The following is a 72089-nucleotide window of genomic DNA, read 5'->3' as shown; positions in this document are numbered from 1 at the left end:
AATAATAAAAATAATGATTAGTATAATATGGATAATCCAAATAATAATATTCTCAATTTTACTTAAACCATATCCATCGTAATCCTTATAATTAGGTCGTTATAATTAATTTGTACTATCGTTAACCACTAGGAAGCTTTGTCGGCGTATCCCGAGGAGCTTGATCGTTTTCTACCCTAACTTTATCTTATCTCGTCACTACCCTAACAAATCGATTTACTATCGTTAACTCGTCGTCTCACCATCATGTTAGCTTAAAACTCGTTACCTCCCTACCATGTTAACTCAAAACTCGTCGTGTCCCCGCCATGTTAGCTTAAACATTAAATTTAATAAATTTTGTTATTTAAAAAATTATATCCAAAAAGAGACATTATGGGAATTTTCCCTTAGATAAATCATCGAAATAAAAATTACGCATACTGCATACATGACGTCCAATTTATAGATATTAGTTTCTCTTTATTTTTTAATCCAAAAGATGAGCTTGTCTAGTTTCTCTTTGTTACGGTGCAATTTGTTTTTTAAGAAGTAAAATGTCTGCAGTGTGTGGACGCATGTGAAGACATCCATAAAAGAAGAGATGGACCAAATGTCTGTATTTTTTAATAAGAAGGCTCTTTGTTTTTTAACTTTTGCAGACTGCTAAAATAAACTAAAACTTAAATAAACCGATTTTGAAAATCCCTAGATTAAAAATCAAATAATAAAAAACTACTAAATTGAAATCAAAATAAAAATCCTGAATTGAAATCAGTATAAAAAAAACTCTGAATTGAAATCAAAATAAAAAAAAAACAAATTGAAATATATAAAAAAAAAACAATTGAAATAAAAAAATAAATAAACAAACCTTAATTGAAATCAAAATAAAAACAAACCCTAATCCTAGGTAACGAACCCAATGAATTAATAATAATAACTAAGTAGCAAACCCGTCGCTTTATGTCAGTGGGCACAAATTCGGTTGGTATCGGTTAGGTTCGCACCGTTACAGACATTAAACCCTAAACACAAATTAATAATCACTGGGAACACTTGTATAGCATATGATACGAAAACAATTAACGTATTTAGAACAATGTACATTCAGTCGGCAACACACTGTTGTAGCGTTGATTCGACGCATGTTAGTATCGGCTACGTTTGTTACGGTTCATAACTAAACCCAAAAATTGTTCCGTCAAGTTAAATCAAGGGTGTACGGTGGCGATTTGACGTTAATATAGTCAATATCAATTAGGTTCATTACACGTACAAGAATCAAACCTAAAAAATAATTCATAAGATTATCATATCTAAAATAAATAAATAAATAATAAACATACTTGAAAAAAGAACTAATAAAATAAAATAAAACATACTTGAAAAAAAATAATAAAAGAACCTAGGACACACTTTGAGAATAAGTGACAAAAAAATATATGTTTTCTTAGAGGCTCAAACTCCGGCAAATCTTAACACGGGAGTCAGGAAGGCTTGCTATAACCATTGAAGCAAGTAAGTAGATAGTTCAGCCGAAATTAATTATATAATGGCCAAAATAATAGCCCTAAAAAGCTCACTGTCGTAACATTTTGGTTTTTTGTATTTGCAACCTTTAACCGACTCGGGTCTGTATTCGGATATTTAATCAACGAATTTTGTATTTATTATAATTATTGCATTTTTTTTATAAGTTGAAATAACTATGAGATATGTGCAATAACATACCCGCTAACTAAATTTACCCACTTTTGCATCCGCCATCAAAGCCTAAGGACTAATATGCAAAAATTACCCAAACCATCTTTTCCTTCCTTCTTCTCCTTCACCACCAGTGACCTCCATCATCTTTACCATAATTCAATCCTTAATTTTCGGCCAAAAATCAAGAAGTTAATGTTACCAAATCATTTTGCCATCCTAAAGCACGCTAGCTAACCGACACTCTAATCGTGGAATATGATTATCAATTGACAGCAAATCGATTTGTTTTTTAAAACCTTAACAAACTGTGGCTAAAATCTACCTATAACACTACCAATACAAGATTATGTTTCAATTGAACGCTACCACACCATCTTCTCAAGATCTCGACACAAAACACTAACTTAATTACAAGCTACAAAGCTATCAAGGTTAATTTTGATAGAAGGCTTGAGAAGTGAGCCCTAAATTGTCGTTCGTCTCCAATTCGTTACCATTGCAGGTAATTAAAACATGTATTTAGTTCGTTTTTCAACGATTAACGTTAATCCTAAATCAATTTTAATCAACAATGATAAATTAATCTGATTTGAAGTCTAGGGTTTATCTTTGATTTGGGGATTCAGTTCTAAAATATGGTTATATAATTTCTAAACCATCACCTTTCACATGATAAAGCACCAGCCACTGATGGCTGGTGTGTGTTGCTTTAAAACACTCTGAACCGCCCTGGCGCGGGTTCGAACCCCCGGACACGATTTTGAGTTTTTATTTTCTTTTTAATCATTTTCTTGATAATATAACATTAAAGGAACATTGCTGTGATAAACCAGGCCCCGGTTTTGTTTGAAAACCTTCTTTTATATAGAAGGCAAATATATATATATGGAGAGGATCAAGAGAAAACTCACCTTTAGAAAGAAAACTAAAAAACTCCTAAAGAATTATAATTAATTAAAAATAAAAAAAAATTTCAAAATTCTGTTTTAGCCATTATTCTTATATTTTCTTATATTTCACTCGAAAAATATAAAAAAATAAAAATAAATAAAAAAACCCGCTGTAATGCACATACGTATTACTGTGCGATACCGTTGTATTACACATGTATATTACTATGTATTTTTGAGTTTAATAGTGTTTTATTATATATATTCAATATTTGTGTATTGTATATGTGTAGTAGTGTTGTATTATATGAAAAAAAAATAATAATAAAATAAAAGTCGATGTGGTGCACATGTGCGTTAATGTTGTATTACACATACGTATTAATGTGTATTCGATGTGTGTATTAGTTTTATAATGTATATATACAATAGTGTGTATCAAATATGTGCAATACAAACACTTTTGCATATATGCAATGCACACTATTACACATGCGCACTATACCGACAAGTTTTTTTTCTTTTTTTTTCTTTTTTTTAAACCAATAACAACATATAAGAATAATGAGAAAAAAAGAAACTTCAAAAAAAAATTTAAAAAAAAGTTAAAAATAGTTTTTTAGAAGTTTTTAGGAGTTTTTAAGTTTTCTCTTTAAGAGGAGTTTTCACTAGAACCCACCCCTATATATATATATATATTATAACTCATGGGCAAATTAAGATACTAATTTTAAGTAATTTACAACATTCAAATCATTATATACACTTAATAAAGCATGTAGCATAGGGGCAAAGTTGTCCGATATAAAATATGTTAAACATAGCTACAATATTGCCCTTTAAACTTTACTAACCTTTTGAAAATTTAAGAAATAGTTACAACATTGACCTTTTAACTGTTAGTCATATATCCTTTTAAGTTTCATTTTTAACCCAACTTCCACCAACGATTTTTAAACATTCAAAATTTATTCATATGTTTATATTTCTTTTTAAATTACGCCATAAAAGCGATCATTTTTTTTTCTCTTTAATTTGAGTATGGTATTGCTATAGTTGTTTTTAGTTAAAAAGAATTAACACTTTATGTATCGGTGTTTGCGACCTGGTTTTGATAGTTTTAAATTAAACCGTGAGCCAAAACATTAGTAGCGGTTTTTTGTCATCGAAAACCATAACCGAACCATTGAAAATTGAAACCGAACCATTACCATCGGTCTGTGTTTCCCGCTGCATCGCACGGGCACCCGTCTAATATATATATATATATATATGGGAGATTTCAATTAAGAACCCTTTGAGTTTTAAGAACTTGAAAGAACTCAGTGTAACGATTTTTTTTTCGAATTTTTTTACACATGCGTAATATATGTAAGTTACATACACGTAAAAAATTACAGATTTTTTACGCACCAAGTCGACTTTTTATACATGCGTAACGGACGTAAAAGTTAGTGTAACCACTTACATATTTATTCTCTCTCCTACTTTGACTTTTTTGCCAGATTTAATCTCAACCACATATTCTAATTCATTTAATTAAATATGTGGCCTAGAATTGAGTTCTTAAGTTCTTAAAACTTAACATGGTTCTCAAAATATCCCTCCCCTATATACATACATACATACATATATATCTTAATAATAAATATGAGACTAACACGGGCGAGGCCGTGATACAATGCCGAACCATGCATCCTTAGCGTGTGTTCGATGAACACGAGCTAATGGGTCCAGCAAAGAAGACGTTTTGAAGCTGTACAAGTATCCTTTGCCTACTCTAAAAGATCATGGAAAGCATAGTACTAACAAAATAGTTGAGGCATTCAACAGGTTTGTTCGAAAACCTGTTGAGGTTCAACTACCAGAAGATGGATGCTTAGAGTACGAGACCGATTGAAGATAAAGACGAAGCATAATACTAAATAGTAGATGGAGATTGTTAGGCCATATTTTGTATATTAAATCTTTTGTATTGTCTTGTTTATTTATGTTTATATGTAATCGTCTTTCATCTTAGCATCCATGTTTGGGCCTAAGGCAATTTGTAAGTAAGCCCATGGGCCCATGGAAATAATATAAAGTGAATGAGACTTGTACTATAAATAGTGCAAGCTTCTCATTCAACTTAACCTTTTGCCATGCTTATACCTTATCTTATCCAACAACTCTTCCATTTTCTCTCTTAACTTCATTTCTCGGCAAATAACCAAACAACAACAAGATCCGATATCTTGGTTACTTAGAGGTGATTTCCGCTAGCCTCTAAGGAGATTGATCCAAGAACTTTGTTGTTTGATCCCGATCATAGGACCTATAGCAAGTTAAAAATTGAAAATGACTCAAAACAAGAAACAATTTTAATATAATATGATCGCAAGTTTGTAAATGGCGAATGCAAAAACGGTGTCAAAACAAAGCAGGGCGCAAAATGAGAAGCTGTCGCAAATGCTTGTGGTTTTTCGATTTAGAACGAAAAGAAACAAAACAAAAAAAATGTATCAATTACTGACGAAAATGATTACAAAATGAAAACGAATTGAATGAGCAAATCAACTAGCCATTGTGACTTAACTTTGCTTATAAGATTGATACTCATTTGCCTTATAACGAGCTGTTCTGAAACTAACATCCAACCTTCCAAGTCATCACCTTCAGCCCCTCTAGTCACACCAGCTGTGCAAACTGAATCACAGCTTCATTCAATCACTTTAGACAAATGCCTATTTTACCCCTGAACCTTATAAACTCTTAAACAAAGCCATTGACCACTGTTGACTCGGTCAATGTCCAACACTTAAAGTGACAATGCTAGCTTGGTTTGTCAGTATCTTTTCCTACCACAAATATCAATTCCGATCACTCGATAAAACGGGTTTTTTTTATCGAGTGTTCGGGTTGTCGGTTCGGGTCTTGATAATTGGTCAAACCCAAAGTCAACTTTCCAAAATATTGAATGTTATGAGATAACTCAATAAAGTTTAATAAGACTTAACCAAGTATGTAGTTCCATTGTTTTAGAACTAACAACGCACGTTAAGAGAGTGTTCGGTTTTGTCGCTCCAAACTTTGTTATGAGATCAAGTTGGATCCAACATTTCCAAGTACTTAAGAAAATATTTAAAAATCAATTTGTAACTATTTTTAAAGAAATATACAAGTCTTGATGGCTAAAAAAAACACACTTGTGTGTCTTAAGCGAGCAAGAATCGGTTTGGTTCGGTTTCCATCTTACAACAAGTTCATAGATGGTTTCCATATGTCCAAACACTAAATAACTTGTATAATAATGTACAAATAAAAAAAATACCAAAAGTTAACAATAAAGTCTTTAAACAAAAGTTCGGTTTTCGGTTCGGATCGTGTTTCGGGTTAAGACCGAGGTAAGATTCTACAAACCCATAACCATAGAATTTGTAAAAATGATTTTAGAAACTTTGATCTAACACTAAGTATGTTTAAACAAACAAAACTAGTAACAAAGTTCGGTTTACGGTTTAGAGCTATTTACGGTTAAACCGAAGCATAGACTCTTAAAAACCCATAACCATGGAACTTGTAAACATGACCAACAAACTAAAATAAGCAAGATTAATATGTATGAACAAGCTATATAGATGTATATATATCAAGGACACGAAGTCCTCCATGAAGCCTTGCCTTTTGGGGTCCAAAACCTTACCGACCGAAATCGGAGAAGTAACTACCAAAGGTAAACAATGGGTGTATATTATATATATGTTGCACAACCATAAACAAGTATTAATAAGGCTACATAAACTAATTAAGATGAAAGACCAAAATCCTTCAAGAACACTTAAGAAGATAACCTTGAATCTTTGATGTTTGAGAGAGTTGTTTTTTTTTGGAGTTGTAGCAAGGGAAATGAAGAGGAAATGTGGTGTATATATAGGGTAATGTTGGTGGTCAAATATGGGTGTGAGACACAAGAGTTTTCATGCAAAATGGATCAAGACAAAAACACAAAACAACAAAAAAATAAATAAATAAATAATAAATAAATAAAAATAAAAATAGGATGTTTTCAAGACCCAACAAGTGTGAAACAATATTGTAACATAAATCCATTATTTTGATTATAACATAAGTTTCGGTTTACAAATCGGGTCGGTTTACATAATAAACAAATACAAAAACGAATACAAACAAGACCCGAAATTGACGAATGTTACAGTATCCCCTACTTTAGGAAATTTCGTCCCGAAATTAAGACGAAGACGATGCTGCGAACAAATGTGGATACTTCTCTTTCATTTTGTCTTCTTGCTCCCAAGTGAATTCCGCGCCGCGCCGTGATTCCTATCGAACTTTGACTAACTGAATACGGCTACGCTTGGTTCTCTTCTCGTTGCGATCCATGATCTCAACGGGTCGTTCAACCAAGACCATCGACTAATCGACATGTACTTCGTCGAGAGGTATATGGAGATTACCCTCGGCTAAGCACTTTTTAAGATTTGAAACATGAAATGTCGGATGAAAACCGGTAAGTTCTTTCGGTAGTTCGAGTCGATAAGCTACTTTTCCAACACGCTCAAGGATTTTAAAAGGACCAACGAAACGAGGAGCTAGTTTACCCTTCTTTCAGAAACGGGCTACCCCCTTCCAAGGAGATACTTTTAGAAGGACAAGATCGCCAACATTAAATTCGATCGGTTTTCACCGTTTTTCGGCGTAACTCTTTTGACGACTTCTAGCGGCTAGGAGGTTCTTACGGATTCGATCAATAACGTCGGTGGCTTCTTGAACCATTTCGGGTCCCGTGATTTGAGCTTCACCGACTTCGTTCCAACTTATCGGAGAACGACATTTACGACCGTAAAGAGCTTCGAAAGGAGCCATCTCAATGCTCGAATTGTAGCTATTGTTATAAGAAAACTCAATGAACGGAATGTGAGAATCCCAATTCCCACCGAAATCAAGAACACATGCTCGTAGCATATCCTCGAGAGTTTGTATTGTACGTTCGGATTGACCGTCCGTTTGAGGATGATAAGCGGTGCTAAGATCGAGACGTGTTCCCAAAACTTCTTGAAGTGAACGCCAAAAATGAGAGGTATAACGAGCATCACGGTCAGAGATAATAGTCAATGGTAAACCGTGTCGGCACACGATTTCTCGAACATATATTTGAGCAAGCTGCTCAACAAAATACTTCTCGCGGATCGGAATGAAATGAGCAGATTTGGTCAAACGATCGATGATCACCCAAATGCTATCGTTGCCCTTTTGGGTGTTGGGTAATTTAGTGATAAAGTCCATAGCAATGTCTTCCCATTTCCAAACGGGAATCGGTGGTTGCTCGAGTAGACCAAAAGGTCTTTGATGTTCGGCTTTAACTTTTGAGCAAGTAAGACATTTAGATACGAATAACGCTACGTCCTTTTTCATACCCGGCCACCAAAAGGTAGCACGAAGATCGAAATACATCTTATCCGCACCGGGATGAACGGAATACCGCGAATTGTGAGCTTCGTCGAGTATACAAGTACGAAGGTCATCGCGATTTGGAACCCACAAACGATTGAGAAAGTACAAAAGACCATCGGGTTTGGTTTCGAGTTGAAGTTCGGCTCCACATGACATTTCGTCATACATGTTACCTTCTTCAACGGAGGTACGTTGAGCTTGGAAGATTCGAATTTGAAGATCGGTTTGAATGACAACGCTTAGAAGCAGAACGGATTTAACATTAACCTTTCGACTTAGGGCGTCGGCGACAACATTCGCTTTCCCGGGATGGTAACGAATTTTGCAATCGTAATCACTAAGTAATTCGGCCCATCGTCGTTGTCTCATATTGAGATCTTTTTGGTCAAAAATGTGTTGAAGGCTTTTATGATAGGTAAAAACCACACATTTCGTACCATAAAGGTAATGTCTCCAGATTTTGAGAGCGAAAACAACGGCACCAAGTTCGAGATCATGAGTCGTGTAGTTCTTCTCGTTGACCTTAAGTTGCCTTGATGCGTAAGCGATGACTTGACCTCGTTGCATGAGGACACAACCAAGACCTTGATGAGAGGCATCGCAAAATATCACGAAATCGTCGTTTCCATCGGGAAGGGTTAAAATGGGAGCATTGCAAAGCATGTCCTTGAGAGTACAAAAGGCTTTTTCTTGCTTCGAACCCCAATCAAATTGTTTTCCTTTATGAGTGAGTGAGGTAAGAGGCAAAGAGATCTTGGAAAAGTTTCGAATGAAACGTCGATAATATCTGGCTAAACCGAGGAAGGATCGAATTTCCGTGGGAGTTGTTGGAGTTTTCCAATCCTTAACGGCCTCAATTTTAGCGGGATCAACATGAATACCTTTGTTGTTTACGATATGTCCCAAAAATTGAACTTGCTCAAGCCAAAATTCACATTTGGAGAACTTGCCATAAAGTCGTTCGTTTCTAAGAAGTTAGAGAATGGAACGCAAATAATGCTCATGTTCGGCTTTGGATTTGGAAAAGATGAGAATGTCATCAATAAAGACAATAACGAATTTATCGAGGAATGGTTTGCAAACGCGGTTCATGAGGTCCATAAACACCGCAGGTGCATTTGTTAACCCGAAGGGCATAACCAAAAATTCGAAATGTCCATATCGAGTACGAAAAGCGGTTTTTGGAATGTCTTCTTCGCGAACACGCAATTGATGATAACCTGATCGAAGATCGATTTTGGAGAAGCAAGTTGCGCCTTGAAGTTGGTCGAATAGGTCGTCGATTCGTGGCAAGGGATAACGATTTTTAATGGTGAGTTTGTTAAGTTCCCTATAATCGATGCACATATGAAACGAACCATCCTTCTTTTTCACGAAGAGAACAGGAGCGCCCCAAGGAGAAGAGCTAGGACGAATGAAACCTTTATTGGAAAGTTTTTCGAGTTGGTTCGATAATTCTTGCATTTCTGACGGGGCTAAACGGTAAGGAGCCTTGGCCACAGGCATCGCGCCGGGCACAAGATTGATTCGAAATTCAATCGGACGAACGGGTGGAAGGCCGGTGACATCGTCGGGAAAGACATCGAGGAAATCACGAACAATAGAAATATCTTGGATTTTCCTTTCCTTTTTGTCTTTTGTCGCCAAGAGAGCCAGGAGCGGAGCATACTTTTGGCGTAAGTATTTTTGCGATTGAGAGCACGACATGAGATTAAGCCTTCTCGAAGTAGCTTTTCCGAAGACCTTAAGGATTTTACCGTTAACAAGCGGAATGCGAATGAATTTATCGAAGCAAAGAACTTCAGCACGGTGCAAAGATAACCAATCCATGCCTACTATGATATCGAAACTTCCCATTTGCATCGGGATGAGATCGATGGAGAATTTATGGTTAGCAAGAACGAGAGTACAATCGCAGACGACGGAATTTATGGTGATGGAGTTCCCATTGACGACTTCAACAGAAAAACGACCAGGAAAGCTTGGTTCGAGACACGGCAATTTTTGACTCAAATTTCAAAGAAATGAAACTTCTATCGGCACCCGTATCAAATAAAATGGAAGCCAAATGTTGGTTCACTAAAAACATACCGTTCACAACATCGTTTTGCCGCTTGAGCTTGATTAACATTCATCATGAAAGCTCGTCCTTGATTGCCTTGGTTGACTTGTGGTGCTTGCGGTGGTGGAGGAGGTGGTGCTTGTATGGCTTGGATGGGTTGGATGAGTGGTGCATTGTGTTGGGAAAGTTGAGGTTGGTAGGTTTGAACTTGGTAAGCTTGAGTTTGGTAGTAAGGTGCGGTCATGGTTTGGTTAGTAAGGATGAGGCGAGGACAATTGTTGAGGAAATGGTTAGGGTCACCGCAATTGTAGCAAGCTCGGGGTTGTTGAGGTTGGTTTGGTGGGTAAGGTGCATATCGGTGTTGAGTATTTTGGGGAAAAGTTCTTGGTTGGTTTGGTTGGTTAGGTTGGGTTCGTTGTGCGGATCGGCATGTGGTGTTGAGATGACCAAGTCGGCTACAAATGGTACAATGGCGACAAGGCATGTTTGGTGGGTGATGGAGTTGGCAAATGTTGCATAGTGGGGCGGTACCGGTATAGGGTTTTCGGGTTTGGGGTGGAATTTGGGTTTGTTGTTGAGGTTGGGGTTGGGTAACGGCATAGTTTCGGTAGTTGGTTTTGGGTTTCTTCTTGTTGTTGTTATTGTTGTGACGGGAAGAGTTGGAGTAGTTAATGGCTTGTGTTGCGGGTTCAACCTTGGCTTGTGGTGCGGGCTCGGGTCTGGCGTTTTCGTTTGGTTTCTTGAGGGTTAGGGTACCCGCTTTCACATGATTCTCCGATAGAGCGCCGGCTAGAGTAATGGCATCCTCAAGATTCACGGGTTTGCTACTCATGACTGAGTCCCGGATTTGCATAGGTAAACCCCCAATGTATTTGTCAAGTTCATGCTCAGCCGGGGTAACCAAATGAGGGACGAGAATGCTCAACTCGTGGAAACGGAGTGAGTAAGCGGCGTTATCACCACTATCTTGCTTGAGGTTCCAAAATTCCTCCTCAAGCTTTTAAGTTCGTGTTTGGGACAAAACTTCTTCTTCATGAGTGCCTTGAGGTCGGACCATGGAAGAGCCATAGCCGCTTCCGACCCTTGGAGATGCATGACACTACCCCACCATGTTAGAGCGGTTTTTCTATACATGCTTGAAGCGAAATTTGTCTTTTTCGCTTATGGGAACTCGCTATATCTAAACACATTCTCCATAGACTCGAACCATTGCAACAAGGTAGTCGCACAGTTCGTACCCCAGAATTCGGTTGGGTTGGCAATAGTAAATTGTTTATATGGGTAGGATACGGGTTTGGGTTCAACATGTGCAACAACGGGTGGAGGAAGTTGGGTAGCTTGGATTTGAGTTACAAGTTCGGGAATCACAGCGGCCATTTGCTTGATGATAAAAACAGCCATACGTCGGTTGGTGCTCTTGCGCGGTCTTAGTGGAGGCATGCTAAAAGATTATAAAGAAATGGAATAAGTTTTAGGTAAAAAAAGAAATGGATATGAGAGTGTATAAAATAAGAATAAGGTGAAGTTAAATTTTCTTTTTGATTGTGAATCCTAGAGTTAGTGAGGAGTAGATGTTAGTGTTAGATAAAATATAAATCTTTGTATATAAACAACAAACTGGAAACAATCGTATATGATTTTGAGATTTTGAGGGGTTAAAGCTTAAAAATTTGAGATTCTGAGGTTTATAGAGTCGGAAAATCGTACATGAACCACCATGATTTGATATTCCAACTCAAAAAAAAAAATTTATAAAACACAACGTTGGAGTCTAAACATGTGCACGAATCACCGCAATTTTTTTCATGTTTTCGACTCAAATAACGATAATAACACCATAAATCGGGATACAACGTCATGTCAAAGCACTAGTCCACGAATCACCGTAGTTCTATTGTTTTGACACCGAAAAATTAGGATGGCGACCGGAACGCTCGCATTCGACTACTTAAAGTATTTACATGTATAACATGGTTTGTGGCCTAGAAAACGAGCACTATAATCCCACCATTCCAGGTAAGTAAATCACCTTCGATTCTTGGAATCTTTTTGTCAAATGGTCGTTTTATAATGTCTCGCTTCCTATGAGGGCTACAAACCCGATATAAATGCAACCTTTAAGGGATTATAAACAACGGGATCCAAGTTAATCTTGTAATCCATAAAACACAATGAAAATCTACTTTTTGCGTTTTAAGGTAAGGATACCTTGGAAATACTATGAAAGTGTGTGTATGTGAACATTTGGGATATTGGTGAATTTTAAACAAGTTTATAAAGAATATGCGATATGAACAATCAAAATAGAGTAAACACGTATGAGCACACGTACAGGACCTTAAGCATAACAATACTAGGTCGTTACGTCTAACCACCTATCCTATTTTCATGGCTCTGATACCAATCTGTCACACCCCGACCAAAGGCGGCGGAACATGCCGAGGTGTAACGATTGTCCATAAGCACATGACACTAATTAAAGTGACAGTATTTAATAAACTCATTTCATTTCACAACATCGAAAATGTCACATAACAATTATTCATAAAATAACCATAAACAAGATATCACAAAATATGGCAAATTGATATTATTCATTTTTACTAATATCCTAAGGTCTTTGATGTCGTTTTCTTCACAATCATAAATCAACCAAGATGCAAACCTGCAACATTTCATAAAATAAAGTTTGTTAACACAAAGGTCGGTGAACAATTCATAAGTTTAATCATATTAGTATATAATAAAGATAGCCACAAAACTTGCATACGAAACGATAAATAAAAGTGGTAATTTGGATAAATAGATATCGCTAAACACATTAGCGACACCTAGCTATAAGGGGATGCCAAATAGTCTAGGATTTTATAGTTATCGTTAATTGCATTACGTTAACGACACCTTGCTATAAGGGGATGCCAAATAGTCTAGGATTTTATAGTTCCACCAACCAAAAGCGATAAACACATAGGCATATAAGCATAGAACACCAAATCGAGCAATTATTTAGGTAAAGTATACAACTACGTTTGGGGTTTAAGATTCAAATATAAAGCATTTTGTTGAATAAGTATGAAATGTCACCCCCAAAATAAAAATGGAAAATGGGGTATGAAGTACTCACCTTCAAGTGGTAAACTTGAAAGATGATAATTTGGAGATTTGTCGGAACGACGAGTTTAACGCACAATGCCTAAAAAGAAAAGAAATCTTGAATTTAGAAAGGTTGTCTTGAAGGTCTTTAAACAAAATAAATGTTGAGAAATGTAAATAATTAAAGTTCAAGGTTTAAAATGTGACTATTTAAGAATTTATAATAATAACCCTTTAAAAATGTAAGTTTGCTCGAAACCGGGGTTAAAGTATCTAACCTTAATATTTACTCAACCTATGTTAAGTAATAAGGTGGGTAAAATGCAAGAATGCAAATCCTTTGGAATAAAGATACTAAAACGGGTTTTTTTTATCGAGTGTTCGGGTTGTCGGTTCGGGTCTTGATAATTGGTCAAACCCAAAGTCAACTTTCCAAAATATTGAATGTTATGAGATAACTCAATAAAATTTAATAAGACTTAACCAAGTATGTAGTTCCATTGTTTTAGAACTAACAACGCACGTTAAGCGAGTGTTCGGTTTTGTCGGTCCAAACTTTGTTATGAGATCAAGTTGGATCCAACATTTCCAAGTACTTAAGAAAATATTTAAAAATTAATTTGTAACTATTTTTAAAGAAATATACAAGTCTTGATGGCTAAAAAAAACACACTTGTGTGTCTTAAGCGAGCAAGAATCGGTTTGGTTCGGTTTCCATCTTACAACAAGTTCATAGATGGTTTCCACATGTCCAAACACTAAATAACTTGTATAATAATGTACAAATAAAAAAAATACCAAAAGTTAACAATAAAGTCTTTAAACAAAAGTTCGGTTTTCGGTTCGGATCGTGTTTCGGGTTAAGACCGAGGTAAGATTCTACAAACCCATAACCATAGAATTTGTAAAAATGATTTTAGAAACTTTGATCTAACACTAAGTATGTTTAAACAAACAAAACTAGTAACAAAGTTCGGTTTACGGTTTAGAGCTATTTACGGTTAAACCGAAGCATAGACTCTTAAAAACCCATAACCATGGAACTTGTAAACATGGCCAACAAACTAAAATAAGCAAGACTAATATGTATGAACAAGCTATATAGATGTATATATATCAAGGACACGAAGTCCTCCATGAAGCCTTGCCTTTTGGGGTCCAAAACCTTACCGACCGAAATCGGAGAAGTAACTACCAAAGGTAAACAAGGGGTGTATATTATATATATGTTGCACAACCATAAACAAGTATTAATAAGGCTACATAAACTAATTAAGATGAAAGACCAAAATCCTTCAAGAACACTTAAGAAGATAACCTTGAATCTTTGATGTTTGAGAGAGTTTTTTTTTTTGAGTTGTAGCAAGGGAAAATGAAGAGGAAAGGTGGTGTATATATAGGGTAATGTTGGTGGTCAAATATGGGTGTGAGACACAAGAGTTTTCATGCAAAATGGATCAAGACAAAAACACAAAACAACAAAAAAATAAATAAATAATAAATAAATAAATAAATAAAAATAAAAATAGGATGTTTTCAAAACCCAACAAGTGTGAAACAATATTGTAACATAAATCCATTATTTTGATTATAACATAAGTTTCGGTTTACAAATCGGGTCGGTTTACATAATAAACAAATACAAAAACGAATACAAACAAGACCCGAAATTGACGAATGTCACAATCCCCACCCGCCACCGGTACCACTGTCTCCACCGTTGTTCATAACCACCACTGTCTCTTTCCATCTTCCGCCATCCGCCGCTGCCACCACCATGACCGCCATTGCAACCACTGCCACCTCCGCCGCTGCTGTTCATCTTCACGGTTTAAGAATCAAAGGAAAATCGTTCACCGAAAAAAAAAGTTCCGGTTCTCAACAACTTTACTCGCCAAGTGATATTCCACATATCACCCGCGGGCCCCAAAGCCGGAAAACCAGCGACCACTGCCCACCGTCTTCATCCCAAAGTTGCAGCAAATCAGAGATAACCAACATTCACGAAATATCGGAGTTTGATTTTTACGTCTCCCATTTCTGGAATCGTTGCCAGAGAAGAACCCGGCTTTCCGAAATTTCGGCCCATGGCGGAACGGTCCATAAAACGCCGGATCTGCAAAGACGAATTTCTGACACGATTATTTCCAACTTTATTTCCAAGATATTCAAACTTTATTTTCTAAACTTCAACGGGTCTTCAAGAAACTAACATTTCGGTTGAGGTAATCGAGGAAATAGAACCCGAGTATCAAGAACAAAACTGAATTAGTTGATTCAAACCTGCTCTGATACCAATTGTAGGTCCTGAAACCGCCAGATCCGACAAACGAACGGATTTATTCTTGATAAACGTTCGAGACGGGTGTGGTAAATCAAACGAACGGACAAATAATAGAAAATATAATAGTGAACGATCTCGTTATCAGTATAAAATGATTAATATATTAAATGAACCGACCTCACTCAAGGTGAGCTTCCCTCGGGTGGGTGATTTACACCATTGAAACACACACTTACATATGATAAATAAAGTCCTATTTATAGCAAAAACACAAATAATCTAGAAGCTTTCTCCTCGTTGAAGATAAACACGGGCACCGAAGCTCTTTCTCGGATCCGGATTGCCTGCCAACTTTTACTAATCGCTTGACCAATATATATAGTCATAGATTTCTCCACTTGAATGGATCTCTTACGTTTGAATGGATCAATACTCATAAATGGGCATCTTGTAGGACCTCATCTCTCCTGTGTGACCAATGACAACTTGAATATTAGTGTCTACAGTTACTTGAATGAGCCATTTCTTCTTTCTTGGTAGGTTTTTGATTTATTTTTGCTTAGGTAATGTAAATCTTGATTCTGGATTTGCAAACGTGTGAGGGTAAATTTTCAATCAAAACTATTAGGCATTGGCCACAGAAATGCATGGGCAATTTGGTCAAAACTGTCATATATCGGTCAAAAATGCAGATCTTGATTCTAGATTTGTAAAAGTCCAGGTAATGGGCTGTTGTATCATGGCAGCTAGAAGTGTATCTGCTTTGTTTTCTTTCATTTTTGTTTTTATAATTCATTGTTCTTAATTATTTTTATTTCTTGCAATTTAAAGTTCGGTATTGTATTCTTTCTTCTTTTACATTATGTATTGTAATTAATTTTGGTGGACATTTAAAGTTTATTGGTTTACTTAATTTTTTTTTTGGAACAATAGTTCCCACCTTTATTATTATTATTATTATTATTATTATTATTATTAGGTAAATTGAAAATAAATAATCTCACATTTTATGTATTAGCCAACCTCAATCACCTTTAAAAATCATTACAAACGGTCCAACCTTTCAGCTATTTTTGTCTCAATGGACCACCGTTAAAAAACACCTAGCGTCATTAAGTTTTTTTTTTCCGAGTTTCAAACCGATGTTTTAGGAATTTTGATCAGAAGAATGATACAAGTCAACTAATGTAAACTTATCTAGAAAATGTGATCCAAATGACGAAACAGTGTTTCAATTCTGTTGTTTGAATTTTCAATTAATAAAAATCAAGCCAGTCATTTGAATCACCATTTTGAGATAAGTTTTATATCAATAGACTCTTATCCTTCTTCCAATCAAGCCCTAAAACATCGGTTTGAAACTCGGAAAAAAATTAACGACGTTAATTGGTTTTTAACGGAGGTCCATTGAGACAAAAATAATTAAAAGGCCAATCCACAAAAGGTTGGATTATTTATTTACATGTTGCCTTATTATTATTATTATTATTATTAAAGCAATCTAATCTACTATTAGAGCATTCCCATCAGCTTTTCCATCTTCATCTCTATAATTATATTAAAAAACACTATATTTTCTCTCTCATATACAATTAAAAAACAATACATCTTTTATCTCCTTCACTTACAACCACTTTTAAATGTATTAAAAATTAAATAGATGATAAATAGTGTTCCTCCAAATTTACTCAAAATTTACCCATTTCTTTAAAATTTTCTATCTCCTTCACTCACAACCAATTACAATCTTCTAAAAAAATTTTAGAGATTTCTCTCACAAAAATTTTAGAGGAGGTGATGTCAATGCTCTTTGTTATGTGTTATTGTTCACCACATGACATGAACCCTTCGACCTCTCATGAAGAGACCGTTTCACAAATCTTGAAACTACTAGGCCAAAGCCCTTTGGTTATATAACATGCATACCACACATAAACCAGTAAGCAACGTTATTGTCGAATCAAATGACAAAGCAGTCATGAACAAGGAACATAGAATGAACTGGCTGCATATTTGCCTCCTCAAAACAACAATGCAATTGTCCCAACAACAGCAACAACAGAAAACAGAATCCCCACCGCAGTTTTAGGTTGCTGACCACTTGGTGAAGCCTGTGGCGGTGCCGCTGTACCATTTCCAGCTGGTGGAGATGGCTTTGCAGGAGGTAAGGGCCCTTGAGCTACGTCAGCATCGTCCAAAACAGGGCTAGGAGCCTCAGTAGGTGACATCAATTGAGGTGTCATGAGCGGCAGTAGTTGACCAGGCATTGTTGGACTCATGTACAATGGTCTCTGATCTTCTGGTAATCGTAGACAACGGTTTCCTAAATCCCACCAAAATGTAATATAAAAAAGTTTGAAATTATGATCAAGAAACCAAAAAATACAACAAATTTTAACCATAAAATTAAATGGAAAAGAAAGTGTTCTAAATTCTAAAAGTTTCAAGAAATCATACTAATTAGCGTGTAAAGTTTTGTTCTATAGGCAATAAGATTGTGTAGCATTTGCAGTGAACTTAAAACCTAATGATTTGACCTAAAAAGTGAGAGGTAACAAGATAAACAAACTTACTTCTGTATCTGGAAGATGTAGCCGGATAAGATGTAATAACACCATTAACACCAGCACCATTAGCATACGTGTTAATTTCAACATACGGGTCCGAAAAGAAGTCCCATGGCTGTGAAACAAACTCATTGTTGTAAAATTGTACATATACAGGGAGCTTGAAAGCGTGAAGCTTTGCAACAACATCAGTTTGATTACCAAGAAAGCCATTATTTCTAGGATACACGGATTCTTTCCCAATAATAACAGAATTGGCAAATTCACTGATATCTAAAATTGTTGAATTGAGCGCATCACGTATATTCTTATCAACTTCATAAACAAGCTCATGCTTGTTGCTTCTTGCCTTGAAAAATTTCAGAACGGCACTATCCGATGACTGAATCAAGATTTTTTTGGTTGTCTGGTTATTTATTCTGGATTCATTCAAAACGTTCATTACAGCATCTGTTACACTCAATCCCTGTTCTGCAGCTAAGAAAGCGGCATTCTGCAAGTTGGAAGAACATAAAGGGTATTGCTTTTGTATCAGTTAATACATGAATGAACTATGTTGACTCACCTTAATGTTGATCAAGACACCAGAGACTGAAGTAGCATTACTAGCAAAGTCCAAAAAGTCGGATAGTCTTGAAAGGTTGCCATCATTAACAGCCCTTGGATTTCTTGGTAACGTGTAGTTTGTATACGGTGTGTAAATTACAGCTAAAATATTAAAAAAACAATAAGAAAATAAGAAAAACCAGTACATTGATGATATAAAACTAGCGAGTATAATACTTACGTTGTAATGTCTTAATCTGGTCCCATGTGAGACTGAATGTAAATATTCCAGCACCAGATTGAAGTTCAGGGATGGTTATAAAATTAGTAAATTCTGACTGGGCGACATTCGTTCTATCAAGGAGGTTAATTGAACCTAAACAAATAGGTATCCCATCGCTTGTTATTTGAATAGGGCAATCAATAATATCTGCACCGTCATTAACAGCTTTTTCATACGCCAAATCAGTACACCCCGGGTAATCACCACTTGCTCCTTCATATGATATGATCAAAGGTTTTGTTTGAGTGTGGTTATTCCCCAAGTCGGATAAACAATCTGTAGAATTACATAGAAATTAGCAACAAGAACAAAGAAACATAATCATGTTGATGACTTACCAAATGCTGCAGATGGGGTTATTGGGTTATCAGAAAGCACACCATCAACAGAAAACACACCATTGTCAACATACTGAAGATACTCTCGTACGGGGTCATAACTGTAATTATACGGGAGTGGAGCATCATTTTGAAAATCAGAAGCAAAAACTTCTAGGCCCGCTTTATGAGCATCTGCTACCAAAGAAGTCGATGACTGCAGATAAAAATCATCCCCAACAGGCCATATATATGATTTAGGAACAATAATTCCTTGGGCAAATGTTGTGATGAATGTCAGGTTCCTCAAAAGAGAAGCATAAGTTTTGTTGGTTGTAGGCTCAATTTTATCGTATCCAATAAACCGAAATACTAATTTGGTTGATTTTGGACTGAATCCTGTCACGATACTTTTTAGAAAGTTCACTTCAGGTGACGAGATATATTTGATTCCAAATTTTCTTGAAGTAGCCAACACATAACTTCTCATGCTCAACTTATGCTGGTTGTAAAACGCGTCATGCTCAATATTCAACCACAATCCTGCCGGTGAATGTGGTAGTAATATTCCCGCGAACTCATCAACAGTAAGAATTTTGTAAGCGTCATCAAAATATGGAACTCTAGAGTAGATCCCTTGTCTTACTGTTACAACAATATTATTTATAAATGACCATACTATTACTAAACATTGACCAACCGTATGAAATTTGAAAAGGTGAACTTACAAAAGACTCTGTCCAGATCAGCAATGGTGAAATCAACAGGAAAGTATCCTGTTACAGATACTCCGTTTACATTATACGTCTTTCCTCCCTTATCAAACGTGGAAGCTATTGTAGAGGAGTTTTCAAGATTCAGATTTGGGAAACATATGCCAATACTATCTTTGGTTAATTGTACATCACACCACAGAATCACATTGGGTACACTAGTACTAAGAGCAAACGAGTATGCATTGTAGCTGGAACCAGGAAAGAGGCCTGAAAACCCACCATTTGCAACCACTAATGGAGGGTATCCTGCAAAAGTAATATAATATTAAACTTTAACCATCTGATCAAGCAAGGACCACAACGCTTATTCGACGGTCATGAATGCTCGAGTTAATCGTTAAAGTTCACATGTTGGTCGAAATTCATAAGGGTAGTTTAGTTGTTACTAAGTTATATCTAGTTATTTAATTTGGGACCTATTTATTTAAGTTTAGTTTATATTGTGGGTCAAGCTGTCAACGGATAAACATACGCTTGTTACGTTTCTCTCTTATTTAAATAATCCTAATTAGCAAGACTTTGAGTTGGTTAAGTTCTAGCTTATATAGTCAATTCAAGTTTGTTTCTTGAGCTCTTAATTTCTGAAAAGTACATTTGTTCCAAAAGGTCAACAAAAACTTTACTTTTCTTCTTTTATTTTTCTTAATAGCAATATTTAGAGCTGTCAATTTTCGATTAAGACGCATTGATATCCATTAATGAACTCACGAACGAACCAGTAACTGTGTTTTTTTCTCATAATTTTCATAAAACTGAATTCATAAAATTTATATTTATTTATAAAGTTGATAAACGGTTTGTAAATTTATAAATATATAACTTATTAAACATGCTACACTTAAACATGATGCTTTATCACAGCATATAGTTTATATGTTAATTTTTTTCAATATATCAAGAACATCGTATTAATAAAAAGACAGAATTACAGATATCGTCCTTTATGTTTGTACTGAATTTCGCTTATTATTCTTTATCTTCAAAATTGATTTGTTTTGCCTTTAGGTTTCTAAATCCAATAGCATTTATCCTTTAGCCCTAACCCCGTTAAATTTCATTTTTAAGTTAGGCCATATGCTTTGCACATGAGGGTAAATTGGTAATTTACCCATCTAATTGAAAACATTATAATAAATAAAAAAAATAAATTTAAAAACTCATCACTCTCTCTTTCTCGACCACCCCCATCACCACCACCACCGTAAAAACAACCACCACAATTACCAGAGTTGAAACAGTTTATTAACCCGTCAGCCAAATAACATGCCTGATATTCTTCTTCCTTGAAACTCTAACTGTAATAACATATACCGATTTGTGATTGCAAGTTAGGGTTTTGAAATCCCCTAACTGATTTTGCTAAAACAAAGCCCTAGTGTGAATATGATATAATCCTATCCTGGTCACCAAATCCCTATCCCAAATCGTTGTTGTTGGGAGCAATTAACCATGAATTACACGGTGCCGAAGACTTTGTGTCGGCGTCGACTAAAGCCCCAAACTTGTTTTAAATTAAACCCCGCTGGCAATCGGTTATGATTTCAATTCCAAATTTGGTGCGGAATCAGTTGAAGGTGTCAAGCTCATTTTAACTAGAAATCGGCACCTGCAACCACCATAAATATCCACCGATGTTGCAACATACATCCGCCTCCTTCTTTGGCTTTGATTTTCCATCGCCTGGTTAAAGCTTCAACGATGGAGACGGTTGTTGTAGTGGCTGCGATAGGGTTTAGATTTGGTGTGGTGTGGTAGTGAATGGCGGTGAAGGTGTAAATGGTTAGGCCTGGTGGTTGTGTTGGTGGTAGCAGGCGGGGGTTGGTTGTGGCTGGAGGTTAGAGGTAGCTACGGCAGGTGTGCTAAGTTGGAGTGAGGTAGAAGAAGAGATACGTGATGGGTGTATATATATTTTATATTAAGTTTTTAAATTTGGTTTTGTTATTTATTTATTTATTTTTTATTAGATAGTTAAAATTACCAATTTATCCTCATGTGTATGGCACATGACCTATGGCTAAAGGACAAGCTTTTTTGAATTTGGAAACGTGAAGAACAAAACAGAACAATTTCGAAGATAAAGGACAATAAAATTGAGTATAAACATAAATTTCATCTTTTAAGTTTACCTTAAATTGTATTTTTTTTAAACTTAACTAATAAGGTTATTTGTTTGAAGATTTGTAAGACATTTGGTCATTTTCACTAATCGTCGTTAACTTTTTCCGTTAATGAGGTGTAAAATTACCTAACAATCACTACAACAAACTAGGCCTATTTCGAAGACAATTATTATCGCTATATCCCCAGTTTGTCGTCGAGATAGCCTGTATTAACGACATGTCGTTGATTTAAATTTCATCGCAACTTCTTTGTTTTGATAGTTGAAAAATGTCATCCGGATAAACCATCCATTGATCCATCACTAGTAGAAAAAAAAAGGCTTTTAATAACATGCGCACTATGGCACGCGGTGATTTATGATGCGCAAATATGCGTGTCATTAAAAAAGGTTATATTTTTCAAAAATTAGAAGAGTTATGACACCTATTTTTGTACATCATAGAACCAATGTCATAAATTAAAAAATAAACCATGTGTGACATATTTGCATGTCATCTTGAAATCAAATAAAAAATAAACACTAGCCCATCCTCCCATGTAGCACCCAACACACTTATCATTCAGTAAGTTTCCTTCACAATTGAACATCGATCTTCACCATCAGTCAATTTCAACCAACGATCTTCACCATCAGTCCCACTACACCACCGTACGCCATCTTGCGTTCAGCCCACAATTTTATTTTTGGCACACGATAGCATCTAGGGTTGCTTATTTGAAGTAAATTTTCATTCAACTGAAGGATTATTTGCAAAAGTTCAACTACTGTGAGGTATGTGCCTTCAATGTTACTTTGTTCTACTGCCAATTTTACCTTCAATTTCATCTAGGGTTTAACGGACTGTTTAATTTCTTTTCTTTTTTCTTTCTTTTTTTTTTTTGAAATTTGTGATGATTATTAAAAGGCATTGGACTTCTTTGACTAGATTATAGTGTAGGTATGACTACTAAAGTGTTATTATGATCTTTTAGGGTTGTTTTTGCGAATTGTCGTGGTAGATAAAAAAAAATTGTCTGGTTATCAATCAATAATGTGTGGTACAATTAGCAATGTGTTTAGTGTGTGTGTATGTGTGTGTGTGTGCCACTGTGTATAGAATATATGCTTAATAATGAGGAGTATTAGGGTTTGAGCGTGTAAAATTTACAGGTTCTGATAGTTAAGGTGGGATACTTGGATATTGGTGTTGCATACTTGCTACATGATTATCCTAAAATGAAGGTTACAGAAAAATATGATTTGTTTCTGATTTGCTACATGGTGTTGTATTGTCTATAAATTTTAATAATTTAGGTATAAAGTTTGATTTTGTTTGCTGTCATTGTGTTAAAGTAGAAACAAATGGTTGTTGATAAATCATGAATTTCGTCTAATAGATTATCTAATGCATACGAGGAAGCTGTGGAGGCCTTTTTAGAGTTTGTGCAAAGTAATAATCCAAAATCAAATGTTATGCCATGTCCTTGTGTAAAATGTAACAATTTGTGTCACCACTCTATTGATAATGTCCGTTATCATTTGTTTGCCCACGGTTTCAAAAAAATTATAAGGTTTCGTCTTTTAGTGGAGAAAAACTTCCTGATAAATCTAGGCCTCCTGACTTTATTTATAATTATACAAGTGATTATAATTATACAAAGGAAATGCTAAATGATGCCTTCGCATATGCTGAGAAATACCCTGATTCATTGAAATCACTTCTTGAAGAATGTGATAAGCCAAGTATAATGGACTTAGTGGATTATTGAATTTCCAACATTTGAAAGGTCAACAAGGTTGGTCTGATGCTAGTTTTGATTGTTTGGTACCTTAAAAGATGTGTTTCCATTAGATAATACAACTCCTAGCTCAATATATGAGGCCAATAAGTTGCTAGAAGGACTAGGTCTAGAATATGAAAAGATTCATGCATGTGAAAATGATTGTGTTCTATTATTGAAAGAACATAAGGATTCTTCTCATTGTCTAGCTTGTGGCGCATCCCATTGGAGGAAAGGTACAAAAATGTTCCTTCAAAAGTTTATGGTATTTCCACACATCCTAAGATTTAGAAGAATGTTTTCATCACCAGAAATTGCCCATGACCTAACTTAGTATGGACGAGGATGGGTCAATAATGGTAAGCTAACTCATCTTCGTGATTCCCCTTCTTGGAAGCTTGTTGACAACACGTGGAAAGAATTTGAAAAACAAGATAGGAATATTAGATTAGCCTTGTCTGTTGATGGTATTAATCCTCACAAGTCATTAAGTTCCAAACATAACTATTGGCCCGTTATCCTAATAACGCATAATCTATCCTCTTATTTGTGTACGTCAAGAAAATTCATGATGTTGACTCTATTAATATCAGCGACCAACCAGCTTAGTAACAATATTAATTTCTACTTTGCACCATTGATAGAAGATCTAAAGCTCTTATGGGAAACATGCGTTAAGACATTTGATGCTTATAAGAAAGAGTATTTCAATCTAAGTGCGGTATTACTTTGGACTATAAACGCATATGGTAATATTTCGGGGTGTGTTACCAAAGCTTATCATGCTTGTCCAATATGTTAAGAGAATACTCATTCACAATGGTTGCCAAAGTCCAAAAAAGTATGCTTTCTTGGCCATAAAAGATTTCTCCTACTTGAGCATCCTTTTCGTAAAAGAAAAAAAAAGTCTTGAACAATCAACAAGAGAGTGATATTATAAAAACTCCATTATCAGGTGAAGATGTGTACGACTATTTGCGGGGTTTGAGAACACATGGGGTAAGAAGAAAAAGTCAAAGGAAACGCTAAAGAAGAAAATATCAAAGAAGAAAAAGTCAAAGAAGAAAACTTCGAATGAGAAAAAGTTAAAGAAGGAAAAAGAAAGTATCTATGAGAGAACGCGGGTCATAAATGTGTGTCACAATGTCTGCAATTAATGTGTGTCATTAAACATGACACTCGGGTACATGTCATTTTTTATGTATGATCGGGCTATTAACTATACGTATTTGCGTGCTATCTGTAGCATTTATTGACACGCAATGTGTGTCATTAAAAACATTTTTTCTAGTAGTGCATCCATCCATCCATCCACCATCCATTGATCCATCCATCCAACAATCGATAATAATACAAACATATTGTTTTAATAATACAAACATATTATTAGAAAAACAAAATAATTGGTAAAGCACATGCATATAAAACAAATAGAAAGTGAAAAAAAAAATAGTTTTAATAATTATATATTTTAATTTAATCATTAATAAAAAATAAATAAAGTTATTTTAACATTTAGCAAGGACATTTCGTCGTAATAGAGTGATTTATTTATTATTATTATTATTATTATTATTTATTATTTATTTTTTCTTTTTATTTATTTATCAACCAATAATAAATATATTTAAAAAAAGTTAATTTAAGTTATAGCGAAAACAAGTCGTCGAAACAAGGTGATTTATATATTTTCTATTTTTTTCTTTTTGTTAATTTATCAACCAATAATATAAAAATAAAAAAAAGTTAATTTAAGATATAACGACAAGTCATTGAAAAAGGGTTTCAAGTTGGCGGTCAATTTTGCAAATCCCTCCAAAACTTTGGCCCACCCTGTATCAACGACATGTCGTCGATATAGGGTAGAAAAAAGCAGAAAAGTTTAAACAATCCTACAAAAATCATTGAGAACAGGTTAGTTATAGCAACGACCTTTGTGATCAATATAGCCTTAGTCGCTACATGATTGCGTGTTGTAGTGAACCCCTAGTGAAAAAAGGTAAGTAAATCTACTCTAATTGTTATACCCATTAAATAAAATAATAATTAAAAAAAATAATAAATAAATAAACCTATGTTCCAATTGCATCTCTCACTCATCTCTCTAAAAAAAACGTTCTTTATTTGGTAAAAAAGTTTTCTGTAGGATGTTAATGTAGATTTATTAATCAAGCGCTTAAATGGCATCAACGATGGAGGACTAGCAAAACATTGGTTTTCGGTGTGAAATTGGTTGGAGTAAACTCATATGTAACAATCAATTTTTTTTATATTTTCAATTTTATACACAATGTAATATATGTTATAATAATCACGTAATATAAAAATTAAACAAAAGAAAATTAGTTTACGTACGAGTTATGTCACTGTTACTAATCAAAAAATAGTTTTTTGCTAAGAATAACTACGTTATATAATAAATGTTTCAGATTGTATATCTAAGAATTAAACTATACAAATTAAACAAGAAAATGATACTGAAATTTAAGTATGAATCTGAATGAAAAATAGTTTAAAAATCATGTTTCTTATATATTCATGTATACTAAGAGCACTAACTGTTGTAAAATTGGTTGTAAAAATATTGAGATGTTTTGGACCAACAATTCGACAAACATGATACCAACGATAAAGCTTGACCCTGTATGTTATATGTAAAGTGCAAACAATGAATAACATATCGAAGTAGGTTGTGATATGTACCAGTTAATGTTTTCCATGGAGATTTTGTGTTATCAGATCTCTGAGTTCTGACCAAGGAGACCGAACAGATTAACGGTAACAAGTAGACGAGGTAGCACCTGAGGTTCCACATTCCCGGAAAATGTACACGTTGGCAGAGTGGCAAATACTGAAGTTCTCGTTGACGAGACTTTTTGGAAATGAGTGGTTTTTGTTTTAAAGTCTCGAAACCTATAATGCTTTGTTATATAAGAAAGTGGATGTGACAAATAATGGAATTGATATTTTTATTTGTGGTTTACAAAGATAATGACAAACCAAGCTAGCATTGTCACTTTAAGAATGATTGGAAAAGAAATAGTGTATCCAAGAAAGAAATTTTATCGGGATGTATAACGGGTAGTTTGATTAGGAATATAACACGATTGCACAATTGGTTTTTGGTGATCTCTCTCTCTCCCTCTCTCTCTCTACTTGGTTGTTTTTCGTCGGCTAGACCAGAAGCTTCTCTCTCTCTCTCTCGGCCGTTTCTTCTCTTAGATCAGATGCACCATCTATGGGATTCTAAAGTACTGTTTGGTCGTAAATGCCTTTTGGAGCTTGGCATACGAGTTGACTTCTTTCCAAAACGACTGGGCCGAATTATCGGTTCCAATTCATCAAGCCAACATGAAAGTTATTTGAATGATTCGATATCATTTTATTTTATTGTCTAAAAAGTAATATATATTAGGTTACGTACAATACAACCCATGTAAGTTATTTGAATGATTCGATATCGTTTTATTTTATTGTCTAAAAAGTAATATATATCTGGTTACCTTACAACCCATGAAAGTTATTTGAATGATTCGATATCATGTTATCTTATTGTCTAAAAGTAATATATATTAGCTTACCATACAACCCAATAAGTATTGGAGATACAAATATTCAAATAAAGGAAATGGGAAACGTTTAGTCTAATCCATAAACAAAACTCATAACAAATATTATACATTAAACACAATATAATACTATTTGAGAAATTTGAAATTTGTATCATATAAAGCTAAGAAAATAATTTCCATATGATATATGTTTAACTTAACATTTATAATTCGACGAACTGTAAACTAATTACTTTATCATCATAAACAAAAACACAAATACGAATATAAGATGGACGTTTGTTGTGCTAAATATTTTTCTACAAATAAGGTTCAAAACTTAAAGTGGCCGGTCGCTACGAACATTAGGAACCACGTTCTTGTGGGTCAGCCTTACTTTGAAAGAAGTCGTCGTCTTCCTTAAATGGACACTAATTTTGTACGCCCTTCCCGTGTCATTCCCCTTTCGTTGTGGTGGACAAATTAATCACTACTTTGCAACTATTTTACTGTTAATATTAATAGTATATTACAGTTATGGACCCTGTGGTTTGGATTGTTTAACCCTTTGAATCCAAAATTAAATTTTGACGTATCATGCCATTTGGTGCCTTGCTAACCTCATCCCTTTTGTTCTGTCAAAATCTGATCACATGCCCCCGAAATGAAGGGCATTTAAGTCTTTTTATTCCAAAACCCTAAGAAAAACAAATATATAGTTAATCCAAAATTACTATTACTAATATATATAAATTAGGACTTTGGTGTCGCAAGTGTTACTTGACGACACCGTATTAGTCGGTGACTTTGTTATTTTTTTGGTATATTGGTTTTTATTAATCACAACTATTTTCTTTTGGTCACTACTGGTCCCAACTAATGAATTGGCTATGTCTAGTGTCCTATCTTATAGTCATGGCTCCGATACCAATCTGTAATACCCCGGCTAAAGTGAAAATGCCCGAGTGTGACGTACAGATTGTTAAAAACACATATGACACTATTAAGTGACAATATTATCGTTAATTCATTAATACTTTAAATACGCAGTTTAAACAAGTAATACAAGGAAAATAAATAAAACAAGCAGTGTGTTCATTTGTTTGAATAACCTAAGTCTAGTATCTTCATCGTGTGTCATCTTATACTAACTGTACCTGTAGCATATGTATAAAATAATGCCAATTATATAAATAGTTGATGAGTTCACACAGTTTGATATAATACGTAAAAAAACATACAATTCTATGAAACTTGTGAGATGTATAACTACAGCGCATGCAAGGGTTCTTTACACTCGAATCAATGGTCCTTAGTGTAAAGAACAAATGAAGGTCATATCCATTTGGTAACAACCAACGTACTCGGATATTCAGGTCCCTTTTCCACTTGATACAATTGAACTGAGTGCAAAGGGGGGCGTATGATCATACTTATTGAGGCAACCATTTGAAATCAACACACGTTACAAGTAAGCAAGTAAACACACAAGTCCATGTAGTGAATTGTAGTCTGTAAGCAAAAGCGTAAATATATGAAGTTGGTAGGATACATAAACTACCCCAAAAAATATGAAAACATTTAAAAAAAGGGGTGTAAGAAATTCACCTCGAAATCGAAGATAAACATGCAATTAAAAGCCGAAAGCACGATAACAAAACCAGAGCAACCAAAAGTGCGTAAAATAATCCAAAATGAGTGACTTCTCGAACTATAAGTAAAACAAAAACAAAATCTAACTAACGAGAATGAAAAAGTTGTAAATATTTTGTTAACAGGATTTAAGCATTATTTTAATATATGTTATTCACATATGGCATTTTTATATTTTTAAGTTTTAATGGAGTTTAACGATTTAATATCATTTTAATATTATTACTAACGCTATTATAAGACTTAAAGTGTTTACAAGGCACATATTTTTATCTCGAACAATAATTGTATAAATGGATTAAAGCTAATGAATTATCCATCTAATGTTCTATAAACTATCTTTAACGGATTAAATTATTTTAATACCATTTAATTAATAGTTTATAAGAGAACTTTAATATGTAATGCCCGTAAATTTCGTTAATCGGCTCGATCGTTTATAAATGTTTGTCAAAAAGCCGGGGTTTTATCTTTCTAATTTAGAGCCTTGTAATACGTTTTAAAAGTCCGTTTGTCCATCCTTTTTTCCAAAACATCCCCTCTTACGACTTAAAGTATTATATTAGTTAAACATAGCTACAATATTGCCCTTTAAACTTTACTAACCTTTTGAAAATTTAAGAAATAGTTACAACATTGACCTTTTAACTTTTAGTCATATATCCTTTTAAGTTTCATTTTTAACCCAACTTCCACCAACGATTTTTAAACATTCAAAATTTATTCATATGTTTATATTTCTTTTTAAATTACGCCATAAAAGCGATCATCTTTTTTTCTCTTTAATTTGAGTATGGTATTGCTATAGTTGTTTTTAGTTAAAAAGAATTAACACTTTATGTATCGGTGTTTGCGACCTGGTTTTGATAGTTTTTAAATTAAACCGTGAGCCAAAACATTAGTAGCGGTTTTTTGTCATCGAAAACCATAACCGAACCATTGAAAATTGAAACCGAACCATTACCATCGGTCTGTGTTTCCCGCTGCATCGCACGGGCACCCGTCTATATATATATATATATATATATATATATATATATATATATATATATGGGAGATTTCAATTAAGAACCCTTTGAGTTTTAAGAACTCGAAAGAACTCAGTGTAACGATTTTTTTTTTTTTTGAATTTTTTTTACACATGCGTAATATATGTAAGTTACATACACGTAAAAAAATTACAGAATTTTTTACGCACCAAGTCGACTTTTTACATATGCGTAACGGACGTAAAAGTTAGTGTAACCACTTACATATTTATTCTCTCTCCTACTTTGACTTTTTTGCCAGATTTAATCTCAACCACATATTCTAATTCATTTAATTAAATATGTGGCCTAGAATTGAGTTCTTAAGTTCTTAAAACTTAACATGGTTCTCAAAATATCCCTCCCCTATATACATACATACATACATACATACATATATATCTAAATAATAAATATGAGACTAACACGGGCGAGGCCGTGATACAATGCCGAACCATGCATCCTTAGCGTGTGTTCGATGAACACGAGCTAATGGGTCCAGCAAAGAAGACGTTTTGAAGCTGTACAAGTATCCTTTGCCTACTCTAAAAGATCATGGAAAGCATAGTACTAACAAAATAGTTGAGGCATTCAACAAGTTTGTTCGAAAACCTGTTGAGGTTCAACTACCAGAAGATGGATGCTTAGAGTACGAGACCGATTGAAGATAAAGACGAAGCATAATACTAAATAGTAGAGAGAGATTGTTAGGCCATATTTTGTATATTAAATCTTTTGTATTGTCTTGTTTATTTATGTTTATATATAATCGTCTTTCATCTTAGCATCCATGTTTGGGCCTAAGGCAATTTGTAAGTAAGCCCATGGGCCCATGGAAATAACATAAAGTGAATGAGACTTGTACTATAAATAGTGCAAGCTTCTCATTCAACTTAACCTTTTGCCATGCTTATACCTTATCTTATCCAACAACTCTTCCACTTTCTCTCTTAACTTCATTTCTCGGCAAATAACCAAACAACAACAAGATCCGATATCTTGGTTACTTAGAGGTGATTTCCGCTAGCCTCTAAGGAGATTGATCCAAGAACTTTGTTGTTTGATCCCGATCATAGGACCTATAGCAAGTTAAAAATTGAAAATGACTCAAAACAAGAAATGATTTTAATATAATATGGTCGCAAGTTTGTAAATGGCGAATGCAAAAACGGTGTCAAAACAAAGCAGGGCGCAAAATGAGAAGCTGTCGCAAATGCTTGTGGTTTTTCGATTAAGAACGAAAAGAAACAAAACAAAAAAAATGTAACAATTACTGACGAAAATGATTACAAAATGAAAACGAATTGAATGAGCAAATCAACTAGCCATTGTGACTTAACTTTGCTTATAAGATTGATACTCATTTGCCTTATAACGAGCTGTTTTGAAACTAACATCCAACCTTCCAAGTCATCACCTTCAGCCCCTCTAGTCACACCAGCTGTGCAAACTGAATCACAGCTTCATTCAATCACTTTAGACAAATGCCTATTTTACCCCTGAACCTTATAAACTCTTAAACAAAGCCATTGACCACTGTTGACTCGGTCAATGTCCAACACTTAAAGTGACAATGCTAGCTTGGTTTGTCAGTATCTTTTCCTACCACAAATATCAATTCCGATCATTTGTCACACCCCCTTTTTTAAATGACAATGCATTGTAGGTTCCAAGACTTAAACCAAGACCACCCACTTCCCAAAAGTCTAGTCAACTAGAGCTTTAGCTCTGGGATCTGATAACACAAAATCTCCAAGGAAAACATTAACGGGTATATCACAACATACTTCGATATGTTATTCATCTTTTTTTACTTTACGTATCAGGTTAAGCTATCATCAACAATCGTGTCTTGTTGGTCCAACAGTGGAAGGATTCATGAAGATAGTTTTAGTGAAAACATAATTCAGAGGAATATGGAATTGTTTAACGATCAGTTGATATTTCTTGGGCTCCATCCTACCTGCCCCAGCTATACGAATTGTATGCGCCATGCGACTCGTATAGATGTCAGATCTTGTATAGTGTCACTGACCAGCTTACGTCTTGTATAGGCATTACCAATCGTATGACCTATAAACATTTTACTAAATACTTTTTTAAAATGTTTTTCAAATTTATTCTTCAATCACACTAGACAATCAAGAGAATACAAACAACAATATTTTGATTTTAATCAACGTTAATATTACATACAACCAAATTGTAATAAAAAAAATAATTTTTGAGTAGCTGGTCAATGATCATATATGTTATCTTTGTTGTTGAAAATATGAGATTTGTTATTGAACCATATACGGATTTTAGGGAGATATAAGAATTGTATTACTTTCGACTCATATTGGTTCAGTTGTCTAATTTTATTACAAAAGAAATATAAAAAAAATTATTATAATTTGAGAATCATACTTTTTTATACATAGGATTTTTTAAACATTCGAGTCGCGTATGCTTATATTACTCATATAAGGTTATAATACTCGCGTAGACCTATACTACTCTATTTGTACTGCTCGTATAGGCCTATACAACTCGTTCCATACTATTCATATGAGACTATATATGGTTATACGACTCGTATAAAAGTTACGTCAACCACAATTCTAACAAGTTCATCCGGTGTCTAATACCGAAAAAGTCATCCGAATCCGTACGACTCATATAGTTTCGTCAACCACAATTCTAACAAGTTCATATGGTGTATGGTACCGAAAAAGTCATCCGTATTTGTACGACTCATATAGAGTGTGTTTGGATAGTGGGCTAGGGTGATGGTATGATAGGGTCGGTGAGTTAAGAGCAGAAGAGGAGAAATCTAAACAAAATTGAGCATGAGAAGTTAAACCACCGGGACTGTGGTTGAACATCCAGCATGATGCGTTTTACCGCCAGCATAATTTGAGCATGAGAAGTTACGTGTTGGCTGCTTCAAGAAAATTTGGAATTAAATACATATCATCACCTGAAGTCAATTTTCTAACAAGTATTGTGAAAAGGTTCAGTCCAAAATCAACCAAATTAGTTTTTCGGTTTCTTGGAAAGGATGATATCGAGCCTACAACCAACCAAACATATCGTCATCTTTTGAGGAACCTGACATTTATCACAACATTTGCCCAAGGAATTATTGTTCCTAAATCGTATATATGGCCTGTTGGAAGTGATTTCAAAATGATGCTCCACTCCCGTATAATTACAGTTATGACCCCGTACGAGAGTATCTTCAGTATGTTGACAATGGTGTGTTTTCTGTTGATGGTGTGCTTTCTGATAACCCAATAACCCCATCTGCAGCATTCGGTAAGTCATCAACATGATTATATTTCTTTGTTCTTGTTGCTAATTTCTATGTAATTCTACAGATTGTTTATCCAACTTGGGGAATAACCACACTCAAACAAAACCTTTGATCATATCATATGAAGGAGCAAGTGGTGATTACCCGGGGTGTACTGATTTGGCGTATGAAAAAGCTGTTAATGACGGTGCAGATATTATCGATTGCCCTATTCAAATAACAAGCGATGGGATACCTATTTGTTTAGGTTCAACTAACCTCCTTGATAGAACGAATGTCGCCCAGTCAGAATTTACTAATATTATAACCATCCCTGAACTTCAATCTGGTGCTGGAATATTTACATTCAGTCTCACATGGGACCAGATTAAGACATTACAACATAAGTATTATACTCGCTAGTTTTATATCATCAACGTACTGGTTTTTCTTATTTTCTTATTGTTTTTATAATATTTTAGCTGTAATTTACACACCGTATACAAACTACACGTTACCAAGAAATCCAAGGGCTGTTAATGATGGCAACCTTTCAAGACTATCCGACTTTTTGGACTTTGCTAGTAATGCTACTTCAGTCTCTGGTGTCTTGATCAACATTAAGGTGAGTCACATGATGACCGTCTCGTTATTTCATTTATCTAATAACTCACACGAAAGTGATACCATTTTTGTTCTTATAACTTGCAGAATGCAGCTTACTTATCTGCTAAGCAGGGATTGAGTGTAACAGATGCTGTTATGGACGTTTTGAATAAATCTACAATAAATAAACAAGGAACAAAGAAAATCTTGATTCAGTCATCAGATAGTGCCGTTCTGAAAATTTTCAAGGCAAGAAGCAACAGGCATGAGCTTGTTTATGAAGTTGATGAGAATATACGCGATGTCCTAAATTCAACAATTGCAGATATCAGTGAATTTGCCAATTATGTTATTATTGGGAAAGAATCTGTGTTTCCTAGAAACAGTCGTTTTCTTGGTGATCAAACTGATGTTGTTGCAAAGCTTCACGCTTTTAATCTCCCAGTGGATGTACAATTTTTTAATAACGAGTTTGTTTCACAGCCATGGGACTTCTTTTCAGACCCGTATGTCGAAATTAACTCATACGTAAATGGAGCTGATGTTGATGGTGTCATTACATCTTATCCAGCTACATCTTCCAAATACAGAAGTAAGTTCATTTATATTGTTAACCTAGCTTTTTGAGGTCAAAATCATTAGTTTTATAAGTTAGAATTCACATCGCTATTTAACACAATTTTGAAACTTTTAGAACACTCATGCTTTCAGTCTACTAGTTATATGCTATTTTGACTTTCCAAGCCAAACCACATATATATTTATGGGTTTCTTGATCATAATTTCTTCGTGTTAATTTTGGTGGAATTTAGGAACCGTTGTCTAGGATTACCAGCAGATCAGAGACCATCATACATGAGTCCAGCACTGCCTGGTCAATTATTCTCGTTCATGACACCTCAATATTTCCCACCAGCTGAAGCTCCTAATCCTGTTTTGGAAGATGCTGACGTGGCTCAAGGACCCATACCACCTACAAGACCATCTGCGCCATCTGGAAATAGGACAGCAACATCACCACGGGCTTCACCAAGTGATCAGCCACCTAAAAGTGTGGTGCAGATTCTGTTTTCTGTTGTGGCTGTTGTTGGTACAATTATACTGGTGCTTTGAGGGGACAAATATACAGTCATTTGGTTCTATACTCCGATTCATGTTTAATGAGTCCTGGGCTAATGCAGGACTGCTTGTCTTAAGAATACTGAATCAGTTGATTGATTGTTGTATAAATGTATAATATGTGTAAGTACTGATATATTTTTGGTGTGTAAGCTATATATATATAAGCAAGCCAATGGCTTGTTATTTGTAAAATAGATTATACTTGTATTATACTAATAAACCCTAACAATAAACTAATTATAAATATAATTAAAAAAATTCTTCAAAAGTTTGAGCATAAATGTTATTAATCCCCACTTGTTACATATAAAGTTTGGAAACAACGCTCATGTTACATCTTAACGGAGGAGAGCCCTCAATAGGCCTACAGTCCATATACTAATAAATCCTGAGAGTAAACTAATTATAATTAGCAACTTTTCTAGAGTTTGGAGCATAGATATTATGCATTTGCCTCACTTGTTAATAATAAAATTTGAAACACTCATGTTGCATCTTAAATTGTTGCTGGCATCTAGAATCTGAACAGTTATAACTTAAACTGGAACATGGTGGCGATTTGTTAGAAAACGACCGCAATCTCAAGTTGGAACACAAGTAGAAAACTAGAACACCCATGCTGCATCTTGAATAGTTGCCGGAATCTAGAATCTAAACAGTTTAAGAATATTTGGAATAATAGCTGGGCTCCACAAAATGATAAATTGTTTTACTTGGAGAGCGGCACTAGATAGAATATCTGTAGAAGCACTTCAAAAGAGGGGGGGGGGGTAAACGACAATTCAAGTGTACGTTTAATGTGCGGCAATAAAGTGGCATATCTAGTTTTTTTTCATCAGTAGGGGCTAAATATGGTTAAGGTTAATTAATGATTTCATTAAGAAACTGCCTCTAAATCGGTCGGAGGTAGAATATGTTTGGTTCACTTAAAAGACACATGTTAATGGTTTATATAGCCTTAATATGTTAGTTTTAGAAATATACTAAACCCATTCCCATTGCCTCTTAATGGCTCAACACAAGGATGCCAAACGATCTCTTAGACAGCTTGAGTCATAGTGGGTTGGGTACAAAAAGTATTAGTCACACATAACTTTATGAGTGTCAAAGGATTTAACCTTAATTGACTCATTCAGAAAGTTTCTGAAATTTTCAATCACTGTCACTACTAATAAACAACTTATAGCTACTGAAATAAAACAAATATAATTTGAAGAAATAAAATAAAAATATCGAAATAAACGTCTATCATATAGATGAGGATAACTAGTGACAACTTAGGGCTTCTAAGAGGTTGACACTTCAAGCCGGCCTACCAACTATACTTCATAGATGAGAATAAACTTGAAATCATCAATTCAACAATGAAAGTATATAAATAAATAAAATCATATTCAATTCAATTTGCAAAAAAAATCAAACTGTGATGCTGTATCATGATTCATATAAAGAAAAATGCAATTATAAACAATCTGAAACCTAGACACTATTTTGTTATGGTATATACAAATCATCACCATCACCACCACCACCACTACCATCATCATAAATCTCATTAATAACAAAGCTATGGTAGGGTTTTAGGAGGGCAGGATGTAGATATCCTTACCTCTACCCCGTAAGAACGGAGAGGCTGCTTCCAGTGAGAACCCCGGTCAAGCATTGGACATAAGGCACACAGCACACAACCATCGGCCGATTGGTGCACGTACCATTGTCTTTCGGCTATCAACGTCACCACATGATGTCTGATTAACATTCCGCCACTTTTAACGCTATTTTCACGAAATTAGTAAAATATCGTCAAAATAGTGCAAATTCACACACATATATATACATGGTTATACAAATATATTTAACAAATCAAGAAGACTGATTCCAACTAAAACAACAAAGGAACAATAAAACACCCTACGGAAAACTTAGCAACCTCCAATTTCAACTTAGAATTCCTCACCATTACAAATCTGATTGAAGCTATTTCAACCTATGAATCTGCAGTTAAACAACCCTGATGTAGCGTTGTGATTCTGTGAACCCGTGTTGGTCGAATAAACTGAACCTTGAGAGAGAGATGGGAATTAAATTAACAAAATAGGCTTGAAAATGGGGCTTGGGCTATTAACAATATCAAAAAGGCCCAGTTTTATTTAATCAAAGTTTATGGGAACAATATATTGATGGGCTAAAGTCCGGTAGAGGCCTTCTTACCCTCGCCTCAAGAAAAATACACCCCTGGCGGGGCTGGCGGTATATCAAGTTATCAACTAAGGAGCTCATCACTTGTTATTCTAACCTAATAAAAGTATTAGTTTGGGTTATCCTAGAAATGATTATAAAGATGAGAGTATTCTTCTCTAAAATTATGTGATGAAGATTTGTAAATTATAAGGTATGCTTATGAGTGGTTATAAGTAGATAAGAGAGAAAATGTTATATGTGAAAATTAAATTTAGGGTTTTACTGTTCATACCGTATAATTTTTTAATATATTCTAAAAGTGGTTGTGAGTGGAGGAAAGAGAAAAGATAATGATAAATGTATAAAAAAGATTATTTAATATTTAATTAAACAGCAGAGAGAAAAACAGTTATTTTTATTATAATTATATGATATATATATATATAGATATATGTTAGGGAATGAGTTGGGAATGCTCGATATGGTTGGTTGTAGGGCATCATCCTTTCCAAGAAACCGAAAAACTAATTTGGTTGATTTTGGACTGAACCTTTTCACAATACTTGTTAGAAAATTGACTTCAGGTGATGATATGTATTTAATTCCAAATTTTCTTGAAGCAGCCAACACATAACTTCTCATGCTCAAATTATGCTGGTGGTAAAACGCATCATGCTGGATATTCAACCACAGTCCTGGTGGTTTAATTTCGTCCGCGACATAGTCTAACAGTAAGAATTTTGGAAGTCATGTTCTAGCTTATATAGTCAATTCAAGTTTGTTTCTTGAGCTCTTAATTTCTGAAAAGTACATTTGTTCCAAAAGGTCAACAAAAACTTTACTTTTCTTCTTTTATTTTTCTTAATAGCAATATTTAGAGCTGTCAATTTTCGATTAAGACGCATTGATATCCATTAATGAACTCACGAATGAACCAGTAATTGTGTTTTTTTCTCATAATTTTCATAAAACTGAATTCATAAAATTTATATTTATTTATAAAGTTGATAAACGGTTTGTAAATTTATAAATATATAACTTATTAAACATGCTACACTTAAACATGATGCTTTATCACAGCATATAGTTTATATTTTAATTTTTTTCAATATATCAAGAACATCGTATTAATAAAAAGACAGAATTACAGATATGTTTGTACTGAATTTCGCTTATTATTCTTTATCTTCAAAATTGATTTGTTTTGCCTTTAGGTTTCTAAATCCAATAGCATTTATCCTTTAGCCCTAATCCCGTTAAATTTCATTTTTAAGTTAGGCCATATGCTTTGCACATGAGGGTAAATTGGTAATTTTACCTATCTAATTGAAAACATTATAATAAATAAAAAAAATAAATTTAAAAACTCATCACTCTCTCTTTCTCGACCACCCCCATCACCACCACCACCACCGTAAAAACAACCACCACAATTACCAGAGTTGAAACAGTTTATTAACCCGTCAGCCAAATAACATGCCTGATATTCTTCTTCCTTGAAACCCTAACTGTAATAACATATACCGATTTGTGATTGCAAGTTAGGGTTTTGAAATCCCCTAGTGTGAATATGATATAATCCTATCCTGGCCACCGAATCCCTATCCCAAATTGTTGTTGTTAGGAGAAATTAACCAAGAATTACACGACGCCAAAGACTTTGTGTCGGCGTCGACTAAAGCCCCAAACTTGTTTCAAAACCCCGCTGGCAATCGGTTATGATTTCAATTCCAAATTTGGTGCGGAATCAGTTGAAGGTGTCAAGCTCATTTTAACTAGAAATCGGCACCTGCAACCACCACAAATATCCACCGATGTTGCAACATACATCCGCCTCCTTCTTTGGCTTTGATTTTCCATCGCCTGGTTAAAGCTTCAACGATGGAGACGGTTGTTGTAGTGGCTGCGATAGGGTTAGGTTTGGTGTGGTGTGGTGTGGTGTGGTAGTGAATGGCGGTGAAGGTGTAAATGGTTAGGCCTGGTGGTTGTGTTGGTGGTAGCAGGTGGGGGTTGGTTGTGGCTGGAGGTTAGAGGTAGCTACGGCAGGTGTGCTAAGTTGGAGTGAGGTAGAAGAAGAGATACGTGATGGGTGTATATATATTTTATATTAAGTTTTTAAATTTGTTTTTGTTATTTATTTATTTATTTTTTTATCTTGCAATTTCACAATTTCAAATAGAAAAGCAAATGTTTAGATTACATCGAAACAAAAGGCAAGCAGACAACAAGCTGCGCCGCTACTCCTTTTTGTATTGCAAAACCCAATCTTTTAAAAACTACATTTGCTTATCTTGAAGTCATAACATTACTATGCATGACCCGCTGAACACGGGTAAGTAGCTCCATAGCTTCAGCCGCGAGAAAACCAAAAATGTCAAAAGCAAAAGGAATAAATACATGTTGGTTTTCAAGACACTCCTTCTCATGTTTTGCCACCTTACCTGAAGCAGCTTTTAATGCAACTTGATCAACTACGAAACTACTACTCCTTAAGCCCACCAAAGGGGAAACCCCTGTTAAATCCACACACACGTGTTTTCCTCCTATCCATCCAAACACCAAAATGTCAGCCGATCGAAGAGATAATCTTCCTTCCGATGGGTATGGCACATGACCTATGGCTAAAGGACAAGCGTTATTGGATTTGAAAACGTGAAGGACAAAACAGAACAATTTCTAAGATAAAGTACAATGAGTGAAATTGAGTATAAACATAAATTTCATCATTTAAGTTTACGTTAAATTGTATTTTTTTTAAACTTAACTAATAAGGTTATTTGTTTGAAGATTTGTAAGACATTTGGTCCTTTTCACTAATCGTCGTTAACTTTTTCCGTTAATGAGGTGTAAAATGACCTAACAACCACTACAACAAAATAGGCCTATTTCATAGGCAATTATTGTCTCTATATCCCCAGTTTGTCGTCGAGATAGCCCGTATCGACAACATGTCGTTGATATAAATTTCATCGCAACTTCTTTGTCATGAAAGTTGAAAATTTTCGTCCGGATAAGCCATCCATCGATCCATCACTAGTAGAAAAAAAAAGCTTTTAATGACATACGCACTATGGCATGCGGTGATTTATAACGCGCAAATATGCGTGTCATTAAAAAAGTTATATTTTTCAAAAATTATAAGATTTATGACACTTATTTTTGTACATCATAGAACCAATGTCATAAATTAAAAAACAAAACATGCGTGTCATATTTGCATGTCATCTTGAAATCAAATAAAAAATAAACACCAGCCCATCCTCCCAAGTAGCACCCAACACACTTTATCATTCGGTAACTTTCCCTCACAATTGAACATCGATCTTTTCCATCAGTGAACGATCTTCACCATCTGTCAACTTCAACCAACGATCTTCACCATCAGTCCCACTACACCACCATACGCCATCTTGCGTTCAGCCCACAATTTTGTTTTTGGCACACGATAGCATCTAGGGTTTGCTTATTTGAAGTAAAATTTTCGTTTAACTGAAGGATTATTTGCAAGAGTTCAACTACTGTGAGGTATGTGCCTTCAATGTTACTTTGTTCTACTACTAATTTCACCTTCAATTTCATCTAGGCTTTTAATGGATTGTTAATTTTCTTTTTTAAATATTTGTGACGATTATTAAAAGGTATTGGACTTATTTGACTAGATTATGGAGTAGGTATGACTATTAAAGTGTTATTATGATCTTTTAGGGTTGTTTTTGCGAATTGTTGTGGTAGATAAAAAAAACTTGTCTGGTTATCGATCAATAATGTGTGGTACAATTAGCAATGTGTTTTTGTGTGTGTGTGTGTGTGCGCGCCACTGTGTGTAGAATATATGCTTAATAATGAGGAGTATTAGGGTTTGAGCGTGTAAAATTTACAGGTTCTGATAGTTAAGGTGGGATACTTGGATATTGGTGTTGAATTCTTGCTACATGATTATCCTGAAATGAAGGTTATAAAAAAATATGATTTGTTTCTGAGTACATTCATTAGTAAATGACACATTTTTACAATTACAGCATTAAAATGTTTTTACACCTGCATGCTTATAAATTACCGAAAGGTACTTGTCACTCGACCGTATCTGTAACTATGGTCATATTACTTATTGGCTAAAACTTTTCCAATAAATAATTTGTAATAGGCCATTAGTCAAACCTTGTATACAAAACCCCACAATACTAGTAGTAACCATTCCGTAACTTTATAGAGATTTAATCACTGCAACATAATTAAAACCTTTTAAAAATATTTTGAAAGCATTTGGACTATTTGCCATGAGTTTAATAACTTTTAAAAATCATCATGACAATATTAGAAAACTAATTATCTCACGCAAATGTGAGTTGTACAAAACTCAAATGCCTCACCTTGCAAGTTTATAATTTACAATCCTTCTGCTAATTAAGCACCTAGATTAACCCACTGTAGTGTGTGTGTGTGTGTGTGTATAAACCGAAAATCTTTAACGATAATCACGAGATTGAGAACTTTACACTATAGCTGAGATTTGGATTCGTGTACTAAAGTCTCGATCAATCGGATAAGGTAGTTGAAGGTACACAAGGTATTATACCAACACTTATACCATAACAAAGTGTGAGAGAACAAAAGGAAATGAGCGAAGAATGAAGCTTGGATCACCTCCCATTTATAGCTGAGTTTTAGGTCAATCGCGTATTGCGACGACCTTAACATAAGGTCATCGCATAGCGTGATGGCTTTATAGCCTTGCTGAGTCAGCCCTAGCTATGCCACGTGGCAGGCAACGTGTCATTGCTGCCTAGCCTCCACGTCACGTATAACGATGGGTCAACTGAGAACCCGCCATGTATCGCAATGAACAAAAAAAATTATGGATAATAATAACCCTTCGTGTATCACAACGAGGCCTATCTCCACCCGTTGCGTAGCGTGATGGGAATAAAAATTTGATTTCCACCAAAAATACTAAGGCAGCTCTCAAGCGGCTCGCGGTGATGCGAGAAGTGTACAGTGCACCATCAAAGCGCCACATTGCTCCTATCGCATTTCGCCCGAGCCCGTGTGTTTCGGGTGCTTTGCACCCTCTCTAAGACCACTGAGTATGTCTTTTCATACAAGAATATTATCAATGTGAGCATCTTCCTTATAAAGAGCTTACAAGTTATTCTCTTTAGCAATGTGGGACAAGTTCTATTTTCTTATTTTTACCCATGTGGAATAACTCCACTTTCATCTTTCACCAACGTGGGAGAAACCCACCTTCCTATAACTTCAAAGTGGGATATTCCCATATTCTTATTTCATATTCTCCATCATATAGTTTTAAATTAATTTTGGTCCTTTGTCTTTCCTTAATTGTCAAATTTGGACCGATATTTAAGGATGTTACATCCTCCCCCCTTGGGATGAATCTCTTCCTCAAGATTTGTTTATCTAAAGTGTGGGTATTCTAACTCTTGTTAACTCTAAGGGTATGTTTAGTTGGAGGTAATGGAATGAAGAAGGAATGAAATGTGAGAAGGAATGGAAATGAACAATGGAATGAAATGGATCATTACATTCCTTTGTCTTGTTTGGTTAACCTATAGGAATGAAATGAATTATTATTTTATGTTGTTTGGTATCCAAAAAAATTATAGGAATGAAATAGAAATAATAAAAACACTCCTATCTCAATATATAAATATTTTTACCAAAAAAAAAAAAAACTACATTGGTGACGGTGGTGGTAGCTCCGGTGACAAAAATGGTGGTGGCGATGGCGACGGTGGTGCTGGTGGTGGCGGTCAAGCAGCAGGGGAGATGGTTGTGGTGGTGGTGTGGGGGGGGGGGGTGGCGGTGGTTAAGCAGTGGTAGCATTGGTAGTGATGGAATAGGCTCACGATTCGACTTTGATCGTTATGGACTAGTACCAAGATTGAGCCCTAGACAAGCGGACCTTATTTTAACAGCCGGAACAGTAACAATGAAAATGGCCCCTTCCTTAGTGAGATTGTACGAGCAAATGCCTGAACCAAAATATGTTATTGCTATGGGAGCATGTACAATTACAGGGGGGATGTTCAGTACTGATTTGTATAGTACTGTTCGTGGAGTCGATAAGCTAATTCCTGTAGATGTCTATTTGCCGGGCTATCCACCTAAACCAGAAGCAATTATAGATGCTATAACAAAACTTCGTAAGAAAATATCTCGAGAAATCTATCCAGATAGAATTATGTCTCAGCGAAAGAATCGGTGTTTTACTACCAATCACAAGTTTCAGGTTGGGCATAGTATTCATACTGGAAATTATGATAAAGGATTCTTTTATCAACCGCCATCTACCTCAGAGATTCCTCCTGAAACATTTTTCAAATACAAAAGTTCAGTATCTTCCCACGAATTAGTAAATTAGACAGGATTCCTTTGCACAGAATAAAAGTTGTGGCTCAATCTTCAGAAATTTTATCGGAAATCTGAAATACTTATACCTACAAAAAAATGCGGGAGAGATAAAAAAGATGCAGGGTAATTTGTCTGCTTGGCTAGTTAAGCATGCGCTAATTCATAGATCTTTGGGCTTTGATTACCAAGGAATAGAGACTTTACAAATAAAACCCGGGGATTGGCATTCCATTGCTGTCATTTTATATGTATATGGTTACAATTATCTCCGTTCCCAATGCGCCAATGATGTAGCACCGGGCGGACTATTAGCTAGTGTGTATCATCTTACTAGAATAGAGTATGGCGTGGATCAACCAGAAGAGGTATGCATAAAAGTATTTGCCCCGAGGAGGGATCCTAGAATTCCGTCTGTGATGGTAGGGTGGCGACAACGGTGGTAGCGGTCAGGTGGTGGTGGTCACGCAACGGAAATGGTGGTGGTGGTGATGGCCAAGCAGAGGCGATGACAACGGTTGCGGTGGTTCCTGCAACGATGTTTGCGACAGCGGTGGCGGTAGTAACGCTGGTTGTAAGGTGGTGGTGGTGGCGGCGGCGGCGGTAGCGCTGATGGTAAGGTGGTGGTGGTGGCGACGGTGTTGGTAGTGGCGGTCAGGTGGTGGTGGTGGTGATAGTAGTGGCGCTGGTTATTGTTAAGTGGTGGAGTTGCTGAGAAAGTATGGTGAAGGAGGAATGGAATGAAAAAAAAGAAGGGGGGTGGGAAGGAATGATTTTGATGGAATGGGATTCCATTCCATTGAGTAACCAAACATCACATTTTTCATTCCCACGTAATGAATCATTCCATTCCCCCTATCATTTCTGCATATCAAACGCTACCTAAGTCTATAAATGATGTAATCAGTCAATAGTTTAGAACATCATCAGTAATTGTAAATTGCTAAGCATAGTTATCAGTTGTGTTTAACTATTTACCTTACTTCTGCATTCTTAACATTTATTGATGTTGACTAGATTGTACTTTCGATTCGGTCTATCGAATCTTTTCAACCATTCTTCTTGGTTGGCCTTTCATTATTCATATTTGAGTTACGATATTCTTTGTATGATGGTGGCAACTTTCTTTTATTTACTTCCATTCGTTGCTTACATGAAATACATCATATGTACCAGTCATTTCTTCTGGTAACTTTAGTTGATAGGCAACGCGAGTATTAAATCAGAATAGGAGTACAAAATGGAACAGGTCTAACGTGAATATTAAATTTTAGGTGATAAAGAACAAGTTCTAGCTTTAGATGATAACAATAATAATCAATGAATAATTTGGGAACCAGTACTTCAGCTGGTAGAGTTATAATCATATGTTTTAGCAACAAAAAATGGACAGTAAAGGTGGCCTACAAATATTCTGATTAGAGTGTAGTGACAGATGATGGCGGCAGACAATGGAGGAAGACGACGAAAGGCGATGACAAGTCAAGAGGTTAGTCGAAAGTGTTTTTCAAGAGAGCTGACAAAAAACTGGCGGTCAAAGGTGGCCACAAGTGTTCTCTCGCGCCAGCGCGTGGGAACTGGTGTCAAAGGACAGTGGCAGGTGACGGCGCGTCAGACATTGTTTCACGGCGTTTTCAAAAGACCTCCAAATCGAAAGTCGGTGAATACGACGGTGGTGGTGTCAGATAAAAGGATGAGCTATGATTTTGTGAACAGTAGATGGTTGTGACGAACCGTACTAGGGTGTAACTTGAGCAAGGGCTAGGCATGATGTACCAGGAGCTTTTTAGCTCTAATAACATGTAAACTGATATGCATTAATAATATATGATGCACCAATATATGTGCTCTCCATATATAGAGATGAATAAGGGGCTAGGTGTAAATACTAATTACATAAAGGGGCCTAGACTAGTACTTATTTACAATTTATATTAAGAAACCTAAGCAGGTTCCAACTGTTGTATTGAATCTGGATGCGAACGGGCTCGATTTCATCTTGGTAAATAATTGTTCTCTCTCTCTCACACACACGTGGGAATCATCACATTTATAAGAGAAACTAAATTAACGTATATATTATTGTCTGTAATGACTGCTTATTATGGCTCGTTGCATTCCAACCCGAGGTTGATTGTGTTATTGTGGATTTGTGGCCTTAGAATTACACTTTACAAAACTGATCGTGTTATTGTGGGAGGACGATCCAGTTTTGAACCCGAGGTAGAAAAGGGCGCTATTATGAGGATACTCATGACAAATATGAGTATGAAAGAATTAGATTTTGACATGTATCTTTTAGGAGATTAGTGGCCAAGCTAGGTCGTTCTAATAAAAATTGCTAAATTGGTTTTGGTTTAAACGGGTCAATTTAGAAAAGTGTCAAGTTGGTTCGGATCAAAACGGGCTATGGCCAACTGCAAATTTGATAAAAAAAGTCAATTGTTTCTTACACTTTTTAAATTATATGTTTTCAAATCTGCAACTTAGAGTATTCCCGATCGGTTCTCTATCTCCATCTTTAAAATTTAACTAAAAAACACAATTTCTTTAATTTATACATCATTTTTTGAAAACCTCCCCAACCCATTCTCCATTTCCATCTCTATATACTTTTTTAAGTTTTTTTGTTATTTTTTCCCTTTCTTTCATTTATAATCTTAACTCTAACTATTTTGTCTTATTATCATTTTCAATATAAATTGATTTCTAATATATATTTATAGAAGGGTAGTTGGAAATAGACTATTGTGGCAACACTTTAAATTTAGAGGTTTCCTATACCATTTCACTAAAATTTAGAAATAGAGTTTGGAGATAGAGAATGGGTTGGAGTGGTTATTTAGATTATTTTTCTAAATTTTAGAAATAAAAATAGGTATGAAGAACCCATTAGGAATGTTGTGTAAGATTTTTGCCTTTAATCTAAAATTATTTGATAAAGGTCATTTGCTTTTTAGTCAAATGCAAATTTGACTAAAATTCAGTTGTTTTTGGTCAACAAGTCGAGCCGATCCAGCTAGGTTTGAAAATGAGCCAAGTCTGACCCAATGTAAACTCTACCTCATTAGGCTTGTTTTATAGGCTCATTTTTAAACCTTAATGTTTGACGTCATCTCACCTTTAGCCTCATTCACAAAGACATTGGTATTTGTTAGGGACTGGATGTATCGTATACGATTTTCTGAAAATCTATACTATATAATAAATAAAAGTTACTAAGTGCCACATATCATTACCAAATTGATTCTTATAAAAATTTTCACTCCTCTCTCTCATCTATATCTATTTTATACTCTCTAATAAAAAGCTACAAGTTTTTCCACTTGTCAATCCCACATTAAATCTCACTATTTTTAACAAATTTATAATAGTAGAATAATATTTACCATTCTTAAAATTTATGCTTCACAATTTGTTAATTTAATATTTACTTCCTAATTTTTTTTTCAAATATTTGATATTTATAATAATCTTTTACTTTAAAACTGTTTTAAAGACTATTATTTAACGACTGTGTATTAATAGTGTTTAATAGATTTATTTTTCTTGTTATATTGATTATTTATTAAATCTTGTATTTTCAAGGACTAGACTGTAGTAGACGGGTCTTAAACTAGTATTAAATACATTTGACATTTCTTTTTCTTATTAATACTTTTGTATTTCATTTTTTACTTTTTAATCTTCATTTTCTTTTTTTAATAATTCTTTCCAGATTTAAACAATTTAATACCAACATAAATTTGCTATTTTGTTGTATATAAATCTATTATATTAGTTACTAATATTAGGTTTTTATAATTAACCAATTTTCACGTTGATTTTGAATAATGATTTCAAAAATTAAGGTTTTAAATATATTATATTAATTAAGGTTTTATAAGAAATGATATTATTGGATAAAGAGGCAAGATTAATTTAAAATTAAATTTCAATAAACTTTAACTTATTAAATATATATGATTATTTACTAAATTACAAGTCTTTTTCTTTCAAACCCTGAAAAGACAAATTTACTATTGATGTATTCTAATTGTTTATGTTAACTTAAACGAGCGGGTTTCTTTAACCAGTTAAAATATCAAACATGGTTCAAGTCAAAATAGTTTATGATTAGAATGAGTTTCGGTCCACGGGTTGGTTTAAAAAAGTAGACATTTACAACTTCTTTTTTAATTGACTATTTATTATGTTAAGTTCATCATCTTAAAGATCCACAAAAATATAAACACTAAACTACATGTTTTGGTTTTTCAGGTGGATAAGACAACTTATCTTTAGAATGCAAATGCTAGACATTAGCACACTATTAATCATTTGTTAAAAATATTAACTAGAAAATTGGCCTATGCAATAAAACTAAACTATATGTGAATATACAATATGATAACCGTGCTATAGAAGCCGAAATCATATCCAAAAGTAATATTGGAACTCACACTTTTATTTTTAAAAAAAGCTTATACCTTTAGATAAAATGATTAATTTCAAAGTATGAAATTTTCACTTATTTGTATTCTGCATTGAAGATGAATAAAAGCTAAGGTCAATCGTTATAGATGGTTGGTTTGTTTTTGAGATAATTTATTTTAACTCATGGACAGTTATGTGTTGCATTATCTAGAGTTATAAACAGAAACAATGTAAAACTACTAAGTTTTAATATAGAAACTAAAGTTACAAATAAAACTACAAATATTGCGTACAAATAAATATTTAAAGATTTGTGAATTTTCTAACAACTTTTTGTTTCCATATTGAATAATATGTAAATTATTCTACCATATAATATATATTTATATCTTTTAAACATATTTTTTGTATATTACATTGTGTTATTATTTAAATATTTTTTTTATTCTTACCTATGTGTTACACGGGTAGCTAACCTAGTAAGTACTACAGATCACACGAGTGGCTGTTCAGCTATAAACAAACCTAGAATTTCCTTAACTGAAAAGCAAATTGATAATTTGGTTACAGTTTTAAAATGAACCGAGTGACCAAATAAGAATTCAGTTCGTTTATAACATCTAAAACTAATAACTTTTTTTAATTTGTTTTGCCTTTTCTTTTATAATTTGGTTGGTAGGTTTACATTTTGTTTTACAGGAGACGCAATGTGAAATGTTTAGATGATAGGAGAGTGTCAATGCTGAAGACCCGTATGGCTTTTTTTTTTTACTTGGAAAGTCACTTATGGTGACATTTATCCAATTGCTTTGTTAGTTGTGGGTTTCTTGAATGCTATTGTAGGCTTCGAAACTGGATTCAACAACGAATGAATTTTGTTCTTGATTAGCGTTCGAGATGGGTGCGGTAAATCAAACGATCGAACAAAAATATAAAGATAATAAATATAGTGAACGACTCCGTAATTGGTTAAAAGATTTATAATATTAAGAACGAACCGACCCACCCAAGGTCCCCTTGGGTGGGTGATTTACACCATACAACACACACATAAATAGCAAAAACATAAATATTCTAGAACATCTCCTCTCCGTTGAAGCTAAACGAGTGCAATGAAGCTCTCGTCTTGTATCCAGTTTCGCGCCCACTTTATTTGCTTGACCATATTATATTTAACGGGTATCGTTATATCAATATTATAAATCACAAATATTAGCCTTACAATCACCCCCTTGACTTGTGATATCAACTTGTCAAATAGTGTCTCGCATCTTCACATATCAACCGATAAACTAAAACCTCTTCATTTCAATTCACCCCTCAAGCTATGACCCACCTAATTTAGTCATGAAGAAATTCCCGCTTCTTTATCCATTCTTTCGGATCTTAAGCAATATAGGTTGAGAAGAGCTCGAATACCCACAAATCGATTTTGAATTACCAAATTCAACGGTCAAATGACAAAGCTTATTAATTCATTCGAAGTTCACCTTTCGGATCCAACTTCTCGAACGCCTTAGAAATAACAAGCTTTCAACACGATTAAACAATATGACGAAAACCTAAACAAGTGTGACTTTCTTTAGTTTGGTCAATCTGAACATATAATTATTTATCGGCCCAAAATAAAATTAATCCTAGCTGCCAATAATAAAGTTAAGCCCAAACTAAATTAAACCCAACAGCCCAAAGCATATCTTACTTGCTAGCCATTTATGAATCTGTTATATCAGCCCATACATACACTACCCCAAGTGTCCATAGCAGCCCAAGCCCAGTTCTTTTTATCAATTTAGGGCACAAACAAAAAGGGAAAGAAAACGTTTGTAGCTTTAGATGCCTACAGCCGTCATCAACATTACCGGTGATCGGCGCCGAAAAGCCAATGACTGGTTAACGGCCGCCCGAAAAATAATTCTAGCCTTCACAGCCGACGCTGACGCCGCCGGGTTGAAGCTTTTCTGTGTTGCTTGTTTGACTTGTAGACGGAAAACCGGTAACTAGCAAACTCTCACCAGCAACCATGTCATCATCGTTCACCACCATGAGGAACCACCACCATTACAAACCCTAACACGTCCATTAAAATACTCCTCATCTCCGTCCTCTTTCTCTCACCCTTCTTCTCCATCCCTGTCACACCCCGACCAAAGGCGGCGGAACATGCCGAGGTGTAACGATTGTCCATAAGCACATGATACTAATTAAAGTGACAGTATTTAATAAACTCATTTCATTTCACAACATCGAAAATGTCACATAACAATTATTCATAAAATAACCATAAACAAGATATCACAAAATATGGCAAATTGATATTGTTCATTTTTACTAATATCCTAAGGTCTTTGATGTCGTTTTCTTCACAATCATAAATCAACCAAGATGCAAACCTGCAACATTTCATAAAATAAAGTTTGTCAACACAAAGGTCGGTGAGAAATTCATAAGTTTAATCATATTAGTATATAATAAAGATAGCCACAAAACTTGCATACGAAACGATAAATAAAAGTGGTAATTTGGATAAATAGATATCGCTAAATACATTAGCGACACCTAGCTATAAGGGGATGCCAAATAGTCTAGGATTTTATAGTTATCGTTAATTGCATTACGTTAACGACACCATGCTATAAGGGGATGCCAAATAGTCTAGGATTTTATAGTTCCACCAACCAAAAGAGATAAACACATAGGCATATAAGCATAGAACACCAAATCGATCAATTATTTAGGTAAAGTATACAACTACGTTTGTGGTTTAAGATTCAAATATAAAGCATTTTGTTGAATAAGTATGAAATGTCACCTCCAAAATAAAAGATGGAAAATGGGGTATGAAGTACTCACCTTCAAGTGGTAAACTTGAAAGATGATAATTTGGAGATTTGTCGGAACGACGAGTTTAACGCACAATGCCTAAAAAGAAAAGAAATCTTGAATTTAGAAAGGTTGTCTTGAAGGTCTTTAAACAAAATAAATGTTGAGAAATGTAAATAATTAAAGTTCAAGGTTTAAAATGTGACTATTTAAGAATTTATAATAATAACCCTTTAAAAATGTAAGTTTGCTCGAAACCGGGTTAAAGTATCTAACCTTAATATTTACTCAACCTATGTTAAGTAATAAGGTGGGTAAAATGCAAGAATGCAAATCCCTTTGGAATAAAGATACTAAAACGCGTTTTTTTTATCGAGTGTTCGGGTTGTCGGTTCGGGTCTTGATAATTGGTCAAACCCAAAGTCAACTTTCCAAAATATTGAATGTTATGAGATAACTCAATAAAGTTTAATAAGACTTAACCAAGTATGTAGTTCCATTGTTTTAGAACTAACAACTCACGTTAAGCTTGTGTTCGGTTTTGTCGGTCCAAACTTTGTTATGAGATCAAGTTGGATCCAACATTTCCAAGTACTTAAGAAAATATTTAAAAATCAATTTGTAACTATTTTTAAAGAAATATACAAGTCTTGATGGCTAAAAAAACACACTTGTGTGTCTTACGCGGCAAGAATCGGTTTGGTTCGGTTTCCATCTTACAACAAGTTCATAGATGGTTTCCACATATCCAAACACTAAATAACTTGTATAATAATGTACAAATAAAAAAAATACCAAAAGTTAACAATAAAGTCTTTAAACAAAAGTTCGGTTTTCGGTTCGGATCGTGTTTCGGGTTAAGACCGAAGTAAGATTCTACAAACCCATAACCATAGAATTTGTAAAAATGATTTTAGAAACTTTGATCTAACACTAAGTATGTTTAAACAAACAAAACTAGTAACAAAGTTCGGTTTACGGTTTAGAGCTATTTACGGTTAAACCGAAGCATAGTGTAAGGCCCCGAACCCGGTAGCCCTACTTTAGCGTCGGATTTACTCATAAACACAGTTCTTCAAATCAGAGTTTATTAAAACTTTTCGCGGAATATAAAACATCAATCATTTGTTACAAAACATTAAATCCTTTCTTTGATACCATAACACAAAACTTTATATTTAAAACATCTTTACTTCTTTCTTCAGATGCCAGCCGTTCAATCCATGCCGTGTGTCATCCTCATGCTAACTCTGTAATCAGCTCACCTGCGTGCATACTAAAAGTCAGCTACGCTGAGTGAGTTCTAGTTAATCGAACGCCATACAATACATACACATACAAACATATCGGTAGATACATATCCATACTTCACTAGTTATCCTTCTGTTCTCATACATACATATCTACAATCACTAACCTCAGTCTACCGAGAGTACGTTCATAGCTCACCGTCTATACCTGTACTCAAGGTTGTGAACACGTACAAGGTTCGCAGTCCTTACCTATGTTCACCATTATTGGTACGTACAAGGATCGCGGTCCTTCCCCATACCATAGTACATCCACAACACGTACAAGGTTCACAGTCCTTCCCTATGTTGCAACCTAATTCATAGCACGTACGAGGTTCGCAGTCCTCCCCTATGCTACAAAATCAGCACGTATAAGGTTCACAGTCCTTTCCTATGCTGAAATACATTCACAACACGTACAAGGTTCGCAGTCCTTCCCTATGTTGCAACCTAATTCATAGCACGTACGAGGTTCGCAGTCCTCCCCTATGCTACAAAATCAGCACGTATAAGGTTCACAGTCCTTTCCTATGCTGAAATACATTCACAACACGTACAAGGTTCGCAGTCCTTCCCTATGTTGCAACCTAATTCATAGCACGTACGAGGTTCGCAGTCCTCCCCTATGCTACAAAATCAGCACGTATAAGGTTCACAGTCCTTTCCTATGCTGACGCCTATTTACATTACGTATAAGGTTCGCAGTCCTTATCTACGTTTACATATATCATCTACTTCACGTATAAGGCTCGCAGTCCTTAACTACGCCATTACCAGCCGAGTCTATGTCCGACAGAAGCTAGAGGGATTTGCCATCCTAACTTACTATGTCGAACGTAGAACTCACATGCCATTCGTGTACCTATATACACATACTTACATTATAACATAAGAACACTCTAGGCATTCTTTACCTCATTCATTTAACAACCATACCCCTTGTCGTTACGTGCAATATCCGAAGATCGTTCACGCCCCGACAAGTATTCATTTGAAATATTCATACATCTTCGATATATAATATTCGTACCTTTATTTTTAACCTGACAGTACGCGCAATATCCGAAGATCGTTCGCGTACCGACAAACAATCATTCATATCTATCACACATATCACATATGACATACACTTATCACTTAGGATAAATGTATTAATAACACATCGAGTATGCACACAGCCCCGAAAAACATAACAAGGAATGGGGCTAGAAACTCACCTGAACACGGTTACGTTCACCGTTAATCGTAATCCCTTTCTTCAGCTGTGCACGGCTGACTGTATAACAAGTACACGTATCAAACAATTATCACTACTCATATCATCTTTCCAGTCTTAACTACTACCCACAACGAACGGGGGTCCGGGGGCAGCGCCCCTGACAGCGGGGTCTAGGGGCGGCAGCCCCTAGCAGGGTCCAAGGGGCAGAGCCCCTGGCTGGGGTCGAGCTGACCTGGTCAGCTTGGAAAAATTTTATTTACATTAACTGTCTTAACACATTTTTCATTAGGTTTTTAATTTATTTTCTAATCGAACTTGACTTTAGGCGAAGTTAACCTTAGGCGAACTTAGCTTTAGGCGAAGTTACCAGCTAGGCGAACTTAGCTTTACAGCGAAGTAGCCATCAGGCGAACTTGGCTTCAGGCGAAGTTGTCATCAGGCGAACTTAGCCTCAGGCGAAGTTACCAGTTAGGCGAACTTAACTTTACAGCGAAGTTGCCATCAGGCGAACTTAGCTTGCAGGCGAAGTTCGTCACTTTGAAGGCGAAGTTGCCCAGATGAAGGCGAAGTTGCCCAGATGAAGGCGAAGTTGCCCAGGCAGCCGCTGTTTTAGTTTCTAATCGGCATTTCGAGCGATTTTAACACCCTTGCTATGGTTCAATATCACCCACTGCGCTACCCGACCATTTTTTTTGGTCGTTTATACACTAAAAAGCTTGGATCTTTAAACTTCAAAGATCAAGAATCATACCTTTTTGGGCTTGTTTGGATCTCCTTTAACTTGTTAACGCAACTAGTCGCCCTCTCTCACTCTCGGATCAGTCTGATTCTTCCCTTGGCTCTGCCCGGTTCCGGCGAAGTTAGTGTATGTGTGTGTGGAGTGTGCTTGGATAAAGATAGAATGAAGATATTTTGGGGTGCTAGGGTATTTATATCCCTGAGATCCCATGGACCTAAGTGTAACACCCCGACCAAAGGCGGATTATACATCGGGGCGCCACATATTGTTTCATTACTCGTGACACTATTGGGTGTCAATATTTAATAAATACATTCATTCGCGCACGCGCAAGGTAAACACAAGATAACATAAATCAATATATTATAAGACAAAATATTCGAACAACAAATAACTTGTCTTGATACATTTTAATCTAGGTCCAAAATAAAGAAAACTTCCTACGTGTCCACAAGCTCCAAAAACAGCTACTGCAACCCTGAACATGTGTTAAAATAAACGTCAAACACTTGCGTGTTGGTGAGAAATCAAGTTTAATACAATACATAGATAACAATAAATCTGCGCGCAACACGTGTATGTCTGGTGTTTAACAAGGGTGCAATCAGATTGTGATCAAGCCTAAATAGATCATAGCTCCTAGTTCATAGTTCAATCCGTGCTCCCAATTGAGCACAAAAACGAGAAAACATCTGTGCAAGTGTAAACAAAGAAAACCGTAAACGATAGGTCTCCCGTGTTCATCTAATGGATCCATGAAAACTGCGGAATAGGCCGAACAAAGCGGTTAATGATACACACATACAAATAAACAGCCAAGTAAACGTCCTCAACACATGGGATACTGCGCGACTAAAGCTCATAAACAAGTTTAAGACTCTAAGTTTGTATGAACACATGAACATCCCAAAACATTAAAAGCAAAAAGGGATTAGGTACGAGATTACTCACTTGATAAACGATGCGGTGTAAGATAAAGCAAGAACCAACTTTAAACAAGCACAAGTTAACCTATAATTAAAGATTATTGTTTTAATGATTTGTTTTAAGTCTTGATTATAAGTTAGCATAATTAATGAGTAAATTATTATATATAATATATATATATTACCGGAAAAGCAGGGCAGAACGGGGAGGAAGACGGAGGCAGAGAGGAGGCGGCAGAGAGAGCAAGGAGCAAGAGAACAGGAGAGATTAAGTGTTTGTGTGTGTAGTGTTATGAAAATATTATTATTATTTATAGAGAAACCCTAGGAGACACAATCCCTAGAAAAGGGGAAAAAGATCTCAAAAAGCAAAAGATTCCAAAAGCAAAAGATATCAAAAGATATGGCAGCAGGGAAAAAGAGAAAAAGCTGACAGGTTAACAGTAAAAAGGCATGGGCGGTTCAGAAAAGGTACTGGTCAAGCATGGCAAAAGCAGATCTCAAAAGATTATGTCAGTCACTTTTTCTGTCAACCAAAGGGGTTGGTGCGCATGCTGCGCCGAAAGTAACTTTTCAGACATAAAGCAGATTAGGTCAACAGCACAAAAGATAAGACAACACAAAAGCAACGGCTAGATTAAACAGAAGAAAACTCAAAGGGTTCAGCGCGAGGAGGCTAAGGCGCGAAGGCAGACAGAACCAACCTTAACGCGTCGCGGAAAGAACTTCATTTCTAAGCGCGCCGCGGGAAGAATCACATTTCTTAGCGCGCGATGAACTACGATACTTAGCGCGCTGCGAGAAGAACTACAAATCCTTAGCGCGCTGCGAGAAGAGTTCGTCTCGCGTATCGCTGAAACAGGTGGTCTTCACGCAGGATTCCTTGTAAGGGGTCTGGCGCGTGGAGCTGCGCAGACAACCTTAGGCGGGAAGAACCAAAGGACAAGCAAAGAGTTAGAAGAAAAAGAGGGAAACAAGGCGCAAGGGCGGGACGGCGACAAGAGGGAAAAGAAGGCGGAAAGAGAGGAGAGGGACGGGACGGCGGAAAGAAAGAGAGAGAAAGAGGCGGGGAGGAAAATATATATTATTATTAAAAGTAAAATATAAGTATAAATAAATATCAAATCATAAAAGAAAGAGATCGGGTCAGAGAAACGGGTACCTGGGTCGGGTCAGATGTCACAGTCTCCCCTACTTTAAGAAATTTCGTCCCGAAATTTATCTCGAAGTAGGTGGCGCAGAGAACAGGTGCGGGTACTTGATCTTCATTTGATCTTCCCTTTCCCATGTAAACTCGGCTCCGCGCTTGGACTCCCAGCGAACTTTCACGATAGGGATACGACTGCGCTTGGTTTGCTTTACTTCGCGATCCATAATCTCAACAGGCTTCTCAACGAAATGCATAGTTTCATCAACTTGAACTTCATCAAGTGGAATGTGAAGGTTCTCGTCAGCTAAACACTTCTTGAGATTGGATACATGGAACGTTGGATGCACATTACTGAGCGCGGGCGGCAGGTCAAGTCTGTAGGCAACTTTTCCCACACGCGCGAGAATCTTGAATGGACCAACATAACGAGGAGCAAGCTTACCCTTCTTCCCAAAGCGGACAACACCTTTCCAAGGCGACACTTTGAGGAGAACAAGATCACCAACTTGAAATTCGAGAGGCTTTCGCCTACGATCTGCGTAACTCTTCTGTCGGCTTCTGGCAGTCAGCAGATGATCACGGATCTTGGCGATTTTATCGGTTGTCTCTTGAACAAGTTCGGGTCCTGTGATTTGAGTTTCACCCACTTCGTTCCAACAAATCGGGGAGCGGCATTTACGACCGTAAAGTGCTTCAAATGGGGCCATACCGATACTGGAATGATAGCTGTTGTTATAAGAGAACTCAATCAAAGGCAGGTGTGAATCCCAATTACCTCCAAAATCAAGAACACAAGATCGGAGCATATCCTCAAGAGTCTGAATAGTTCGCTCAGACTGACCGTCAGTCTGAGGATGATATGCCGTACTCATGTCCAAGCGGGTTCCTAGCGCAGATTGGAGAGATTTCCAAAAGCGAGATATAAAACGGCCATCGCGATCGGATATGATGCTCAAAGGAGTACCATGGCGGCAGACAATTTCCTTGACATAAAGCTGCGCGAGTTGCTCAACACGGTAGTTTTCACGAATGGGCAGAAAGTGAGCAGACTTAGTCAAACGATCCACTGTTACCCAAATGCTATCATGTTTGCTTGCTGTCAAAGGTAACTTGGTAATAAAGTCCATCGCTATACTTTCCCATTTCCACGTAGGAATTTCTGGTTGTTCGAGCAAACCAGATGGGCGTTGATGTTCGGCTTTTACTTTAGAACAAGTCAGGCATTTAGCTACGAACACAGCAATATCCTTTTTCATACCGGGCCACCAATAAGTAATGCGCAAATCCTTGTACATCTTATCAGCGCCGGGATGAATAGAATACCGAGATTTATGCGCTTCACTCAGGATATCAGCGCGAAGATTCTCATCAAAGGGAATCCAGATGCGATTAAGATAGCAGAGAATTCCACTCAGATTGGGCACAAAATGCGCTTCCGCGCCACACGCTAACTCGGCGCGAAGGTTACCATTACTGATGGATGCGCGCTGCGCGTCACGAATACGCGATTCAAGGTTGCCTTGAATCGGCGCGAAGTGAAGCTGTGTGCGCGGCAAAATACAGTTGAGCTGGTAGGGTTTTCGGCTGAGCGCATCGGCTGCCACATTAGCCTTACCAGGATGATACCGGATCTCACAATCGTAATCGCTGATGAGTTCGTTCCATCGGCGTTGCCTCATGTTAAGTTCCTTTTGATCAAAGATATGCTGAAGGCTTTTATGGTCAGTGTAAAGGATACACTTAGTACCATAAAGGTAGTGTCTCCAGATCTTCAAGGCAAAAACAACTGCACCAAGTTCGAGATCGTGAGTTGTATAATTCTTCTCGTGAACCTTGAGTTGCCTTGATGCGTAAGCGATAACCTTGCCTCGTTGCATAAGAACACAACCGAGACCTTGGTTGGATGCATCGCAATACACGACAAAATCATCATTACCCTCAGGTAGCGCAAGAACAGGAGCTTCACACAACAAACGCTTGAGCGTCAGAAAGGCTTCTTCTTGCTTCGAGCCCCAAATATACGGTTTACCCTTGTGCGTTAGAGCTGTTAAAGGCAAAGCGATCTTCGAGAAGTTCGAAATGAAGCGCCGGTAATAACCAGCTAAGCCCAGAAAGGAACGGATCTCAGAAGGAGTAGATGGCGTAAACCAGTTCTTGATTGCTTCAATCTTGGATGGGTCGACATGAATACCCATCTTGTTTACAACATGACCGAGAAACTGTACTTCATCAGACCAGAATTCACACTTGGAAAGCTTAGCATAGAGTTGCTCAGCTCTAAGCTTCTGCAACACCAATCGGAGATGTTGCTCATGCTCGGCCTTGGTCTTAGAATACACCAGAACATCATCGATAAACACGATCACGAATTTATCCAAGAAGGGCCTACACACCCGATTCATTAGATCCATGAAAACGGCGGGTGCGTTGGTTAAACCGAAGGACATGACCAAGAATTCAAAGTGGCCATAACGAGTTCGAAAAGCAGTCTTCGGAACATCTTCATCGCGGATACGCAACTGGTGATAGCCAGAGCGGAGATCAATCTTGGATAAACAAGAGGCACCTTGGAGTTGATCGAAGAGGTCGTCAATACGTGGTAAGGGATACCGGTTTTTAATGGTGAGTTTGTTCAACTCGCGGTAATCAATACACATGCGAAACGATCCATCTTTCTTTTTAACGAACAACACCGGAGCACCCCAGGGCGAAGAGCTAGGGCGAATGAATCCTTTAGCTGTCAACTCTTGAAGTTGGCTTGCCAATTCTTGCATCTCAGCGGGTGCAAGACGGTAAGGAGATTTAGCTACGGGGGAAGCACCAGGGACAAGATCAATACGGAACTCGACTTCACGAGCGGGAGGGATACCAGGAAGATCATCAGGAAAAACTTCAGGGAAATCACGCACAACAGGGATATCGCGAAGCTTCTTCTTTCCTGCATCGGGTTTAACCACATGGGCTAAAAATGCAATACACCTTTTCCGCACGAGCCTTCGGGCTTCGGCGCAAGACATAAGTTTAAGACCACTGGAGGGTTTTTCGCCGTAGATGTGAAGATCACCATTTTCTCGAGGTATGCGAATCAACTTCTTGGCGCAAATAACTTCGGCGCGATTCTTCGAAAGCCAGTCCATACCAATAATAACATCAAAGCTTCCAAGAGGCATAGGGATGAGGTCGATCAGAAAATCGTTTTCGTTAAGGTTAAGCGTGCAATTTTTAATCACTGAGTTAATTAAAACAGTTTCACCATTAGCCAATTCAACTGAAAAATCTTCTTTTAAGTTATCGCGCGGTCGCGCAAGCTTCTGCTCGAAGGCGCGAGAGATAAAACTTCGATCGGCGCCAGTATCAAAAAGTATAGAAGCATAAAATCCGTTAAGCAAAAATGTACCATTAACTACGTCATTATTCGCTTGCGCTTGGTGCGCGGTTATGTTAAAAGCTCGTCCGCGTGTCACTTGGTTCGAAATCTGGTTCACCGGATTCGCTTGCGTGATCTGAACTTGTAGCCTTGGGCACGCGTTCCGGAAATGACTGGGATCACCGCAGTTATAGCACGACCTGGGTCGTGGGTTTTGGTAGGTTGGTTGTGGATTCTGCGGGTAGACTGGTGGTGTTGGCGCAATTGGGTTGGCGAGAGGGACTCTACAGTATTCAGCAGAGTGACCAACGCGGCCACATCGGTTACATTGTCGACACGGGGTTTGGGTTGGGTGGTGAAGTCTACAGGTTGGGCAAAAGGGTTGATTTCCTGTGTAAGGTTTCTTAGTTGGCGGGGCAGGGAGTGCTGGATTGGTTAAGGCATAGTTGTGGGCTACAGGAGGGGTTGGGTAGGTTGACAGTGGGTTAGGCGCGTAAACTGGAGGTTGGTATGCGGGTTGCTGGACTATGGGTGGGTTGGTAAGCGCATAGGCCTTGCGCCTGCGCTTGAGGTTGTTACGGTTCGAGGCTTCAGGTTTGGTTTCTGTTGGTTCAGGGGCAGTCTTGGTGAGTTTGGTCTTTTCTGTTCCCCGCAGGAACAGGGTTCCTGCTCTGACATGGTTGTCGCTGAGCACAGCGGCCAACTCGATGGCGTCAGAGAGGGTTACTGGGTTTCTGGCCCATACAGAATCTTGAATTTCCATGGGGAGACCCCCAAGGAATTTCTCTATGGCTCGGCGGGAAGGGGTAACAAGGTGAGGGACAAGCAGGCTTAGTTCATGGAAGCGCGTCGCGTACTCGCGCGCTTCACCACTGTACTGCTTAAGATTCCAAAATTCCTCCTCCAGGCGCTTAACTTCGTTGGGAGGGCAGAATTCTCGCGTCAGAATTTCCTTGAATTCCTCCCAGAGCATGCTGGAAGCAGCTTCTGCGCCACGCGCATGGGCTACTCCATTCCACCATGTAAGCGCTCTAGATTCCAGGACACTGGAAGCATATAGGGTTCGTCTGTCTGAGGGGCATTGGGTGTGGAGGAAAGTGTTTTCTACTTTCTCAAGCCACTGGAGCATCACGGTGGCTCCTTCAAGACCTGTGAATTTTGGAGGGTTACCCGCGTTAAAGGACTTAATGTTGTAACCAGAGGTGTTTGTATTGTTTTGGCTCAAAGCTTGGGCTATTGCGGCGGCCATTTCCTGGGAACGTTGCTGTCTACGCATGCGCGAGGCTTCTCTTCTCTGAAATCGGCGAGATAGCGGAGGCATTCTATAAAAGTTTTAATTTTAGTTAATATCTTGGTTTTAGCGCAAAGTATAACTTTATAAAGCTTGGTTTCGCAGGGTTAGATACTATCAAAAGTTAAAGTAGATTAAATGACTTTAAATGCAGACTTAATAAAGGTAACAAATTCGAATCAAGAATCGACAATTCATGTATCACCATGACTTTCCGAATTCCCAATTTAAAATATACGAGCAAACGAGTATTGGAGATTGACGATTCATGTATCACCATGACTTTTCAATCTTCAATATAAAATATACAAGAAAATGAGTATTGGAGGTTGACAATTCATGTATCACCATGACTTTTCAAGTCTCCAACCTCAGAACATAATCGTAAATGGAAATTGAAAATCAACTATTCATGTATCACCATGACTTTTCGGATTTTCAAATCCAACAAACGAATATGTAAGAAAAATCTATAAAAATCGAAATTCAACAAAAATCGAAATATCGCGGAATAAAACATAAAATCATATACTGCGCAAGCGCGAGCATATTTATAAATAACGAGTAATTTAACAATAAGCGCGCAAACATGAGATTTCTCTCATGCGCGAGAAGGGACTCTTAGGTATTCTAGGCCGTTACGTCTAACCACCTATCCTAAAGTCAACGGGCTCTGATACCAATCTGTAACACCCCGACCAAAGGCGGATTATACATCGGGGCGCCACATATTGTTTCATTACTCGTGACACTATTGGGTGTCAATATTTAATAAATACATTCATTCGCGCACGCGCAAGGTAAACACAAGATAACATAAATCAATATATTATAAGACAAAATATTCGAACAACAAATAACTTGTCTTGATACATTTTAATCTAGGTCCAAAATAAAGAAAACTTCCTACGTGTCCACAAGCTCCAAAAACAGCTACTGCAACCCTGAACATGTGTTAAAATAAACGTCAAACACTTGCGTGTTGGTGAGAAATCAAGTTTAATACAATACATAGATAACAATAAATCTGCGCGCAACACGTGTATGTCTGGTGTTTAACAAGGGTGCAATCAGATTGTGATCAAGCCTAAATAGATCATAGCTCCTAGTTCATAGTTCAATCCGTGCTCCCAATTGAGCACAAAAACGAGAAAACATCTGTGCAAGTGTAAACAAAGAAAACCGTAAACGATAGGTCTCCCGTGTTCATCTAATGGATCCATGAAAACTGCGGAATAGGCCGAACAAAGCGGTTAATGATACACACATACAAATAAACAGCCAAGTAAACGTCCTCAACACATGGGATACTGCGCGACTAAAGCTCATAAACAAGTTTAAGACTCTAAGTTTGTATGAACACATGAACATCCCAAAACATTAAAAGCAAAAAGGGATTAGGTACGAGATTACTCACTTGATAAACGATGCGGTGTAAGATAAAGCAAGAACCAACTTTAAACAAGCACAAGTTAACCTATAATTAAAGATTATTGTTTTAATGATTTGTTTTAAGTCTTGATTATAAGTTAGCATAATTAATGAGTAAATTATTATATATAATATATATATATTACCGGAAAAGCAGGGCAGAACGGGGAGGAAGACGGAGGCAGAGAGGAGGCGGCAGAGAGAGCAAGGAGCAAGAGAACAGGAGAGATTAAGTGTTTGTGTGTGTAGTGTTATGAAAATATTATTATTATTTATAGAGAAACCCTAGGAGACACAATCCCTAGAAAAGGGGAAAAAGATCTCAAAAAGCAAAAGATTCCAAAAGCAAAAGATATCAAAAGATATGGCAGCAGGGAAAAAGAGAAAAAGCTGACAGGTTAACAGTAAAAAGGCATGGGCGGTTCAGAAAAGGTACTGGTCAAGCATGGCAAAAGCAGATCTCAAAAGATTATGTCAGTCACTTTTTCTGTCAACCAAAGGGGTTGGTGCGCATGCTGCGCCGAAAGTAACTTTTCAGACATAAAGCAGATTAGGTCAACAGCACAAAAGATAAGACAACACAAAAGCAACGGCTAGATTAAACAGAAGAAAACTCAAAGGGTTCAGCGCGAGGAGGCTAAGGCGCGAAGGCAGACAGAACCAACCTTAACGCGTCGCGGAAAGAACTTCATTTCTAAGCGCGCCGCGGGAAGAATCACATTTCTTAGCGCGCCGCGGGAGGAACTAAAATTCCTAGCGCGCCGCGGGAAGAACTATAATTCTTCGCGCGTCGAAGGATGAACTACGATACTTAGCGCGCTGCGAGAAGAACTACAAATCCTTAGCGCGCTGCGAGAAGAGTTCGTCTCGCGTATCGCTGAAACAGGTGGTCTTCACGCAGGATTCCTTGTAAGGGGTCTGGCGCGTGGAGCTGCGCAGACAACCTTAGGCGGGAAGAACCAAATGACAAGCAAAGAGTTAGAAGAAAAAGAGGGAAACAAGGCGCAAGGGCGGGACGGCGACAAGAGGGAAAAGAAGGCGGAAAGAGAGGAGAGGGACGGGACGGCGGAAAGAAAGAGAGAGAAAGAGGCGGGGAGGAAAATATATATTATTATTATTAAAAGTAAAATATAAGTATAAATAAATATCAAATCATAAAAGAAAGAGATCGGGTCAGAGAAACGGGTACCTGGGTCGGGTCAGATGTCACACTAAGGCCCATTCTCATTTAACCCATCCTAATTAATCCAATTCCACAACCCACATCCATTACCCAACACTAGCCCGACCCATACCAACTCCTATTCTATTATTTATTTCCTGATAATCCGGGTAAACTTTCTCTCTATTATTAAGTAATATAATTAATATTACTTGGAAATTTCGGGATGTTACACATAGACTCTTAAAAACCCATAACCATGGAACTTGTAAACATGACCAACAAACTAAAATAAGCAAGATTAATATGTATGAACAAGTTATATAGATGTATATATATTAAGGACACGAATTCCTCTATGAAGCCTTGCCTTTTGGGGTCCGAAACCTCACAGACCGAAATCGGAGAAGTAACTACCAAAGGTAAACAAGGGGTGTATATTATATATATGTTGCACAACCATAAACAAGTATTAATAAGGCTACATAAACTAATTAAGATGAAAGACCAAAATCCTTCAAGAACACTTAAGAAGATAACCTTGAATCTTTGATGTTTGAGAGAGTTGTTTTTTTTTTTGGAGTTGTAGCAAGGGAAATGAAGAGGAAAGGTGGTGTATATATAGGGTAATGTTGGTGGTCAAATATGGGTGTGAGACACAAGAGTTTTCATGCAAAATGGATCAAGACAAAAACACAAAACAACAAGAAAATAAATAAATAAATAATAAATAAATAAATAAAAATAAAAATAGGATGTTTTCAAGACCCAACAAGTGTGAAACAATATTGTAACATAAATCCATTATTTTGATTATAACATAAGTTTCGGTTTACAAATCGGGTCGGTTTACATAATAAACAAATACAAAAACGAATACAAACAAGACCCGAAATTGACGAATGTCACAGTATCCCCTACTTTAGGAAATTTCGTCCCGAAATTAAGACGAAGACGATGCTGCGAACAAATGTGGATACTTCTCTTTCATTTTGTCTTCTTGCTCCCAAGTGAATTCCGCACCGCGCCGTGATTCCTATCGAACTTTGACTAACCGAATACGGCTACGCTTGGTTCTCTTCTCGTTGCGATCCATGATCTCAACGGGTCGTTCAACCAAGACCATCGACTCATCGACATGTACTTCGTCGAGAGGTATATGGAGATTACCCTCGGCTAAGCACTTTTTTAGATTTGAAACATGAAATCTCGGATGAACACCGGTAAGTTCTTTCGGTAGTTCGAGTCGATAAGCTACTTTTCCAACACGCTCAAGGATTTTAAAAGGACCAACGAAACGAGGAGCTAGTTTACCCTTCTTTCCGAAACGGGCTACCCCCTTCCAAGGAGATACTTTTAGAAGGACAAGATCGCCAACATTAAATTCGATCGGTTTTCGCCGTTTGTCGGCGTAACTCTTTTGACGACTTCTAGCGGCTAGGAGGTTCTTACGGATTCGATCAATAACGTCGGTGGCTTCTTGAACCATTTCGGGTCCCGTGATTTGAGCTTCACCGACTTCATTCCAACTTATCGGAGAACGACATTTACGACCTTAAAGGGCTTCGGAAGGAGCCATCTCAATGCTCGAATGGTAGCTATTGTTATAAGAAAACTCAATGAACGGAATGTGAGAATCCCAATTCCCACCGAAATCAAGAACACATGCTCGTAGCATATCCTCGAGAGTTTGTATTGTACGTTCGGATTGACCGTCCGTTTGAGGATGATAAGCGGTGCTAAGATCGAGACGTGTTCCCAAAACTTCTTGAAGTGAACGCCAAAAATGAGAGGTATAACGAGCATCACGGTCAGAGATAATAGTCAATGGTAAACCGTGTCGGCACACGATTTCTCGAACATATATTTGAGCAAGCTGCTCGACAAAATACTTCTCGCGGATCGGAATGAAATGAGCAGATTTGGTAAAAACGATCGATGATCAACCAAATGCTATCGTTGCTCTTTTGGGTGTTGGGTAATTTAGTGATAAAGTCCATAGCAATGTCTTCCCATTTCCAAACGGGAATCGGTGGTTGCTCGAGTAGACCAAAAGGTCTTTGATGTTCGGCTTTAACTTTTGAGCAAGTAAGACATTTAGATACGAATAACGCTACGTCCTTTTTCATACCCGGCCACCAAAAGGTAGCACGAAGATCGAAATACATCTTATCCGCACCGGGATGAACGGAATACCGCGAATTGTGAGCTTCGTCGAGTATACAAGTACGAAGGTCATCGCGATTTGGAACCCACAAACGATTGAGAAAGTACAAAAGACCATCGGGTTTGGTTTCGAGTTGAAGTTCGGCTCCACATGACATTTCGTCATACATGTTACCTTCTTCAACGGAGGTACGTTGAGCTTGGAAGATTCGAATTTGAAGATCGGTTTGAATGACAACGCTTAGAAGCAGAACGGATTTAACATTAACCTTTCGACTTAGGGCGTCGGCGACAACATTCGCTTTACCGGGATGGTAACGAATTTTGCAATCGTAATCACTAAGTAATTCGGCCCATCGTCGTTGTCTCATATTGAGATCTTTTTGGTCAAAAATGTGTTGAAGGCTTTTATGATAGGTAAAAACCACACATTTCGTACCATAAAGGTAATGTCTCCAGATTTTGAGAGCGAAAACAACGGCACCAAGTTCGAGATCATGAGTCGTGTAGTTCTTCTCGTTGACCTTAAGTTGCCTTGATGCGTAAGCGATGACTTGACCTCGTTGCATGAGGACACAACCAAGACCTTGATGAGAGGCATCGCAAAATATCACGAAATCGTCGTTTCCATCGGGAAGGGTTAAAATGGGAGCATTGCAAAGCATGTCCTTGAGAGTACAAAAGGCTTTTTCTTGCTTCGAACCCCAATCAAATTGTTTTCCTTTATGAGTGAGTGAGGTAAGAGGCAAAGAGATCTTGGAAAAGTTTCGAATGAAACGTCGATAATATCCGGCTAAACCGAGGAAGGATCGAATTTCAGTGGGAGTTGTTGGAGTTTTCCAATCCTTAACGGCCTCAATTTTAGCGGGATCAACATGAATACCTTTGTTGTTTACGATATGTCCCAAAAATTGAACTTGCTCCAGCCAAAATTCACATTTGGAGAACTTGGCATAAAGTCGTTCGTTTCTAAGAAGTTAGAGAATGGAACGCAAATGATGCTCATGTTCGGCTTTGGATTTGGAAAAGATGAGAATGTCATCAATAAAGACAATAACGAATTTATCGAGGAATGGTTTGCAAACGCGGTTCATGAGGTCCATAAACACCGCAGGTGCATTTGTTAACCCGAAGGGCATAACCAAAAATTCGAAATGTCCATATCGAGTACGGAAAGCGGTTTTTGGAATGTCTTCTTCGCGAACACGCAATTGATGATAACCTGATCGAAGATCGATTTTGGAGAAGCAAGTTGCGCCTTGAAGTTGGTCGAATAGGTCGTCGATTCGTGGCAAGGGATAACGATTTTTAATGGTGAGTTTGTTAAGTTCCCTATAATCGATGCACATACGAAACGAACCATCCTTCTTTTTCACGAAGAGAACAGGAGCGCCCCAAGGAGAAGAGCTAGGACGAATGAAACCTTTATTGGAAAGTTCTTCGAGTTGGTTCGATAATTCTTGCATTTCTGACGGGGCTAAACGGTAAGGAGCCTTGGCCACAGGCATCACGCCGGGCACAAGATCGATTCGAAATTCAATCGGACGAACGGGTGGAAGGCCGGTGACATCGTCGGGAAAGACATCGAGGAAATCACGAACAATAGAAATATCTTGGATTTTCCTTTCCTTTTTGTCTTTTGTCGCTAAGAGAGCCAGGAGCGGAGCATACTTTTGGCGTAAGTATTTTTGCGATTGAGAGCACGACATGAGATTAAGCCTTCTCGAAGTAGTTTTCCGAAGACCTTAAGGATTTTACCGTTAACAAGCGGAATGAGAATGAATTTATCGAAGCAAACAACTTCGGCACGGTGCAAAGATAACCAATCCATGCCTACTATGACATCGAAACTTCCCATTTGCATCGGGATGAGATCGATGGAGAATTTATGGTTAGCAAGAACGAGAGTACAAATGCAGACGACGGAATTTATGGTGATGGAGTTCCCATTGGCGACTTCAACAGAAAACGACCGGGAAAGCTTGGTTCGAGACACGGCAATTTTTGACTCAAATTTCAAAGAAATGAAACTTCTATCGGCACCCGTATTAAATAAAATGGAAGCCAAATGTTGGTTCACTAAAAACATACCATTCACAACATCGTTTGCCGCTTGAGCTTGATTAACATTCATCATGAAAGCTCGTCCTTGATTGCCTTGGTTGACTTGAGGTGCTTGCGGTGGTGGAGGAGGTGGTGCTTGTATGGCTTGGATGGGTTGGATGAGTGGTGTATTGTGTTGGGAAAGTTGAGGTTGGTAGGTTTGAACTTGGTAAGCTTGAGTTTGGTAGTAAGGTGTGGTCATGGTTTGGTTAGTAAGGATGAGGCGAGGACAATTGTTGCGGAAATGGTTAGGGTCACCGCAATTGTAGCAAGCTCGGGGTTGTTGAGGTTGGTTTGGTGGGTAAGGTGCATATCGGTGTTGAGTATTTTGGGGAAAAGTTCTTGGTTGGTTTGGTTGGTTAGGTTGGGTTCGTTGTGCGGATCGGCATGTGGTGTTGAGATGACCAAGTCGGCTACAAATGGTACAATGGCGACAAGGCATGTTTGGTGGGTAATGGAGTTGGCAAATGTTGCATAGTGGGGCGGTACCGGTATAGGGTTTTCGGGTTTGGGGTGGAATTTGGGTTTGTTGTTGAGGTTGGGGTTGGGTAACGGCATAGTTTCGGTAGTTGGTTTTGGGTTTCTTCTTGTTGTTGTTATTGTTGTGACGGGAAGAGTTGGAGTAGTTAATGGCTTGTGGTGCGGGTTCAACCTTGGCTTGTGGTGCGGGCTCGGGTTTGGCATTTTCGTTTGGTTTCTTGAGGGTTAGGGTACCCGCTTTCACATGATTCTCCGATAGCGCACCGGCTAGAGTAATGGCATCCTCAAGATTCACGGGTTTGCTACTCATGACTGAGTCCCGGATTTGCATAGGTAAACCCCCAATGTATTTGTCAAGTTCATGCTCAGCCGGGGTAACCAAATGAGGGACGAGAATGCTCAACTCGTGGAAACGGAGTGAGTAAGCGGCGTTATCACCACTATCTTGCTTGAGGTTCCAAAATTCCTCCTCAAGCTTTTTAAGTTCGTGTTTGGGACAAAACTTCTTCATCATGAGTGCCTTGAGGTCGGACCATGGAAGAGCCATAGCCGCTTCCGACCCTTGGAGATGCATGACACTACCCCACCATGTTAGAGCGGTTTTTCTAAACATGCTTGAAGCGAAATTTGTCTTTTTCGCTTCGGGGAACTCGCTATATCTAAACACATTCTCCATAGACTCGAACCATTGCAACAAGGTAGTCGCACAGTTCGTACCCCAGAATTCGGTTGGGTTGGCACTAGTAAATTGTTTATATGGGTAGGATACGGGTTTGGGTTCAATAGGTGCAACAACGGGTGGAGGAGGTTGGGTAGCTTGGATTTGAGTTACAAGTTCGGGAATCACAGCGGCCATTTGCTTGATGATAAAAACAGCCATACGTCGGTTGGTGCTCTTGCGCGGTCTTAGTGGAGGCATGCTAAAAGATTATAAAGAAATGGAATAAGTTTTAGGTAAAAAAAGAAATGGATATGAGAGTGTATAAAATAAGAATAAGGTGAAGTTAAATTTTCTTTTTGATTGTGAATCCTAGAGTTAGTGAGGAGTAGATGTTAGTGTTAGATAAAATATAAATCTTTGTATATAAACAACAAACTGGAAACAATCGTAAATGATTTTGAGATTTTGAGGGGTTAAAGCTTAAAAATTTAAGATTTTGAGGTTTATAGAGTCGGAAAATCGTACATGAACCACCATGATTTGATATTCCAACTCAAAAAAAAAAAAATTTATAAAACACAACGTTGGAGTCTAAACATGTGCATGAATCACCGCAATTTTTTTCATGTTTTCGACTCAAATAACGATAATAACACCATAAATCGGGATACAACGTCATGTCAAAGCACTAGTCCACGAATCACCGTAGTTCTATTGTTTTGACACCGAAAAATTAGGATGGCGACCGGAACGCTCGCATTCGACTACTTAAAGTATTCACATGTATAACATGGTTTGTGGCCTAGAAAACGAGCACTATAATCCCACCATTCCAGGTAAGTAAATCACCTTAGATTCTTGGAATCTTTTTGTCAAATGGTCGTTTTATAATGTCTCGCTTCCTATGAGGGCTACAAACCCGATATAAATGCAACCTTTAAGGGATTATAAACAACGGGATCCAAGTTAATCTTGTAATCCATAAAACACAATGAAAATCTACTTTTTGCGTTTTAAGGTAAGGATACCTTGGAAATACTATGAAAGTGTGTGTATGTGAACATTTGGGATATTGGTGAATTTTAAACAAGTTTATAAAGAATATGCGATATGAACAATCAAAATAGAGTAAACACGTATGAGCACACGTACAGGACCCTAAGCATAACAATACTAGGTCGTTACGTCTAACCACCTATCATATTGTCATGGCTCTGATACCAATCTGCCACACCCCGACCAAAGGCGGCGGAACATGCCGAGGTGTAACGATTGTCCATAAGCACATGACACTAATTAAAGTGACAGTATTTAATAAACTCATTTCATTTCACAACATCGAAAATGTCACATAACAATTATTCATAAAATAACCATAAACAAGATATCACAAAATATGGCAAATTGATATTATTCATTTTTACTAATATCCTAAGGTCTTTGATGTCGTTTTCTTCACAATCATAAATCAACCAAGATGCAAACCTGCAACATTTCATAAAATAAAGTTTGTTAACACAAAGGTCGGTGAACAATTCATAAGTTTAATCATATTAGTATATAATAAAGATAGCCACAAAACTTGCATACGAAACGATAAATAAAAGTGGTAATTTGGATAAATAGATATCGCTAAACACTTTAGCGACACCTAGCTATAAGGGGATGCCAAATAGTCTAGGATTTTATAGTTATCGTTAATTGCATTACGTTAACGACACCTTGCTATAAGGGGATGCCAAATAGTCTAGGATTTTATAGTTCCACCAACCAAAAGCGATAAACACATAGGCATATAAGCATAGAACACCAAATCGAGCAATTATTTAGGTAAAGTATACAACTACGTTTGGGGTTTAAGATTCAAATATAAAGCATTTTGTTGAATAAGTATGAAATGTCACCCCCAAAATAAAAGATGGAAAATGGGGTATGAAGTACTCACCTTCAAGTGGTAAACTTGAAAGATGATAATTTGGAGATTTGTCGGAACGACGAGTTTAACGCACAATGCCTATAAAGAAAAGAAATCTTGAATTTAGAAAGGTTGTCTTGAAGGTCTTTAAACAAAATAAATGTTGAGAAATGTAAATAATTAAAGTTCAAGGTTTAAAATGTGACTATTTAAGAATTTATAATAATAACCCTTTAAAAATGTAAGTTTGCTCGAAACCGGGTTAAAGTATCTAACCTTAATATTTACTCAACCTATGTTAAGTAATAAGGTGGGTAAAATGCAAGAATGCAAATCCTTTGGAATAAAGATACTAAAACGGGTTTTTTTTATCGAGTGTTCGGGTTGTCGGTTCGGGTCTTGATAATTGGTCAAACCCAAAGTCAACTTTCCAAAATATTGAATGTTATGAGATAACTCAATAAAATTTAATAAGACTTAACCAAGTATGTAGTTCCATTGTTTTAGAACTAACAACGCACGTTAAGCGAGTGTTCGGTTTTGTCGGTCCAAACTTTGTTATGAGATCAAGTTGGATCCAACATTTCCAAGTACTTAAGAAAATATTTAAAAATTAATTTGTAACTATTTTTAAAGAAATATACAAGTCTTGATGGCTAAAAAAAACACACTTGTGTGTCTTAAGCGAGCAAGAATCGGTTTGGTTCGGTTTCCACCTTACAACAACTTCATAGATGGTTTCCACATGTCCAAACACTAAATAACTTGTATAATAATGTACAAATAAAAAAAATACCAAAAGTTAACAATAAAGTCTTTAAACAAAAGTTCGGTTTTCGGTTCGGATCGTGTTTCGGGTTAAGACCGAGGTAAGATTCTACAAACCCATAACCATAGAATTTGTAAAAATGATTTTAGAAACTTTGATCTAACACTAAGTATGTTTAAACAAACAAAACTAGTAACAAAGTTCGGTTTACGGTTTAGAGCTATTTACGGTTAAACCGAAGCATAGACTCTTAAAAACCCATAACCATGGAACTTGTAAACATGGCCAACAAACTAAAATAAGCAAGACTAATATGTATGAACAAGTTATATAGATGTACATATATCAAGGACACGAAGTCCTCCATGAAGCCTTGCCTTTTGGGGTCCGAAACCTCACCGACCGAAATCGGAGAAGTAACTACCAAAGGTAAACAAGGGGTGTATATTATATATATGTTGCACAACCATAAACAAGTATTAATAAGGCTACATAAACTAATTAAGATGAAAGACCAAAATCCTTCAAGAACACTTAAGAAGATAACCTTGA

General features: G+C 36.7%; 1 protein-coding gene and 1 pseudogene across 1 annotated transcript; one reads left to right on the top strand and one right to left on the bottom strand.

The window, feature by feature from the left end:
- Positions 1-17490: 17490 nt before the first annotated feature.
- On the bottom strand, positions 17491-26664 carry LOC143544650 (glycerophosphodiester phosphodiesterase GDPDL3-like). Its single transcript, XM_077036705.1, has 7 exons — positions 26544-26664; positions 19911-20204; positions 19204-19827; positions 18824-19141; positions 18602-18744; positions 18043-18529; positions 17491-17792 (listed from the first exon to the last, which is right to left on the bottom strand). The coding sequence occupies exons 1-7, from the start codon at positions 26653-26655 to the stop codon at positions 17491-17493; spliced, it is 2280 nt and encodes a 759-aa protein (XP_076892820.1). The 5' UTR covers positions 26656-26664.
- A 6103-nt stretch (positions 26665-32767) lies between these two features.
- On the top strand, positions 32768-33772 carry LOC143544655 (glycerophosphodiester phosphodiesterase GDPDL4 pseudogene; annotated as a pseudogene).
- The last annotated feature ends 38317 nt before the right edge of the window (positions 33773-72089 follow it).

The sequence above is a fragment of the Bidens hawaiensis genome, unplaced genomic scaffold (assembly GCF_021521415.1).
Source record: "Bidens hawaiensis isolate Kalapana, Puna unplaced genomic scaffold, B.hawaiensis_p1.1 tig00013659_1, whole genome shotgun sequence".
In the NCBI taxonomy this organism is placed as follows: domain Eukaryota; kingdom Viridiplantae; phylum Streptophyta; class Magnoliopsida; order Asterales; family Asteraceae; genus Bidens; species Bidens hawaiensis.
The sequence above is the reverse complement of the archived record's forward strand: the minus strand, read 5'-3'. Positions and strand labels throughout refer to the sequence as shown.

Excerpts from the sequence above, each read along its gene's own strand:
- LOC143544650 (XM_077036705.1), bottom strand. The coding sequence starts at position 26,655 with ATGTGGAACCTCAGGTGCTACCTCGTCTACTTGTTACCGTTAATCTGT. Across the intron at positions 19,828-19,910 it reads TGATCTGGACAGAGTCTTTT|TAAGACAAGGGATCTACTCT; the intron begins GTAAGTTCACCT and ends TTGTTGTAACAG. Across the intron at positions 19,142-19,203 it reads AACCCCATCTGCAGCATTTG|ATTGTTTATCCGACTTGGGG; the intron begins GTAAGTCATCAA and ends GTAATTCTACAG.